Below are 66,306 nucleotides of genomic sequence, written 5' to 3'. Positions count from 1 at the left end.
TGACCCAAGATTGTAGTCAATATAACCCAGGTTTTGGGTTGAGTGGGCTAAATGAATACAACCTACATATGCATGATCTGGAGAATGACAATGCCAATATTTTCTGACATTAACCCATCTGCCGCCGTTGACGGTGAGGATTGTCATTGAAAGGGTTAATACCATGGCGCCGTTGACGGTGAGGACTGTGAATCTTACTGTATATACAGTAAAGATATTATTACTTACTTAATGTCGCTCCGGTCCCGCTCGCATCGGTAATGTCGGCGATTTGTTTACAACGCACGTTGGGCGTGCACGCGAAGTGAAGCTCCTCAATGTTAAGTCAATGGCGAGGCCCATAAAGAAACTTCATTTAAACAAAATAGCCATTTTGAGACATTTTGCAGCAGATCTAAATGTAAACAAGGCAAAAGGCAGGGCGCAGCCATCTTCATCTTCTTGTCGCACACTGTCATGTGACTAGATGACGTAATCGTTGCCGTCAAGTGATAATCCAAAAAAACAAAAACAACCCCCTTCCGGCCCTTCAAAATAATAGCGGCGGCCGACGGAGGAAACGACGTGGCGCCGAGGCACCAAGCAACCTTCAGATTAAGAGGCAGTAGATGTGTTAACATAAAATCAGAAATGTTTCAGGGTTTCTTCTCAGATGATTTGTTCAAAGTTTAGTAAAATCAGCATAAAAGTGCATAATTAAATATATATGCAACAATGTTGATAATACTATAATCAGAATAGTTTAGAGAAGATAAACAAAATAATCTCAAAATTACCTGAGTTCTTCTCTTTCAGACCAGTTGGGGGAGGGAGCTCAACCCTAAGCTAGCAGCCAAGCACTTATTGTTAGGGTTTAGGCTCAAATACTGACAAATCAAATTCAGACATATGACAGTCAGCTTGCCGAGACAGACACATGGATATGACATATTTAGCATTTTTAGCTACCAACAGCTTAGAAAATGTCTCTGGAAACCTAGAAAAATGCTTGTCCCAGCATGCTTTGCAAACAGGTTCATGGTGCCTGTCCCCTGATTGGCCCAAAGCTAGACCACTGACCCAAGTATATGGGTTACCACTAACCCCAAAAACGGGTCACCCCCAGATAAATATTACCTAACTCGAACAACCCTGGAATTGGGTCAAAATAATATCCCAATAACTCAAGGAAGGGTTGTGGCTCTGAGAAATGACCCCGGAATTAGACCTAACACAAATGACCCATGATTTGGGTCAAGAAATGACCCATGAGTTTTTTGCTTCCAGGTAGAGGGGACGACTGTAGGTTATACGGTGTGTGCGTTGCTGCTCGCTAACGAGCCTGGCTCTTTGGCTGACTGGTAACGTACAAGCCATCGGATATCAGGGTCCCGGGTTCTAGAGCTTAAATCGGGCCCAAATCTGTGAGCCCGAGTCCAACCCAGCCTGACAGAACGTAACCCGAGACCGACCCTAAGCCCGATACATATTGACAATTGAAGCCTGACCCAGCCCGTAGCCCGACGTTTTTCTAAACAAGGTTAATTGCTGAATGCACTGCAGCCTTTTTTTCTCTCAATAAATATTGGTGATTCATTACGAACAGAATCATTTTAGCTTTTTCCAACTGTCTTTATTAAAAAACAACTTGTAGTTACAGTAGCAAATAGGGCTTACCGTCCGAATTAAGGAACTAAATAAACATCAGATCCTCACTCGGAGAACACGGTTTGACGTTAAGGAGTGCGACCTCCGCTAATTCAGAAAGCAGGCGCAGGGTAGTATAGCTAGCTACAAAAACTCCACTGCCAGGTTGTTCCCTTAACATGGGAGTGGAAGGGGTTAATGCATCTGTCTCGTACTGCCTGGCCGCACCCTCACCGGGAGTTTATGAGAGGCGTCATGTTATCACAAAAGTTACGAGCGCAGCTTAAAAGCCCGGTCCGACCCAAAGCCTGACAGATACGTGAAAAATTTGGGCTGACGAGTCGGCGCGGGCTCGGATTAAATCTTTAAGCTCAACCGGGTTCGGCTCCCGGCCGAGGCTACACTACTGTCTTGCATGCTGACTGCTAACCCTGGCCTGGGTGCACCACAGTTTTCACAGACTACTCTGGTATCACATATGCCCAGAGACAGAGTATGTCTAGTATCGTGTGTTTTGATTGCTATGTTACAATGGAAGTAATGCTTATTTCGTTTTAAATTTTTTCACTGCTTACTTTCTTGTCTCTGTACAGATCCTGTCAGGTTGGTGGGAGGAACCAGCGACTGTACTGGTAGACTGGAGATGCAACTCCATGGAGAGTGGAGACCAGTGGATGATCCTGGCTGGACCCTGAAGTCATCATCTGTAGTATGTAGACAGCTGGGCTGCGGTTCTGCTGTTTCATCACAAAGAATGTCTGGTTCTACAAATCAACCAGTATGGTGGATGACCTCTCCCTGTGTTGGCTATGACGTTTCGCTGAAAGAGTGTGGAACAAATATGTCGTATACTTCAATTCACAGACTGGAGGTGATCTGTTCAGGTAACAAACAATGCCTTCATCTGTCTGTCTGTCTGTCTGTCTGTCTGTCTGTCTGTCTGTCTGTCTGTCTGTCTGTCTGTCTCTATCTGGCCTGTGGTGTTCAAGCCTGGTCCGGCCCCAATCAGACAAGCATCTGCAATTCATCAGCCTGAGCCTTACCTGAGACATGACACCAAATCAATTTAATGTCTCTGATGTGTTCAGCAGTGCAACTCAATGTCTATTACGTTCTGATACACACAAACAGACAGGACACACACCTCCCCTGTCACTGGAGAGGTAAACCTGCTTTAGTTTGATTTACCTAATAACTAAGTACCATCAACAAAACTCCTCCTTTATCAATATGCTACCAAGTCCTGATTGTCCATTACAGAGACATGTTAAGGAATGCTCAATACATAAAGATAATTATGTAAAGACAGTACCACAGTTAGTGTGTAGTTATGTTGTATCCAATCTTTACCTTTGACTTATTGTCAACAACAAAGCATGATAAAATGTGACTCTCTCTCTCTCTCTCTCTCTCTCTCTCTCTCTCTCCAGAGTCAGTGAGGTTGGTGAATGGGACTGGTTTGTGTTCAGGCAGAGTGGAGGTGAAGTCCAATCAGTCGTGGGTCTCAGTGTGTGAAGGTGACTTTGACCAGCAGGATGCAGAGGTGGTCTGTAGGCAGCTTGGCTGTGGGGCTCCTTCAGTCCTCCAGGGGGCGCTCTATGGAGAAGTGAACGCTTCAATGTGGACCAAAGAGTTCCAGTGTGAAGGCAACGAGTCTGTTCTCCTGGACTGTAGAACCTCAGACTCAACTAGAAAGACCTGCTCACCTGACAAGGTTGTTGGGCTCACCTGCTCAGGTAATAATAATAATAATAATATTAACACTTTGAGAGCCTAAAACGCCCCTAAACGTCCTAGTGTTTACCCCCTGTGGAGTGCCAAGTCCCCGTTTAGACGCTCAGAGATGTCTTACCTGGTTGCCATGGTTACCAGCTAAACAGGTGCTGCTGCAGCCGCCGGTGAGCGAAAATACTTCATATCCCATGATGCAACTCGGCCACCAGCATCAAGAAGCATGTAATCTCCATAGGCTCCTATTCATTGCTGCTGCAAAGAAACGGCTTCATCTCTGAATCTACTTCCAAAAAAACGCTTAGATTGCTGAGAACCGCTTTGGCTGACACTAGGCTGTGACAATTGGCCGCGGTTAGGATTTTTCATTTCCGTGTGAAAATAAACATACTGGTTCGCCATTACAAGACCGTGAATTTCCTCAACATGGACACAATAGCGCAAGTGAATGGTGGCACTCTGTAGCCAAAATAATTACCAAAATAATGGCATCCCAAAAGTTAAAACATGAAAATGACATGGCTAGCCAGAGATAAAAGGTTTTAATTTGGATTCCTATTTAATAATGGAAGCAATAGTACTTTATTTTCTTCGTGTCTTGTGTTGTTGTCTCTGTACAGAGCCTGGTGACGTCAGGTTGGTGGGAGGAACCAGTAACTGTACTGGTGTACTGGAGGTGAAACACCAGGACGAGTGGAGACCAGTGGATTTTATTTATGACTGGAACCTGAAGTCATCATCTGTAGTGTGTAGACAGCTGGACTGTGGTTCTGCTGTTTCAACACAAAGGACTTCTGGTTCTACAGTTCAACCTGTATGGAAGATTCTATCTTTCTGTGTTGGATCTCACGTTTCACCGAAGGAGTGTGGAGCAAAGTCATCTCTTAATTCCTCTGAGACACTGGAGGTGGTCTGTTCTGGTAAATGAAAATGACAATAATCTGTAGACTACAGTTCATACTGTGTGTGCGTGCGTTGAAATATTCAATCTGAAACATTCAATCTGTTGCAAGAATTTACCTTTAATAGGATAAATCTCTCTCTCTCTCTCTCTCTCTCTCTCTCTCTCTCTCTCTCTCTCTCTCTGTCTCTCTCTCTCTCTCTCCAGAGTCAGTGAGGTTGGTGAATGGGACTGGTTTGTGTTCAGGCAGAGTGGAGGTGAAGTCTAATCAGTCGTGGGTCTCAGTGTGTGAAGATGACTTTGACCAGCAGGATGCAGAGGTGGTCTGTAGGCAGCTTGGCTGTGGCGCTCCTTCAGTCCTCCAGGGGGCGCTCTATGGAGAAGTGAACACTTCAATGTGGACCAAAGAGTTCCAGTGTGAAGGCAACGAGTCTGTTCTCCTGGACTGTAGAACCTCAAACTCAACTGCAAACACCTGCTCACCTGACAATGTTGTTGAACTCACCTGCTCAGGTAATAATAATTGTCGCAAAGGGATTTGTGCTAGACTAGAGGGAAAAGACAAATATAACTTAGAGCACCTTTAATGCCTATGTTTATGTTTATGTGTAACATGGGAATATACAAACTATTTTCAAAACAAAAAACTTAACACAATTTTGGGAAATTATATTGACTTCATTTGACTTCAAGATGGTTGCTTGTTTCTTTTCTTTTCTTTACTTTTCTTTTCTTTTCTTTTCTTAGGTTACATCATGGCATATGATAATACATACAGTGTATATTAACACAATACAAAGATATATTAAGTTGTTAAAACAGTATATATGTGTGGTGATATGATGGATGTATTCATGTTAACATTCCAACCAAAGATGTCTTCAGACTGACCAGTTGTTAGACATAGAGCAGGTGGAGTTAATAGAACCCCATCACCAGTTAACAGAACACCACCAGCCATTAACATTGAGGCAGAAATGAACACTTTGAGCTCACAATACATGTCTGGTCTAAATGGTCTGTTACTCTCTTGCCTCTTTACAGAGCCTGTTGAAGTCAGGTTGGTGGGAGGAACCAGTAACTGTACTGGCATACTGGAGATGAAACATCAGGGAGACTGGAGACCACTGGATGGTCAATCTGACTGGAACCTGAAGTCATCATCTGTAGTGTGCAGACAGCTGGACTGTGGCTCTGATGTTTCAACACAAAGGAGTTCTGGTTCTACACATCAACCTGTATGGTGGATTACAACTGACTGCGTTGGATCCGAGTCTTCGCTGAGGGAGTGCGGAACAAAGACGCCTCATAATTCCACTGTCAGATTGGAGGTGATCTGTTCAGGTAACACAAACAATGATGTCTGTCTGTCTGTCTGTCTGTCTGTCTGTCTGTCTGTCTGTCTGTCTGTCTGTCTGTCTACTTGCCTACTTAACCTACAGCATGGAAACAGAAGATGTTTCTTTTTCAGAAATTACTGTAAGAATAAAATTAACATTTGGGCATATCTGTTACATTTTCATAAAGAGGACAGTTTAGAAGGATGTTGTGAAGGATTTCCTCAATTTAGGATCAGGCATAATGGTGAGGTAGTCTGTTGAAGCAATACAGTTTACATTTTACAGTTTAGGCATTTAGCAGATGCTTTTAATACAAAGCGACTTACAATAAGCAGGTAATACACATCACTATAATAGGCAAGATAATATCTCAGTACATTAACAACACTATAACAAATGCATAGGAATATCAATCTAGAAAAACAATAACAAAGGTCGACCACGCATCTTAGTAAAAAACTTAGACCCTATAAAAAATGATGTTTCTTATTTAATTTGACATGTTGTTTCTACTATCCAATATGCTGGATCTCTAACTTTGGTTCAATCTCATTGGCTATTGGTTTAAATATCTGCTGTATCATCCAATCACTTGTCTTGTTACAGATCTGCTGTTTAAGCCAAACATCAGCGTATCCCCCACTATAAATGGGGTTTCTGAGGGGCAGCAGCAGGGGCAGCAGGTGTGGGAAGGTTCCAACTTCACCGTCAGCTGTTACATCCAGCCACATGCAGGAGGCCTCTTCCACCTCACCTTCACTGGATCCAACACAACACACAACCACACCCAGCCAGCTGTCAATCACTCTGCCCACTTCCTATATTCTGAAGCAGACCACACCCACCAAGGGAATTACAGCTGTGCTTATCACATCGATGTCGTTATAAATCACACCAATGTGTTTTCTCATCATTTCTCCTCTGAGAGCGAGATCCTCTCTCTCACTGTCAAAAGAGGTAACCTCAATGAAATTACTTATCAATTCACAGTCAATCAAACATGAAAGTTATATTAAAGGGGCTACACCATGCCTATTCAAAATATACATTGTTTATAAATATTGGCCCGTAATGTTTTTATACAGGTTTAAGCCTAAACAACCAGCTATTGGACTTTCATGTTCTTTCTGTCTGTCAAAGTTAAATTCATGGTGTAAGGAAATCATATTAAATAAACATCTTGCATGATGTGTGGTGATGTTTTTATTCCAACATATTTCTCTCACAGTTCCTCGTCTGACATCTAACATCATCAGAGTTACAGTCTCAGTGGTGCTGGTGCTGGTGATGTTGGTGATGTTGCTAATCTACGCCCTCTATCGTCTTAGGAAGGTAATACATCTTTATTCAACACAAGGCTGGAATGTAATTTTCTGTTAAGTGTTTATATGTATGCAGCTGTGACTCTGTCTCCAAGACAAATTTCTCCTTTGGGAGACAAATAAAACGGAACCTTGAACCTTGAACCTTGAATGTACACTTTATCACAAGTCTGTATTTGACTCAACATTATTCTTAAAGTAATCTCAAAGTCATTACCTTCTCAATGTAATCTTGTGTGATTGGACCCTGCACTGCATGGCTATTTGAATGCTCACCAACATTAATGAAGGTTTTATTGGCCATGTATCTTCATCTTCTTCTTTTGAGTGGTGCTCCTGGAAGGAGCTACGCTCCAACATCTGGCTTTGTCTGGGACATGAAGCTTGGCCTACATCTGGCCTACATCTAGGCACAAAGCACTCAAAGTTAGTTTTACGCTCAGGGTCACATATGGGACACTTAATGAAATTAACTCATGTAAATAGCACCGCTCACTTCACACCAGGTGTGATTCTTTAGGGACAAAACCTGTGATTTGAGCAAACCAGATGTGATTCAGTGACTTAACGTCGGGTGTTTCTGTGTTTCTCCAGGCCAACAGAAGACACAATGCAGGAGTGTGGAACATTGCTAGGGTTCATTATAATGTAGGAAGGGAGAACGTTGAGATAGAGTATTATGATGATGTTGGTCCTGATGCTGAAGCTGGACCAGGTGAAGAGGAAGAATACCATCAGTATGAAGACATTGATCAGCAGAGAGTTGCTGAAGCTGAAGAATAACATCAGTATGAAGACATTGATGAACAAAGAGTTATTGAAGCTGGACCCATTGAAGAGACAGGAGTCCAGGACTCAGAGTTGTAATGCCCCATTCACACATACAGTAATGTACAACTTCAGTGCTAGGGACTAGCATCAAGTCTCCATGCAATGTCAATGACAGAGGCTAGACAGCTAAAAGCATGGCTTCAAAACTGATAAAAGCTGAACTTTGACGCCAACGTGAAGCTTGTACACTAGCGTCCAGCCAATCACAGTCCCCCTTTCCCTCTATTTCTCCTCCCACTTTTTTAACTTGTTAAACTGTATAATATAATAAACTATAGCATGTGGCAGTGGTTAGTTTGTTATACTGTACTTGAGCCTAATTGTCTAATTTCCTCATTATGTTAGTTATTATCTATGTGTTATGAGCCTATAAGATTTGTGTATGTTTCCCCCCCTTATTGGTGTGTTTGTGAATGCGTGCTGAGGAGTGACTGGTGTGAATGGTATGAGTGGTGGCTGTGTGTGATTGGCTAACCTCTAGGTGGAACTAGGTGGTGATTGGCTCCTGTGGTCTATAAAGATGGCTGACTCCAGTTCCACAGATATGTCTTCCTCCTAGCCAGCCTCAAAACACCAGTCCCCTGTTCTTTGCTAGTGTTTTTAGCTTTGTTAGTGTGTTTTAGAGTTGGGGTTTTAACAGTGGGTTAGTGTACAGTCAATTGGTATGGTACGGGGTGGGTGGCCTTTCTTTTGTCGTATGCATTTGATTATTTGTTTCTTAAGTTAGGTAAGAACTCTGTCTTTCTGTTGGGTGCAGATAAGCATAGGCTTTTAGTTTTGAGTATGAGTTGTATGTACAGGGACTCGTTTTTACTAACTTTGTTAATAAATCTTAAAAACACATTTTGAGACTTTTAAACTGGTGTTGCTGTGGTTGTGTTATGGGACTGGGAAGGTGGGAGTCCACCTTTTTGCATTTCTGGTATTAACCTACTGTCATACAGTATCTGTTAGCATTCTTTTAATTTAGCCTCGTACCCGCCCTCTTCCGGTTGGTCGTTTACTAGGCTACTTTTAATTAGCAGTGTATAATGAAATGTAAAAGTGGTGGTGGTTTTATCTCAGGCCTAAGAAAGGTTGCCCAACCCTGTTCTAAGAATATACAGGGGGGCTGTGGGCAACCAGAAAGGACCGCAAACGTAAATGTTTTGCTATTTTGTGAGCAGAGGCAGTTCTTGAGACTACAGAAAATACAATAAGGCCACCTTGAATGAGCCTTCAGTAGTTGTGGGCACTTTTTAGTTTAGCTTGTGAAATTCAGGGTCAGGCTCTGATGGGACAGTGGGTCTCAGTTTGCCCAATTATCTAGAGGGGATCATAATATACACATGAGTGCTAGACATGAACAAACATATAAATACAATTCCTGGATAAGACAAGAGTGACGGCCCTGCCCCTCTGCCTCCACTGTAGGCCTGCCGGCAGCCTCAGTCATAGACTGTATAAAAGATATGGACAAAGCGAAGCCATTGGTTTCTATGCAGCGCAAATGACACAATATGGGTCCTTGGCATGGGTGTTGCCATCATAGATTGTAAAGGCACCAGAGGATGCTATTGGCTGCCAACGGTCACGTGCAACCGCAGGGATACATGGGAGAATGTGGTCGGAGCCTCCCGAAATACAGCACACGAAGAAGAACACAGCCGGCTGGTATTAGTTTAGTTGGCCACGCCCCCCGCAACTTTATCTTCAATTTTAACATAAATGGGACCTTATTTTCACAAAACGCATATAATCGTGATTGAAAGGCAATTTTTAACTAGAGATAGGAACCATAAAGTATTTATGAAAATGTTAATTAAGGTTAGAAAACTAAAGGGGAAAATGAATGGGGTCCAATGGAGAACAATTCCTTTTGCGATCGGCCGGGGGGGGAAACAGCGCAACTAGCGGCCAATCATAGGAAGTTTTAGTTCCGTATTGGAGTCATTTTAAATCGGCGGAACTATGCCCCTGGTTTTGATTGGTTTATCTCCTGGTCCACATGAAGAAAACCCAGGTAATATTTCCTCTTTCTACTCTAGGTTCAGATGGAGCGGCCTCCAGCTACCACGTCAAACAGTTGGAGGAACAGAACGGCAGACTGAAGGAGGCACTGGTCAGGTACATCTGCCATGTCTTTGTCACGTTTGTGTTATGCAAGGGGGCGCGGTGGCGCAGTCGGTAGCGCTCCCGCCTCACAGCTAGAAGGCCCTGGGTTCGTTAAGAAAAGAAGCCCACTTGTCTGAGTTTACCTGGTGAACACTACATTAAAGAAAACCATGTCAATGTGGAAAGAATTGTGTGTGTTTCTACTTCATGTGAACGTGAATCGTCTAACCCATTCAGAACGGGTACACATAGTGTATCATTATTTTATGCTTTAACTATTGAAAAATAGCAGATATGCAAGCTCACAGCGCGGCACCGAGTGCCGCGCTGCGAGCTTGTAGATCTGCTATTTTTGAAAAATCTTTTGAATCCTTCTAAGATTTTTTGAAAAACGTATGTTTCTATGTCAGCAATCTGGCCAGCCATCGTCCAAGAAAAGGTCCTTTTCACTTAACTGGAGCTCAGTTAGTCTGTTCTTGAGAGACTACTATGTCAGTGGTTCTCAAACCTTTTCATGTGAAGGACCCCCAAAATGATATTTATTTGGCCACGGACCCCCATCTCAAAATATCTAGTTCCAGGGACCACCCAGAAGCAAAATTTGAGTTACAAACGTTCGCTTTGAAAATACATATATTCAAAGATTTTTGTACACATTTTCGCGACTTTTTCAAAAATAGCAGATCTACAAGCTCGCAGCGCGGCACTCGGTGCCGCGCTGTGAGCTTGTATATCTGCTATTTTTCACTGGTTAAAGCATTCAATAATTCTAGAATTCTAGAGCCTAAACGGGCTTATCCTGTGTGTGTGTGCGTGCGTGTTCGTGCGTGCGTGCGTGCGTGCGTGCGTGCGTGCGTGCGTGCGTCAGGATGCGTGACCTGTCTGCGTCAGAGAAGCAGGAACACCTGAAGCTCCAGAAGCAGACGGAGAAGAGAGGCGTGGAGCTGGACACCCTGAGGAGCCAGAGAGAGAAGCTCCAGGAGGAGATGAAGATGGCCGAGAGGACCATCGACGAGCTGAAAGAGCAGGTCAGGAGCCCCCTGCTGGCCTGTGTCAGCGTTTCTCGACCTTTTCAGCCCGCGACCCCCAACATAATCACATTTGAATTGGGGACCCCCCCACCCTACGAGCACTAAGAGTTGAGGCATTCCATTTTGTATAACACAGTTCTATTGTGAAAATAGCCGATCTACATGCTCATAGATGCAGCTATTTTCACAATTTCTGACTCTAATATTTGACAATTTGGCCTTTGTTTAACTCATACCCTGCCAAAAAATATGTTTCTATGATAAAAACGTCTTTAAAACGTCTTTTTCACTATGGACCTCCCTGCCAGACGTCTTCTGAACGTCTTTTTTTTTTAAATAATAAAAAAATAAAAATAAAAAAAAATTGAAAAAAAATTTTTGGACCTCCAACAGAGTACTAGGCATGATCGCGATCGCGAAATTGCATGTTTAACCCCCATACCAACCCCATCTTTCAAACATGGCAGCCATGTTTGTTTACATTTGAAGAAAACATAAGGGCTCCTTTCTCCTGAATGCCTGAACGGATTTCCAAGCGGATTTTTTTGTTTGAAAGCTGTGAAAAGCATGCACATGCATAGTGCATGATCTGTGCACGAATGTGTGCACCAGCGTGCACACTATTTTTTTAACCCTTTGTTGGCGAACCGGCAATATAAGAGGTCATCCCACTTTAAATATGGCACCGACTGAGTTAATTTGTCATTTTAGAGGTGTTAAAAAGTGAGAGACAGCCGTGGACTCTCTGCGTCCACGTCTGAGACGCGTCTTATGACGCGTCTGATGACGCGTCCGTGCTTAAATAGCGGTCAAGACGCAGCTTTGTGTCCAGGACGGAGCTCCCGCGGCTCAAGACGTGAAACCGCGGCTCAAGACGCGATTCGAGTCAAAGGACGGGGCTTTGACACTACAATCGCGTCTTTTCGCGTCTTTTCGCCAAAAGACGCGGCTTGGATCGCGTCTTTGAGCCCAAAGACGGAGCTGGGACACTACAATCGCGTCTTCCGTCTCATGACGCGTCCGTGCTTAAATAGTGGTCAAGACGCAGCTTTGCGTCCCTGCACGGAGCTTGCGTCTTCTAGACGGCTCAAGACGCGATTCGAGCCGAAAGACGGGGCTTGGACACTACAATCGCGTCTTTGATCCCAAAGACGTGGCTTGGAGGCTACCGCGTCTGGCTGGAACTCGGAGCGGAGTCAAGTTCATTGAAAATAACGGGGCCGTATGTTTTGACGCGGCGCCTCCGTGAGGCCGATGAGGCTAGTGTGTGTTCCCCTTCAGACGTCTGCTGTCTGCTCTCCGTGGAAAAAAAAAAAAAAAAGGGTGTCTATTGTATGTATTTTTTGATGGAGAATTCAAATATGACCTTCTTTTTTGCATAGGACAACTCTAACCTGCATCAATTGGTATTTTATGATTGCCAATTGTACCCTATCCATCTAAAAAAAACAAATTGGATCTCTATTGTATGTATTTTTTGATGGAAAATTCAAATATTACCTTCTTTTTTAGATAGGACAACTCTAACCTGCATCAATTGGTATTTTATAATTGCCAATAGTACCCTATCAATCTAAAAAAACAAATTGGATCTCTATTGTATGTATTCTTTGATGGAAAATTCAAATATTGCCTTCTTTTTTAGATAGGACAACTCTAACCTGCATCAATTGGTATTTTATAATTGCCAATAGTACCCTATCAATCTAAAAAAAACAAATTGGATCTCTATTGTATGTATTTTTTGATGGAAAATTCAAATATTACCTTCTTTTTTAGATAGGACAACTCTAACCTGCATCAATTGGTGCATCAACCTTCTCTCTATCTATCTATCTATCTATCTATCTATCTATCTATCTATCTATCTATCTATCTATTTATACTTCACCTTTAGTCAAGAAGAGAGTTCAGCCTCAGGAACTTGCACACCTGGAACTGTGTCATGACTGTGTCATGGAGCTAAGCAGAACTATGTGAAATACTCACAATGAGTCTGATGGACCAATCAGAGTGGTGGTGGGGGGAGGGATCAACAATAGACAGAAACTGGATAATGCTTTGTTAACTGTCCCACCTAAGTCCCTGCTAGTCTGAACAAATCACCTTCCCTCTCAGAACACTACTACTACTACTACTACTACTACTACTACTACTACTACTACTACTACTACTACTACATTTATATAAAGCTGCTCTTGCATTTGAATTCAAGTCTGACACAAGTTAAGGTTAACTTAGGTAGTAGTTCATTTTGCTGGCTTTTGTGTGTGAGTGTGTAGGCCCACAAATTATTATAATTGTCTGTCATTAAGTGACTCAAAGGGAGACGTCTAATGGGTGTTTATTATTTTAATATTAACTGTGGGAAGATTATATATATTTTATTTTGCACTTAAAGTGTTGTGATATTATTCCTGAAGGAAGAGGGGTATTTTCACAGCCCAGGCTTTGAACCTAAATGCTGTTTACATGCTCTATAAATATTTATTTCTATATAAAACTCAGTTGTGTGGAGTTATTGTGTGCCTTTTATTGTAGCTAAAGAGTCCATTTGTTCACTAGACATTAAGTCAAGGTTACTATTTTGAGTTGAAGCCAAGTGTTTTATTACTTTGTGGTTTAACATTATTTAAAAGGCAAATTCATTGTTATGGTTACTTTAGAAGACTGCTTTTGCATTCATGAGTTATAAAGAGAGCCAAGCTAATTCAAAGAGTTAAGTTAAAGGAACACAAAACGTGACTTAACTCACAGCTGCCATTGGACAGACAGTTATAACATACTCTTATCTTTCACAGAACAGACAATTATCATTTAGTTTATCTATTTGAGACATGTAGCTGCTCTAGGGGAAATAGAGCATTAATTTGGGATCAGCCTATTCAATTGATAATGACCAATGGGTGCCAGTTTCTAAGTAGTTAAGCATATTACCATAACAATATATGTGGCCTAGACATGGATATTGCCCACTCAACTCGTAATCTACAGAAATGTCCACCACATCACACAGTATAAAACCTAGTAGAGAAATCTGCCTTCTCCTGTATTGTATTAGTGACATTCATTAATAAATAGTAAAATAACAGGACAGAGCAGAACAGGCCTCTGCTGTGTCTTTATTATGGGTGCATTCCAATGCAAATGGATACTCTGGAACAATCTGAAACAATGTATCTTTCCTGTGGCTGTTATAATGAACACAAACAGATCAGAACGTAATTTAACATTAACCAGTTACATTTATCATACAACAATGTAAGGGATGGATTCCTTTCTATTGTGTGAGTTACTTAAATGCTGATCAATATGTGAATCTGGCTCTTATCAGGTGGGTGTTTTCTCTCCCTGGCCTGTGCTGTCCTCAGTTAAACCAAGACAGTGCTGTTGTCACCAATGTGGAAAAAGCTTCAGCTCAATTTATTATCTCAAAGTAGACCAGAAAATACACACAGGAGAGAGACCATACGGCTGTGTCCAATGTGGGGAAAAGTTCAGTTTAATGGCTGCTCCGAAAGTGCACCAGAGATTTCACACCGAAGAAAAGCCTTACTGCTGTGAACACTGTGGCAAACGTTTCACTGTAAAATCTAGCCTCGTACAACACAAGAAGATTCACACTGGAGAGAGACCTTACTGCTGTCACCAATGTGGGAAAAGGTTCACTCTGAAGACGGCTCTGAAAAGACACCTGAAAATCCACACTGGTGAGAAGCCATATACTGCTGTCTCCAGTGTGCGAAAATGTTCAGTGATATGCATCATCTTCGGTGTGAAATCTCTGGTGCACTTTCGGACTATCTTTTCACCACATTGGACACAGCCGTATGGTTTCTCTCCTGTGTGAATTCGTTCATGTATTTTGAGATAAGACAATCGAATAAAGCTTTTCCCACACTGGTCACAGCAATAGGGCTTCTCTCTAGTGTGAATTCTCTGGTGTTCTTTTAAAATCCCCTTTTGAACAAATCTTTTCCCACACTGGTCACAACAATAAGGTTTCTCTCCAGTATGTGAACGCTTGTGATCTTTTAGCAAAATACTTCCCACAATGTTCACAGCTGAATGGCTTCTCTCCTGTGTGTATTTTCTGGTCTACTTTGAGATAATAAATTGAGCTGAAGCTTTTTCCACATTGGTGACAACAGCACTGTCTTGGTTTAACTGAGGACAGCACAGGCCAGGGAGAGAAAACACCCACCTGATAAGAGCCAGATTCACATATTGATCAGCATTTAAGTAACTCACACAATAGAAAGGAATCCATCCCTTACATTGTTGTATGATAAATGTAACTGGTTAATGTTAAATTACGTTCTGATCTGTTTGTGTTCATTATAACAGCCACAGGAAAGATACATTGTTTCAGATTGTTCCAGAGTATCCATTTGCATTGGAATGCACCCATAATAAAGACACAGCAGAGGCCTGTTCTGCTCTGTCCTGTTATTTTACTATTTATTAATGAATGTCACTAATACAATACAGGAGAAGGCAGATTTCTCTACTAGGTTTTATACTGTGTGATGTGGTGGACATTTCTGTAGATTACGAGTTGAGTGGGCAATATCCATGTCTAGGCCACATATATTGTTATGGTAATATGCTTAACTACTTAGAAACTGGCACCCATTGGTCATTATCAATTGAATAGGCTGATCCCAAATTAATGCTCTATTTCCCCTAGAGCAGCTACATGTCTCAAATAGATAAACTAAATGATAATTGTCTGTTCTGTGAAAGATAAGAGTATGTTATAACTGTCTGTCCAATGGCAGCTGTGAGTTAAGTCACGTTTTGTGTTCCTTTAACTTAACTCTTTGAATTAGCTTGGCTCTCTTTATAACTCATGAATGCAAAAGCAGTCTTCTAAAGTAACCATAACAATGAATTTGCCTTTTAAATAATGTTAAACCACAAAGTAATAAAACACTTGGCTTCAACTCAAAATAGTAACCTTGACTTAATGTCTAGTTTACAAATGGACTCTTTAGCTACAATAAAAGGCACACAATAACTCCACACAACTGAGTTTTATATAGAAATAAATATTTATAGAGCATGTAAACAGCATTTAGGTTCAAAGCCTGGGCTGTGAAAATACCCCTCTTCCTTCAGGAATAATATCACAACACTTTAAGTGCAAAATAAAATATATATAATCTTCCCACAGTTAATATTAAAATAATAAACACCCATTAGACGTCTCCCTTTGAGTCACTTAATGACAGACAATTATAATAATTTGTGGGCCTACACACTCACACACAAAAGCCAGCAAAATGAACTACTACCTAAGTTAACCTTAACTTGTGTCAGACTTGAATTCAAATGCAAGAGCAGCTTTATATAAATGTAGTAGTAGTAGTAGTAGTAGTAGTAGTAGTAGTAGTAGTAGTAGTAGTAGTAGTAGTGTTCTGAGAGGGAAGGTGATTTGTTCAGACTAGCAGGGACTTAGGTGGGACAGTTAACAAAGCATTATCCAGTTTCTGTCTATTGTTGATCCCTCCCCCCACCACCACTCTGATTGGTCCATCAGACTCATTGTGAGTATTTCACATAGTTCTGCTTAGCTCCATGACACAGTCATGACACAGTTCCAGGTGTGCAAGTTCCTGAGGCTGAACTCTCTTCTTGACTAAAGGTGAAGTATAAATAGATAGATAGACAGATAGATAGATAGATAGATAGATAGATAGATAGATAGATAGATAGATAGATAGATAGATAGATAGATAGAGAGAAGGTTGATGCACCAATTGATGCAGGTTAGAGTTGTCCTATCTAAAAAAGAAGGTAATATTTGAATTTTCCATCAAAAAATACATACAATAGAGATCCAATTTGTTTTTTTAGATGGATAGGGTACAATTGGCAATCATAAAATACCAATTGATGCAGGTTAGAGTTGTCCTATGCAAAAAAGAAGGTCATATTTGAATTCTCCATCAAAAAATACATACAATAGACACCCTTTTTTTTTTTTTTTTCCACGGAGAGCAGACAGCAGACGTCTGAAGGGGAACACACACTAGCCTCATCGGCCTCACGGAGGCGCCGCGTCAAAACATACGGCCCCGTTATTTTCAATGAACTTGACTCCGCTCCGAGTTCCAGCCAGACGCGGTAGCCTCCAAGCCACGTCTTTGGGATCAAAGACGCGATTGTAGTGTCCAAGCCCCGTCTTTCGGCTCGAATCGCGTCTTGAGCCGTCTAGAAGACGCAAGCTCCGTGCAGGGACGCAAAGCTGCGTCTTGACCACTATTTAAGCACGGACGCGTCATGAGACGGAAGACGCGATTGTAGTGTCCCAGCTCCGTCTTTGGGCTCAAAGACGCGATCCAAGCCGCGTCTTTTGGCGAAAAGACGCAAAAAGACGCGATTGTAGTGTCAAAGCCCCGTCCTTTGACTCGAATCGCGTCTTGAGCCGCGGTTTCACGTCTTGAGCCGCGGGAGCTCCGTCCTGGACGCAAAGCTGCGTCTTGACCGCTATTTAAGCACGGACGCGTCATAAGACGCGTCTCAGACGTGGACGCAGAGAGTCCACGGTTCTTGCTGTAAAAAGTCCTTAAATTGTCACTTTAGAAATGTGCAGATACCCTCTATACACTTAAACTATATGTTGGTTTGTTTACCGTTGAGTGAGAAAACAATGTTGCACATTAAGTTAATCATCTTGGGACCCCCCAAAATAATGTGGGGACCCCCCTTGGGGTCCCAACCCACATGTTGAGAACCACTGATATAGGGCAGTGTTTCTCAAACGTTAACATTTCAAGGTCTCCCCTTAACTCTGACCACATGAACCATAACGGGTCCATTTGTACACTGTAGGAGTTACAGACTTGTAATGCTATTTTCAAAAGATTTTTATCCAATTCATACATTTGAGAACATGTGAAATGCGACATTTTGCACAATGACTACTTTCTACTTTTGGTTCTTTAAAGGGGAAGACCACCCATTTTCAATGTTGAACTATTTCATTAATATACCTCAGAGGAGTTGTGTGGAAATAAAAAAAAAGTTCCCCCTCTTCTGTGTTGCCTAGAACTGGAGGATTGATTTTGGGGTTTGTATTGTAAAGTACAACTTGATGACATCACACATTGTACTTTACAATACAAACCCCAAAATCAATCCTCCAGTTCTAGGCAACACAGAATGGGGGGAACTTTTTTTTTCTATTTCCACACAACTCCTCGAAGGTATATTAATGACATATTTCAATATTGAAAATGGGTGGTCTTCCCCTTAAAGTAGAAAATGTGTGAATACCCTTTCCACCGCTGTCTGTGTTCCAGGTGGACGCAGCCCTGGGGGCAGAGGAGATGGTGGAGACTCTGACCGAGAGGAACCTGGACCTGGAGGAGAAGGTCCGGGAGGCCAGAGAGACTGTGACTGACCTGGTGAGTAAAAAAAAAAAAAGAAGATTTAGTTTTAGTTATAGTCTTTTTAATAAAATGTAATTTAGTTTTTGTCATAATTTAGTCACCTGAAACAAGTAGGTCGGGGGTGGCTTATTGTCGGTATCAGCCGGTAACACGCGGGAGTCTGTCCCCGTTACAATGCACTAGACCCCTGGGAGATGGACTGCTGAGGTGGAGCGCCACACCTACCATCAGCTCCCAGTACTTGCCGCACAACTTGCCAAGCCATGCTACTCGTACGCTGAGTTGGCGGCCTACTTTTTTTGTCATAATTTAGTCACCTGAAAAGTTTTAGTCTACAGTTGATTTAGTCGACTGAAATGTATTTTGGCAGGCCTTGATGGCATCGTAATGACAGATCTACAAGCTCACAACGCGTCGCAGCTTGACGCATTGTGAGCTTGTAGATCTGCTATTTTCTGCACACAACACCTGAGAGCAACCAAACATAAAATGACTCTCTTCTCCACTAGTCCCTCCCTAACGTGTTAATCTAGTTTTTATTTTGTTGACGAAACTGTCAATATATTAAGTCCTAGTTTTAGTCATCACATCATATTTTTTATTTAGTTTCGTCAGTGAAAAAAACACAGTCGATAAACATTTTCCGTCATAGTTTTAGTCGACAAAATCAACACTGTGAGTGAACACCTCCAGCAGTTATCTCCTGTACAGAGAAAAACAACAAAAAGGAAGCACTATCTCTGGAGCACTTACGCAATCCAATTTTGGATTGTTTTTAATACAATCTAATTCATCTAAACTCAGGAAACTCAGGCCTCTGCACACAGAGACATCGGGAATAACTCAGGCTGGCAGTCAATGAGTTCTCCATTACTTACGTACAAGAAGTCTACACAATTAGAGAATGTAGAATATTTTAAATTTTATTTTGATCAACATTTACCTGTTTTATCCCTCCTATGGTACCAACATCAACACCAGCATGGAATTGTGGACAAAATCTTATCCAACGGCAGCAAACTGTCTCAAATGCTGAATAAATAATGGTCCTTGATGTGAAAAGGGTTGAAAAGCACTGCTCTGCGTGGATCTTATTTAAAAGTGACGTTTAAGAGTGAAATGGCAAATGACAACGGAGAGTTGACTGAAGAGGAAGGGGCTGGCACAACCGAACAGAGTGAACTGGGAACAGACAATGGAGAGTCTACAGCCATGGACTCAGCCATGGCTGGCCAGAACCATGAGTCAACCAATGAGGAAGAACAGGCCCCATCACCCCAATCCTCCTCTTTCTCCCTATCTCCAATGCCTCTTCTAGAATTCACGAATGGAATGAATGAACTTATAAACACTGCGATTAAAATGACCCCGGCCAGACGTCCGGTCAAAGGCCCGGCACCACAACCACCACCGGCCAAACGCCCGGCTCCACAACCACCATCCCAAACGCCTGAAATTGACCCCGCCGTGCCCCAGAAATCTGTGGCCTGGGTGCTTTCGCCCCCACCCATCCCTCCACGACCACAACGACAGAAGACCCGGGCCTCCCAGCTGGACAATACGTTCAGCCGTTGATGTCAGCTGGGTCCGATATTATTCCCAGCAACTAACGTATCTGGACCCGATGCTCCTCTAGGCGCTTTTATTAAGCAGGCTCACAACATTTCTACTGTAATTTCAAATAGAGTGTCCAGGACAAGCAGTGGCTCTGCTAATTTAGCTAACTTAACTTACATTCCCTGTAGGGGCTATAGTACAGTAAAATGTCACAAAATAAACCTGACACTTTTTAACATCAGGTCACTTTTAAACAAGCCCTCCTCTGTAAATGATATAATCTGTGAAGAGAAATTAGATATAATCTTTTTAACAGAGACATGGCTGGGCACAGATGGAGCTTTTGCACTTGGCGTCGCCTGCCCACCAAACTATCACTTTATTCAATCAGTGCGCGAACACTTTATTCAATCAGTGGGAGAACTTATTTCCGCTCATGGTGTGAATTTCCATTTCTATGCTGATGACACCCAGTTGTACCTTTCGGTGGCTCCGGATGACCCCTGTGCTCTAGACCCATTGCTGACGTGTGTGTCTAGTATAAAATGCTGGATGAGTGAGAACTTTCTCAAGCTAAATGAGGACAAGACAGAAGTTCTCATAATAGGTTCTACTGCCCAGAGAGAATCAATAATAAATAGACTTGGTAACCTGGCTAAAGAAAGTAACACATCTGTAAAGAACCTGGGGGTGATCATTGATGCTGAATTAAATTTTAATACACACATTAATCATGTCACGAAGATTGCCTTCTTTCACCTTAGAAATATTGCACGAATTAGAGCCTATCTGTCGCTGAACGATGCAAAAACGCTGATCCACGCTTTTGTTTTCTCTCGGCTTGATTACTGCAACGCACTACTCTCTGGTCTGCCAAAGAAAACAACTGACAGATTACAACTTGTTCAAAATGCAGCAGCCAGAGTTTTAACAAAAACTAAGATAAGAGAACATATTACTCCAGTTTTAGCGTCGCTACACTGATCTCCCGTTTGTTTTTAGGATTGATTTTAAAATTATTTTACTTGTTTATAAAGCTCTTAATGGTCTGGCACCTTCGTACCTCTATGACTGCCTGCATAGATACGTTCCAACCCGCCCACTCAGGTCCTCTAGTGCAGACCTACTTGAGGCGCCAACAATGACATATAAAAAATATGGTGAAGCAGCTTTCTGCTTCTATGGACCGACAGCTTGGAATAAACTCCCACTACACCTAAGACAGGCAGCCTCGGTGGATAGCTTTAAAGCACAGCTCAAGACCTATTTCTTTACTCTTGCTTTTAGCTGATTTATTTTGTATTCATTTTTTAAATCCCTGTGCTGCTATTGACGTCCACACTGCTCTGAAATTGTTCTTCAATGTTCTATGCTTTTATTTTTTCTTGCTTTATTGTAATCATTTTAATTATTTATTTTTTATGTTAAGCACTTGTGCTTCATTTTATGTTCTGTAAAGCACTTTGAGCTGCACTTCATGTCATGAAAGGTGCTATACAAATAAAGTTTTATTATTATTATAATTATGAATGTTGTTGCTGAGTCATTTCATTGTTTACCAAGGTCAATAATAATGTGCTGCTCTCTGGCGTCTCGTGTCGCTGCCTTCATTGTCTGAAATGGACTCAAGCACTTCTCTGTGATTGACAGATGATCTTGCTTGGCACAAAATGCGTTGATAATATAAAACTGGGCCGTATTCCATTCGTGGCTTGAATTAAAACTTGCCATTGAATTACCCTTGAGCAAGACTATCAAAGCCTAACTGGTCCATTGACACTGTTTAGTGTGGCTAGTACGGCTACAACTGTTTTCTAACTATACAGTATGGCATACAGAAACAACTAATTTAGGGAGATAAAAAGGGGTAAAAAGCAAACGTATAGTGTTGAAACTTGAGCAAAAGATATGCATTTGACATCTAACAAGAGCGGGTGGACACCAACTACAGCCACCGCAGTTGAATGAATGAATGAATGAATGAATAGTTTATTTCGATACTCCTTGTGAAACATTACAAGAATCGTATTTCTTTTAGCCTGATCAGAAAGGCATAGAAAAGGTATAGGCAGAGGCTTGTAGCTTATTGATGCCTATCCTTCTGCAGTTGTTGTAGTTAACTCCTTTACTGCTTCGGACGTTCCCGTTCGCCCCAATTTTGACGGCGGCGCGATACCAATACGGCTCGTTCTTTTTTTACCTTGTTTTGATGTCTGTAAGCTGATGGGGGTCGCGCCGCCGTGTACAGTACAAACATCTCCCTAATGCTGCTCTCTGTTTGGCTTTTAGGCTTTTAAGTTGCACATGACAGATATGACACATGACCTAAATATACAAAGAAATTACTGACATATTTGACAACTTTAAACTTAAAAAAGAACTTTGATAGTGGAAATAGCCGATCTGCTATTTCCACTATTTCTGACCTTTTTTTTTAAATATATGAACATTTTTAAACATGGAAACGATTATGACGATTATGAAAAATAATCACGATTATTTAAAAAAAAAATCACGATTAGACGATTATGCAATAATTGTGACAGCCCTGTTTGGTTGCGAACAGGAAGCCATCAATGAGATGAACGACGAGCTGCAGGAGAACGCCAGGGAGACGGAGCTGGAGCTCAGGGAGATGCTGGACCTGGGCGCCGTGCGCGTCAGAGAGGCGGAGAAACGCGTGGAGGCCGCACAGGAAACGGTGGCCGACTACCAACAGACCATCCAGAAGTACCGTGAACTCACCGCTCACCTGCAGGTACTGTACAGCCAGAAAACAACAAGAGCCAAGAGGCTTAAAGACCCAATGAAATTACTATTTTGGGTATTTTATTTTGAAGTTTTAGTTTGAAAAGGAAGCCTGTGTGTTTCTGAACCTATCCGAGGGGACCAGCCCTTCAGGCGATGGGATTTAAAATCTGAGTTATGGGAGTAATGGGAGCCAGCAATGGGAAACAAACAGGTGAATGTAATCAAAGGTTCATTTATATTCAAAAACTCTATCTATGTCATCACTTTTTGAATTTCTGTTCACAGGAAGTAATTAAGAATGGCTTATTTAGGGACCTTTGATATAAATATACACAAAAATTGTTTATTTTCTATTTTTTGGCATCTAGTGTTAGGTATGGCCACATTATCACTACAGATATGCTCTAAAAGTGTGAAAAACATGTTTTTAGTTTCACCCTGTCTTTAAATACATGCTTGGCCGTGGCCCAGCTCCCCTCTACGGACAATCTCAGTTGACTTTGGGTGTCTTTTAGTGGTTGTAGTTCTTATGCTTTCGTGAACATTTACTTTCGCTTACCTGTGAATGTTCTGTGAGAGCTCTTGATTTCTATCGAGTTATTTAGTGTTTTTTTTACCTGATAAAAGAGACTCAATTATAAAGATTATGCAAATGGTATAATCTGATTCTACCGGTAATCTCAAAAGGATTTATAAACTAAACAAAAACGGGACTCCACAGTAGAAACTCGTTGTCAGAAAAGCTTGACAAGCAAGAAGACGGCTCTCCGAAAACCTCAGAATGTCTTCCTACAGCGTGATTCAAGATTATTTGCATTAAGTCCTGAGGGACATTTGTCTTCTTGGACATGCATGCTGTTACACAACATACAACAGGACAATAAAAAAGAAAGTATAATGCAAACCACACAAATGCTGACATACAGTTAAAGTGCATACATTACACTACATTATAGTGCCAAACACCATACTAACGGCCTGAGTTCAGCAGAGTAACGGATAGTGGAATGAATGAATATTTGTATCTGTTCAGATGTCTTTTCTTGTTTTTTCACTGGGACTCTGCAGTGTCTCATCACTTTCCATGTGGTTGGTACAGGAGGTGAACAGAGAGCTGACCAGCCAACAGGAGGCCTCTGCAGAGCTCCAGCAGCAGCCGCCTGCAGAGATGTTCGACTTCAAGATCAAGTTTGCTGAGACAAAGGCCTACGCTAAGGTCAGTCCTGATGAGAGATGGCCCAATGTGTTGAGCAAGGTTATTATAGTAAACGAAAACTAACTAAAAAACGAAAACTAGAATGGAAAAACGTTAACTGAAATAAAACTAAGCTTAAAAAAAAAAAAAAAAAAAAAACTGAAACAGTATTGTGTGTTTACAAAACTAACTAAAATAAACTAAAATTATAGAGAAAATCTCCTTAGTTTTCGTCTTTTGTGGAAATAAAAAATAAAAAACACCAGTTGGTGAAGTCAAAGAGAGAAGTTGTATGTCTCAACATTCCTGCCACTCTCAACAATATGATGTTTTGTTGATTTTCTTTATTAGACAATACTTTTTTCCGGAGCTTTTTTAATCTCACCCCTGACAAATACCCCATATTACGCAAAAGACTAAAACTGACACTAAAACTAATAACTAAACTAAAACTAAGCATTTCCAAAAAATGAAAACAAAACGAAACTACCAACCTCACTTTAAAAACGAATTAAAACTAAACTGTAATTGAAAACAAAACCTCAAAACTAATAAAAAATAAAAACTAATGTAAATGATAACCTTGGTGTTGAGTCCTAGGGCAGGCAGTGGGCGAAAGTGACTAGGTTAATTTACTCAAGAACTGGCCCTTTTGGAGGTACTTGGGTATTTCTGTTGTTTGAAACATTACAGATCCATCTAAAAAAAATTGAATGTGTAAATAGATTTTCTTGAAAGTTTCATATATTTTTTGATACTTTCATATATTCTAGATACATTGCCCATTCAGTGAATTATTTCAAAGCTTTTTTGTTAAAACTTTGAATCTTTATGGCATACAGCTAATGAATATCAAAAGTCCATATTTCAAAATAGGGGCTGTTAAGTCTGACATCATTTTGTAGGCAGAGGAGAACTTTTGCCCCCCAAAAAAGCTAATCTTTTTTACAATTTTTACTATTTACTAATTTTTCTTCTCTTTGTTGCTGAAAGGAAAGTGGTAGAATTATACTTTAGTCGTTATTTTTGTCTCGGATCTGTTGAAATAGCGAGGGACAGATATTGACAATAAATCTGCTTGGAGGTCTGACTACAAAATGATGTCACAGCTTAAAAGCCCTCAAAACAAGGATTTATAATAGAGCAATGTCAACCTTCTGAAGTCATAGTAGCTTGAAGTCCAGTGGGAAGTTTCTGTGGTCAGTTATGATATGAGGTTCTATGACATCTGCAATGCTTTTTTTTACACAATATCCTAATTTTCTGAGATGGATCTGTATATTTCTACTCCACTACATCTCAGAGACTTTCATGAGATTTAGATTGTACTTTTATTTGACCATGTTTGACATGTGTATTTACTAGTTGCTAACTTGCTATGCAGATTTAGATTATTATTATTACAAGTTGGTACTTCAGCTTTTCAATTAGGTTGAGCTGGTAGATCTGCTATTTACATTTGAAATGGGACATTTTGCATAACGAGTGCTTTCTACTTTTTCTACGTTAAGTACATGTTGATGCCAATCATTTTGCACTTTATACTCAAGTAACCTTTTGAATTCCGGACCTTAACTTGTAACAAAGTATTCCTGTATTGTTGTATTGAGACTTTTACTTGAGTTAACCCATTTAGAACAGGTACACATTATTGTGTATCATTAGTTTATGCTTGAACTATTGAAAAATAGCAGATCTACAAGCTCACAGCGCGGCTGCGAGCTTGTAGGTCTGCTATTTTTGAAATATTGTGAAAATTAGAATTTTGACCCGATTCTTTAAGTGTCTTTTGAATCCTTCTAAGGTTTTTTGAAAAACCTCTGTTTCTATGTCAGCAATCTGGCTATAGCCATCGTCAAAGAAAAGGTCCTTTTCACTTAACTGGAGCTCAGTTAGTCTGTTCTTGAGAGACTACTATGTCAGTGGTTCTCAAACCTTTTCATGTGAAGGACCCCCAAAATGATATTTATTTGGCCACGGACCCGCATCTCAAAATATCTAGTTCCAGGGACCACCCAGAAGCAAAACTTGAGTTACAAACGTTCGCTTTGAAAATACATATATTCAAAGATTTGCACACATTTTCGCGACTTTTTTCAAAAATAGCAGATCTACAGCTCGTGAGCTTGTATATCTGCTATTTTTTTCTACAGCTAAAGCATTCAATAATTCTAGGCCTAAATGGGTTGTTAAAATAATGTGAGTGTTTTTTCCCTCCGCTGCTCCACAGGCCATTGAGATGGAGCTGAGGAAGATGGAGGTGGGCCAGGCCAACAGGCAGGTGTCTCTGCTCACCTCCTTCATGCCAGAGTCCTTCCTGAGACATGGAGGAGACCACGACTGCATCCTGGTGCTGCTGCTGCTGCCCAGGCTCATCTGCAAGGTCATTGTCTCCGCCTGCGTGCGTGCGTGCGTGCGTGCGTGCGTGCGTGCGTGCGTGTGCGGCGCGCGCGCCTGTGCGTGTGTGGCTGCACACAGTCTGTTGAATCTCTGTTTCGAATGAGTTAATTATGAATGAATACATATTGTCCATGTAACCGCAGCCATCCCATCCCATCCCATCCCAGACTATACATTCTCACTTTGAAGCCACATCCGAGGGATGGTCATTGGCGGCTCTATGAAAATGATCAGTGATTGGCTAGGCTTGATCACGTGCTTCACTGCTCACACCACATTTGGTTCCCAATCAAATGATGTGACCTCCACCTCGCCACCCAGGTCACCGAATTTGACAACTACTCATGTAGTATGCAACACCTAACTATGGTGCACAACCACACACGCTCTTATCGCAGATACAATTCAGTTACCTCCCGCTGGACCCACTGGAGGAGAAGCGTCACTCATAGCGCATCGTACCTTTCTGCACACGCACAGGACATACCGTAGTTTATGTCATCCTCATGTGTGTATCCTTCCATCCCAGTGATGTTTTTGACAGCAAATTTTGATTTAGTTTTAGTCATAGTCTTTTGAATAAAATCTCATTTAGTTTTAGTCATAATTTAGTCACCTGAAAAGTTTTAGTTTTAGTCTAATTTTAGTCGACTAAATATCAAAAGATTTTTCGGCAACTAAATCTACCGTTGATTTAGTCAACTGAAATGTATTTTGGCAGGCCTTGATGACATTGTAATGGCTGATTTTACACTTTGTTGTGTGCTGAAAATAGCCCTCCCTAACATTTTAGTCTAGTTTTTATTTTGTTGACGAAATTGACAATATATTTAGTCTTAGTTTTAGTCATCACAGTTTTGTTTTTATTTTGTTTTTATTTAGTTTTCGTCAGTGAAAGAAAATGCAGTCGACAAACATTTTTCGTCATAGTTTTAGTCGACGAAATCAACACTGTTCCATCCTCAGGCTGAGCTGATCAGCAAGCAGGCCCAGGAGAAGTTTGAGCTGAACGAGAGCTGTGCGGAGCGGACGGGACTGAAGGGTGCCGCGGGAGAGCAGCTGAGCTTCGCTGGCGGCCTGGTCTACTCTCTGTGCCTGCTGCAGGCCACGCTCCATAAATATGAACAGTATGTACTTGACTGTTAAAAGTAAACTGCCTTTTGTTCCCTGGGGAATAACAATAATGTACCACATTTCAGTCCCAGATGTAGGGGTGGGCGATATGGAAAAATACAACATCACGATATCTTCCCAAGCTGTATCACGATACACGATTTTATCACGTTGGTTTTTATGGTTATTTTTCAAGTTACTTGACAAAAACTAGACTCTCTGGGTTCCTTTTGGGAGGTCTAAATTGAACTTTACAAGTATGTAACTCTGACAGCATACAAATGAAACCAAATGGACCCTTACGGGTCCATTTGGTTTCATTTGTATGCTGTCAGAGTTAAGTGGAGACCTTGACACTTTTGACAAGTTTGAGAACTACTGATTTAGATCAAAATGCAGGTTTAAACTGAATTCTGCAATGAATCTCTGTATTAACGATTAAACAGGATTTTTTACAAGGCTCCCTCAATTGTATCACGATATATATATAGGATACCTCTGAAAAGGCATACCGTGGAGACATTGTATCGTCTCAACGATAATTATCGTCATATTGCCCACCCCTACCTAGATGTATTACTCAATCTTTGTGTGTGTGTGTGTGTGTGTGTGTGTGTGTGTGTGTGTGTGTGTGTGTGTGTGTGTGTGTGTGTGTGTGTGTGTGTGTGTGTGTGTGTGTGTGTGTGTGTGTGTGTGCTTGCGTGTGTGCTTGCGTGTGCCCAGGGCTCTGGGCCAGTGCAGTGTGGAGGTTTATAAGAAGGTTGGCTCTCTGTACCCTGAGATGAGCGTCCATGAGCGCTCCCTGGACTTCCTGATCGACCTGCTGCACAAGGACCAGCTGGACGAGACCGTCAACGTGGAGCCTCTCACCAAGGCCATCAAATATTATCAGGTAAGTACTCACTGCATATCGTCGTTGGCGGAAACCTCGTATCTCCAAGTTTCAAATGTGTATGTTCTTTCGCAAAGCAAAGCCCTGCTTCATCATGCAAGGCCGTCGCACAAAAGTAGTGAAAACAGCAGATCTACAAGCACACAACGCCTCGCGGCGCGAGGCGTTGTGTGCTTGTAGATCGGCTGTTTTCACTACTTTAAATCATTTTTAAAATGATAAACGCAAAACGAACGGTTTTGGACATACAAGGTTTCCACCCAACAACGACGATATGTGTACAGGGGCGTCACAAGGGGGGGAGGGGGGACTGAGTTCCTAGGGCCCAAGGTGAAGGGGCCTCAATTATGTTATACTTTAGCTATTGACAAATAGCAGATATACAAGCTCACAAGCTTTTAGATCTGCTATTTTTGAAAAGTCGTGAAAATGTGTGCAAATCTTTGAATATATGATTTTTTTAAGCAAACATTTATAACTCACATTTTGCTCCTGGGGGGGGCCTGGAACTAAATATTTTGAGATGGGGGTCCGTGGCCAAATACATATAATTTTGGAAAAGGTTTGAGCACCACTGACATAGAAACATAGGCTTTTCAAAAAAGGATTTGAAATATTCAAAATATTCAGATTTTTCAAAAATAGCAGATCTACAAGCTCGCAGCGCGGCATTCGGTGCCAGGCTGTGAGCTTGTATATCTGCTATTTTTCAATAGTTAAAGCGCAAAATAATGTGTTCCCAGTCTAAATGGGTTAAACCCCCGCAGTGAATCCTTGTACCCAGGGCCCAGAACTTGGTGCGACACCCCTGTATACAGTATATACAGTATGTAGTCGCCCACAAAGCCCTGTTACTGTAAATTAGAGACCAGGAACAGAGTGCCATGCTATGAGCTTGCATCTGCTATTTTTGAAAAATCGTGAAAATGTGTGCAAATCTTTGAATATATATATTTTTTTAAGCAAACCTTTATAACTCAAAACTCTGGGGGATCCCTGGAACAACATATTTTGAGATGGGGTCCGTGGCCAAATAGGCTACATGTCATTTTGGGGATCCTTGACATGAAAAGGTTTGAGAACCACTGATTTAGAAGAAGGATTTAGAAGACATAATATTCAAATACTTGCACACATTTTCAAGATAAAAAAAGCAGATTTGCAAGCTGCTATTTACAACCTTAAGGCTGTAAATACTATTGTTGCGACCGTCAGGGAGCAGTTTACTATGAAAACCTCCACCGGCCGTCCGTCGGTCGGTCGGACCGTCACACGTCACACCTTTGCCCTGCTCATATCTCCGCATCAGTATGACATCACACCACATGTGTACACAAACCTTTGTGTACGTTGCTGTGGCAACAGTCTGTTGTTGCTGGTTTGTTAGTGTACGTTAGCAACCACCTTAGCAACCATGGTTTTACCCTAGCAACCAACTGTTTACCCTAGCAACCAACTGTTTACCATAGCAACCATGTTTTTTTACCCTAGCAACCAACTGTTTACCATAGCAACCAGATACGCAGAGCAGGGATCTCCATATATGGGCATAAACAGGTGACATCACACTGATGTCAGATACTCAGAGCAGGGATTTCTCCATAATATATGGGCATAAAAGGGATTCTGTTAGGGATCTCCATATATGGGCATAAAAGGGATTCTGTTAGGGATCTCCATATATGGGCATACAAGGGATTCTGTTAGGGATCTCCATATATGGGCATAAAAGGGATTCTGTTAGGGATCTCCATATATGGGCATAAAAGGGATTCTGTTAGGGATCTCCATATACGGGCATAAAAGGGATTCTGTTAGGGATCTCCATATATGGGCATAAAAGGGATTATGTTAGGGATCTCCATATATGGGCATAAAAGGGATTCTGTTAGGGATCTCCATATATGGGCATAAAAGGGATTCTGTTAGCTGTTAGTGATCTCCATATATGGGCATAAAAGGGATGCTGTTAGGGATCTCCATATATGGGCATAAAAGGGATTCTGTTAGGGATCTCCATATATGGGCATGAAAGGGATTCTGTTAGGGATCTCCATATATGGGCATAAAAGGGATTGTATCCCAGATGATGCCCTGTTAGGAGATCCACACTAACAGAATCCATATATGGTCCTACCGACAGCTGCTATAAACCAACCCTGGCGATAAGGTCTGAGTCGAAGAAATGCTTATACTGTAGGGCTCGTTTGTGTATTGTATGACATCACGCCACATCATCGGCTGAGGACTGTGTGATGTCATCATATCTCCATATATGGAGACATAAGTTGCTCATGCCCAAATATGGGCTGGTGAGGTCAGACTTAGTGTGATGCGTAGGTTATCTCCATATATGGAGATTCAACTTCAATGAGTAACCATGGCAAACTGTCAACTGCCCGTATGTCTTGATAATTGGTAAAACAAATTTTTTGGCCTATTTGTGGAGATAAGCGACCAACGGTCGCTTATCTCCCGATTAGGGAGTCTTACTGGTTACTATTGTTATTGTTGATGTATTATCGTGCTTATTGTAAGTCGCTCTGGATAAGAGCGTCTGCTAAACGCCTAAATTGTAAATGGTTTCTGTTTTAGCACCTGTACAGCATCCACCTGGTGGACCAGAATGAGGATTGCACCATGCAGCTGGCAGACCACATCAGAGTGAGTCCTCATGTTACTACAGTTCATAAGTACCCAGTGTGAAGTGAGCGGTGTCATTTATTGCGACCGTCAGGTCGCAGTTACTGTCAAAACCTGGACCAGGTGTCCGTCACTCTGTCACTCTGTCAGTCTGTCAGTCTGTCACACGTCACACGTCACACTTTTGCCCTGCTCATATCTCCGCAACCGTTGCTCCGATCCATGCCAAATTTTGCACACACACACTCCTTGCCTGCCAAACCACAACCTACACCCATCAATTCTCATGGCCCTCTTCTAGCGCCACCATGAGGCGGATTCTTGCAAAACACATTTTTGGACACTGCTCCTACAATTTTTGCCCTAAAATCACGCACATCGGTACACAGTATGTCTACACTCATCTCATCAACATGGATCTGTCCCATTTAGCGCCACCTTCAGGCCGATTTTTTAAAACACATTTTTGGACACTACTCCTACAGATTTTGCCCTAAAATCACGCAAATCGGTACACACTTGTTCTACACTCATGTCATCAACATGGATCTGTCCCATTTAGCGCCACCTTCAGGCCGATTTTTTCAAACACCTTTTTGGACACTGCTCCTACAGATTTTGCCCTAAAATCACGCAAATCGCTACACAGTATGTCTACACCCATGTCATCAACATGGATCTGTCCCACATAGCGCCACCATCAGGCCCATTTTTTCAAACACATTTTTGGACACTGCTCCTACAGATTTTGCCCTAAAATCACGCAAATCGGTACACAGTATGTCTACACTCATCTCATCAACATGGATCTGTCCCATATAGCGCCAACATCAGGCCAATCTTTTCAAACACATTTTTGGACACTGCTCCTACAGATTTTGCCCTAAAATCACGCTGCGACCTGACGGTCGCTTATCTCCCGATTAGGGAGTCTTACTGGTGAGTTAATTTCATTAAGCGTCCAGCGAAGCTTGGCCAATGTGATCTCACCCTGGGCGCCGTACAACAAACTTTGGGCGCTTTGTGCAAAGATGTAGGTCAGATGTAGGCTGCGCCCCACCGCGTAAGAACATTCTTACCACTGTTTGCAGCTGTACCTCCTCCATGCTGTTGACAAAGCTTTCTATAGGTGACGGTGTAACCACCGCTCAAAAAGAGGTTTAGTTCTATTGAGGCTCAGCAGTATTTCCCCCCTTGTCCCCCCCCCTGGTGCAGTTTACCCAGAGTGCCCTGGACTGCATGGCGGTGGAGGTGGTGCGCCTGCGGGCCTTCCTGCACACGGGCCAGGAGAAGGCGGACCTGGCGGTCCTGCTGAAGGACCTGGAGACGTCCTGCAGTGACATCAGACAGTTCTGTAAGAAGATCCGCCGCCGCATGCCCGGGACGGACGTGCCGGGCATCCCAGCGGCGCTCAGCTTCGGACCGCAGGTACAAGTGTATCCACCGCCCACATGTCTTCTCCCTTCCCCTCCCTCCGGCACAGCGGCCATCGCCACGCCTGGCTAAGGCTTCGTTGTGGTGGACATTTCTGTAAAGATTCTATTAAATGATTAGACAAACACAACAAGAGCTAGCCCTAAATGACCATTACAGGTCTGTAACTCTGAGAGTACAAGTTTAGAATTCCAGAGTTTTGCTTTGTAACAGAGTGATTCTACATTGCAGCATTGATGCTTTGCTTTCACCTAATACAAAACATAACCACTTCAATCCTATATTCTGTACTTTTCTGCCGTTTGAAAATAGCAGGTCTACAAGCTCACAATGTGTCGCAATGCGACGCATTGTGAGCTTGGAGACCTGCTATTTTCAAATGATTTCTATACATTTGAAAACATTCTGCATAATGAGTGGTTCTTTAAGTACATTTTGATGCCAATACTTGTGATCGAAAAACACTGATTTAATGACATCATAAATTCATCCCCTCCCCTTTTACCATACACCCAACACAGTGGGTGTGGCTAACTTCAACTGGGTCACCACCCACCTGACAACCAGGCATACTTAATGAACTGGTGGGTGTGGCCACATAAAAAACACATTTTAACACTTTCTGTACTTTTTTTTTGAAAAGAATCTTCCTCCTAGTATTATCATAATACCCGATCATCATGTTTTAGGGGGGGAAAAGATCATGACACTTCATCTTTAACCCATTTAGACCTAGAATTATTGAATGCTTTTACTATTGAAAAATAGCAGATATACAAGCTCACTGCGTGGCACCGATATACAAGCTCACTGCGTGGCATTCATTTTATTTGAATATATCTTTTTAAAAACATTTTTAACTCAAATATTTGCTTCTGGGTGGTCCCTGGAACAGCATATTTTGAGATGGGGGTCCACGGCCAAATAAATGTAACTTTCGGGGTCCTTAACATAAAAAAGTTTGAGAACCACTGATTTGGAAGATAGGATTTAGAAGACATTTATACAACCCGGTCAAAAATATTCAAAGACTTGCACAAATGTTCAAGATTTTTCAAAAATGGCAGATCTACAAGCTCACAGCGCGGCACTCGGTGCCGCGCTGTGAGCTTGTATATCTGCTATTTTTTAGTAGTTAAAGCCTAAAATAATGGTTGAAGTGGTTCAAATCCAAAGTGACACAGATTTGCGTTCAGGCCTAAATGGCACACATTATTGTGTATTATTATTTTATGCTTTAACTATTGAAAAATAGCAGATATACAAGCTCACATGCAAGCTTGTAGATTTTTTTTTTTTATCGTGAAAATTTGAATTTTGACCTGATTCCATAAGTGTCTTTTGAATCCTTCTAAGGTTTTTTGAAAAACCTATGTTTCTATGTCAGCAATCTGGCCTGCCATCGTCAAAGAAAAGGTCCTTTTCACTTAACTGGAGCTCAGTTAGTCTGTTCTTGAGAGACTACTATGTCAGTGGTTCTCAAACCTTTTCATGTGAAGGACCCCCAAAATGATATTTATTTGGCCACGGACCCCCATCTCAAGATATTTAGTTCCAGGGACCCCCTTAGAAGCAACATTTGAGTTACAAACGTTCCCTTTGAAAATACATATATTCAAAGATTTGCACACATTCTCACGGCTCTTTTAAAAATAGCAGATCTACAAGCTCGCAGCGCGGCACTCGGTGCCGCGCTGTGAGCTTGTATATCTGCTATTTTTCACTGGTTAAAGCATTCAATAATTCTAGGCCCTAAATGGGTTAAGTAAAAGCTGTGAGTACCTTTCCCACCACGGTCCATGTGTCTCCCCCCAGGTGTCGGACACGCTGTCGGACTGCAGGAAGCACCTGACCTGGGTGGTGGCGGTGCTCCAGGAGGTGGCGGCCGCCGGGGCCCAGATGATCGCTCCGCTCAGCGAGCACGAGGGCCTCTCCGCCCTCAAGCTGGAGGACGTGGCCTTCAAGGCCGGAGAACAGGTCAGGATCTCTGCTGAAAGCTATCTGCACATGTTCCATCAGGGGTTCCCACGGTCATGAAACTCATGGAAATATTTTTGAAATCAGACAAATATTCTTTCCAGTACTGGAAAGGTTTTGGAATTGATAAAGGGTCCTGGAAGGTCCTGGAAAAAATAGCCATGCATTGTCTTTGGTTATTGATTTGTTAATAACTCTGAAATGACAAATTAAACATTGGCCAAATTGTCATATATTAGAGGCAGAAATTGTGAAAATAGCAGATCTACATGCTCTGTGAGCATGTAGATCGGCTATTTTCACAATAGAACCGTGTTATACAAAATTCCTCAACTCTTAGTGCTCGTCAGGGTCCCGGGGTCCCCAGTTCAAATATGATTATTTTGGGCATTGAGCGCATAGGGGACTTGTTATTGAGTTGAATTATTGTTATATAGTCCTGGAAATTGGGTTAAATATTCTGGAAAAGTTTTGGAAATTAAATGAATCGTCCAATGTCTCTGTCAGTGGCCATATCTAAGGGCCGTAATGTACTATTGTCATATTGTATTGTTATTGTATATACAGTATAACAGCTCATCTGCACTGCCGGCGACACAATGTCGTGGGAAATACTGTCCGCATATGGAGCTTCGGCCGTTGTGTTGCGACGTAACTTGAACCACTCGCAGGCAGTGCAGTTGTGGAGAGTAACGGAGTAAATGTACTTGAGTACAGATTCTGAGGATCTGTAGGCCTACTTTACTTGAGTATTACATTGTTCTGATACTTATTACTCTTGCTTGAGTAACATTTAGACTGAGCTACTTTTACTTGTAGTGGAGTACATTTTGACCAGAAGTATCTCTACTCTCAACTCTCAAGTACTGGGATCGAGTACTTAAGTGTTTGGGGGCGGGACGTCGCCGCGAAACCTCGCTCAAATAGAGACTCTGCGAGCGACAATAGGAGTGGTGGATGACGTCGTGGCACGACGCGTTGTCTTTCGCGGTACATCAGGACGGTCTCATTGAAACAAATGTATTTTAATGAGATTTCATTGCTCCCGTCGTGTCGCGGGCAGTGTGGATATGCTCTATCCCTGTATTGTGTACCCCTCCTCCTAATCCCTCAGTCACAATACTGGATTGAGTGCAACTAGGGTTGCAACCATCAATATATGTTCTAAGCGATTACTTTTTTGATTGATCGTTATAATCAATTAAATCGATTAGTTCAATTAACAAAACCGGTCGGCGTTAGTGGCCTTTTAATTGGGATTTTTTATATGTAATAGCCCGATCTAAAAAAAGGCTTTTTTGCTGTTCCTTGACTTGTGAGTGTGCTTGAATAATTTCCCTTGATGGGACCCCTCTATCTCTATATTAACTTCGAGCACCTCAAACACCACAGGACTGGAGATATCAACCTGTTGCTAAACCTCTGAAGCACTCGCCTCATCTTGTTCCATAGTTCAATTAACTGTTGTTGCACCCCAAATTGCAACCGATAGATGCATGACATCATGTACTGTTTAGCATGTTCCACTGTTCTTCTGTATCTTGTCAAATTTCTTATGTGCATTCCTTTATGTGTGCCAGATCTATGGGACGCCGGGCACCAACCCCTACGAGTGCCTGCGACAGTCCTGTGGCATCGTCATCGCAACCATGAACAAGATGGCCACTGCCATGCAAGAGGGAGAGTATGACTCTGAGAAGCCTCAGAACCAAGTAATGTTAACACTTACTGAATATTCACTACATATATATTCACCAGGGTTCTATTGAGGTAGAAGATGTACCCATTTTATTTAGACCGGGAACCTCTACCTATACTGTACAAAACTATACCTTTCAAGAATCCAGCAACCCCTTTTGGTGGTGTTGTTGATATGTACAGTATGCAAGTTTAGAAACTCTAGGCTTGCTAAGGGAAGGAGCGCTCGTTTTCAACAGCGTCGGCAGGTTAGCCACTCACCAGTTAGTTTTACTTAGTTTTACTAAGGTTAAGGTTAGGGTTAGGGTTAGGGTTAGGGTTAGAGTTAGGGTTAAGGTTAGGGTTAGGGTTAGAGTTGGGGTTAGGGTTAGAGTTAGAGATAAGGATAGACTTAGGTTTTGGTGCACCTCTGCCGTGGTTCAAGTGACTACAATGGAGCGCTCCCTACCTCCGGTTCAGCCAATCACAAGCTTCAAAAATGAGTGCGGGGCGTGGTTTTCCCAGAGCAAGCCTAGAGTTTCTAAACTCGCGTACAGTATATAGCAACATCCATTTTTGGTCATTTTTTAATACATATTTGACGTTTTTCAGAAAATTTAGGTCAGGATTTATAGTTAGGGTAAGTGATTTCACTTAAGTTTCAGTTTCAGTGTTCATGTAGCCTGGGTGCCAGCCTGTTCGCTCCGTTTCCGCGATTTGTTTTGTCTCTCCGCATCACAGTCTGGAAATGATTCAGTTGACTCGTATTTCAGGAAGCAAGTTGTGACGTAGGCGTCGTCATTGGTGACGGATGTGCGAATCCCACTTCTATGTCCCACCCCCCCTTGGAGATAGGAGGCTTTCCAGACTGTGATGCAGAGAGACAAACAAATCGCGGAACGGAGCAAACAGGCTGGCACCCGCAGGTTCATGTAGGTGACAGGCGGGGACCTTCCTCCAATCATGATCAAGTGGGAGGCGGGCCTGGGTGCGCGTAAGGCCTGCCCCCACTCGACCATGATTGGAGGAAAACTTGTCACCCAACAGTTTTGAAACTGCTTTTTTCTCCTCAAAGGAGATAAGGCTGAAGCCCAAACATGGACCAAACACTCTATAGTAACTATAGTACTCTCAGAACATAGAGCCATTTTGTAATTATTTGAATTAAATGAAATCACTTACCCTACCTTTAAAATCATCCTCAGGTCTAAATGGGTTACTATGGTTGTATTGAAAATGGAAGCCATACAGTGTGTTTGCTCACTTTTACAGTATGTTTTAGGCATTTTGTTGAGTCACTAATCCGGCGTCACTACCAAAGAATATAATTGTCAAAGTTAAAAGCAAACATTGCCGTGTCTACTAGATGCTCTAACACACACTGTGTTCAACGTGGCTTCCCCTCAAGTTTTGCGTCATCTAATTACTCTATTAGGCCTTGTTTTTCACCCCAGTTTTAGACGTTGTTGTTGTTGTTGTTGTTGTTTTTGCCATTTCCCAGAACCCTCCCCCAGTGGAGCTGCGTGCAGCCGCTCTGAGAGCAGAGATCACTGATGCAGAGGGTCTGGGTATGAAGCTGGAGGACAGAGAGACCGTCATTAAGGAGCTGAAGAAGTCACTGAAGATCAAGGTACTGTGGGGACAGTCTGTGGTTACAAATGAAGATCAATTACTGTAGGGTAGCTTAAAGGAAGGGTAACATAACGGGCACTACTTTGTGTCAATAGAACAGTGACATAGTTGTGAATATATTTGCCAATGCAACTATACCCTGAAAGGGTTAATATTGGGAGCTGTAGGAAGAAGGAGGTCCCAACTCCCGAGGCACCGCCCAGCCGCCTCGGAATGTGACGAGCCAAAACAGCGTGTCATTTATAGAACACGCTCACGTGACCCAATGATAAGTGAATGGGAAAAGGCTGTGGGAATTACGCTATTGTATACTTTAATAATAAAGATAAATACATAACATTGTTAATGACCATGACCAACGATCTGAATTCTGTCCCCTCGTATATTATTTTATTAATTTACGTGACTGATTTCGCTATATTCATATTGAAAACAAGTGCTTGCAGTCGCGAGGGGCGTGTCTTGACTCGCTCCAGGCTTGCTAGAGCGGCAGCGGCTACTGGAGCTCTGCCCGGCCCAGCGGCCGGGCTCATCCGTGGGTAGAACTAACAGAGGAGAGGGGACTCAGTGTTTGGTTATGGAGGTTTTTTCCTGTTTTTTTACGATGACCAACGATATGTATGCTATCACACGTTGTGTTATGTTTCGTAATTGATGGGACTGATTTCGCTGTATTCATGCTGAAGCACATGCAGCTCGCACGAGTCTACAGTCGCGAGGGGGGGGGGGTCTTGACTTCGCTCCAGGCTTTGTGGATAGCGGCTGCTGTTCGCTGTTCATGCCGCGATGAGAGGTTCATGTGCGGGATGAACAAGCCATTGTGACTCGGTGATTTTTATGGAGCTTTTCTTTCCCGGGCCGTTTCTGGGACAAATCATCATGACAAAATAAGATAAATAGGGGACAGCCGGACAGGGCGACTATTTGTGAGGATAAGTGAATAATAATTAGAAGATAGAGTTAAAATAAAACATTAAACCAAGCACTTTGGCCGAGGCTTGCGCTCGCATCTACGCTCGGGACTCGTGTGTAAAGTATAAGTAGCCAACATTTACTCAAGTACTAAACCAAGCACTTTGTACCGAGGCTTGTCATCATTGTGAGTGGATGAGAGCCGCTCGCCCGCTAAAGTAACTAAGTAGCCTACATTTACTCAAGTATTGATTGTACTTTGAGGTGGAGATAGCCTTCTTCTAATCGGCTCGCCTGCAGTCGGTAACTAAGTACGCTACATTTACTCAGATACTGTACTTACGTAGGGCCCTACACTTTTGAGGTATTTTTACTTTATTGGAGTGTTTTACATTTCAGTACTTTTATTTCTACTCCACTTCATCTCAAAATAAATCATTGTAGGCTACTTTTACTCCTCTGCAGTTATTTAAAAAAAAAGTTATTAAAAATACTTTGTTTAATTATTATTACAAACCATTCATTAATTACTATATATACATCGGCCATTTGAAATTAGCCGATCTACAAGCTCACAGTGCGTGACAGACATTTTCTTGTAACGGTTTATTTCTACATTGTAGTATCGATACTGTTACTTGTTGATACTTTTACTTGAGTACAAAATATGAGTACTTCTTCCACCGCTGCGCTGTCAGTCCGTGCAGCCGTGCTGACAAGGAAACAGCAAGGGGGGCGTGTCCAGCTTGCATTTCACCGAGACAAGAGGGCAGGAGAGAGTCTCTTGTTTACGTCATTTTCACGCGACAACTTTATTTCCGAAGTTATTTCCCAAAATGGCCCCAGTTGGTCTTATTAATTTATAAACCTCAAATGTAACTATATATTTCCAAACTAATATGACTCAAATATATGTTAAAAATACTTAGGGGGACCTTTAGAGACATGTGTCAACAGTTTTACAAGGCAAATTTCATGGTGCCTACACTTTAAGTTCTCAAGTGGGACACTATAAGATCCTGAGTGTTTTGTATAAGTGGACCCTCAGTCCACTCAGGATTTTCATGGTTGCCACGGTCATGAGATTCCTTAAAAAAAAAGAAAAAAAAAAAAAGAAGAATTCTAGTCCTGGAAAAGGTTTGGAATTCATCAAGCGTCCTGGAATTTATCTAGGAAAAATATTTGGCTATGCATTGTTTTTGGTCATTGATTTATTTTATTTTTTATTTGTGTGATTGCAGCCTAATGTGTACCGGATGTGACAAAAAGAAGAGATCTACAAGCTCACAACATGCTGCAGCCTGATCCTATTTCCTAGGATATGTGGTGTAGCAAAAAAAAAAAAAGGAAAGTTTTCTGTAGTATTCTGGTAAAAATGTGTGGGAACTCTGGATTTTGTAATTGGATAATAGTGAAGTAACATCCTAAAGTTGTCAGCCTGTCATAAAAGATAAAGAGTCATTGTGGTCTCAACTCTACAGTCTGGATGCAATCCAGACACCACATAGAAGGGTAGAAGGGTGTTTAAAAAGGACGTGTAAATGAATGGAGGTGATTTGGGGGGTGTTTTCCAGGGGGAGGAGCTGAGCGAGGCCAGCGTGCGCCTCAGTCTGCTGGAGAAGAAGCTGGACAGCTCATCCAGAGACGCAGATGAACGCGTGGAGAAGATCCAGACGAGGCTGGATGAGACCCAGACTCTGCTCAAGAAGAAAGAGAAGTAGGACTGTTTCTCAAAACGTACACAGGGGTGTCACCAGGGGGGAGTGGGACTGTGGAGGGGCCTTAATTATATTGAAAAATAGCAATTATATTGAAAAATAGCAGATATACAAGCTCACAGCGCGGCACAGAGTGCAAACATTTGTGGCACAAATTTAGCTTCTGGGGGTGGGGGGGCTGGAACTAAATATTTTGAGATGAGGAACATAGGTTTTTCAAAAAACCTTAGCAGGATTTGAAATATTCAAAGACTTGCACACATTTTCACAATTTTTCAAAAATAGCAGATATACAAGCTTGCAGCGCGGCACTCGGTGCCGCGCTGTGAGCTTGTATATGCTATTTTTTTCAATAGTTAAAGCACAAACGTGTAATAATGCGTTCCCAGTCTAAATGGGTTACTCATATGCTGCCAAAAACGAGGAACCCGAGAATTTCGCGATGTACCACCCTGCCACGCCCGAGGAACCCGAGAATGTTTGAAAAAAAAAAAAAAAAAAAAAAATTCAAAATTTTTTTTTTGACCCCAAAACATTTAGTAGGCATCATAGCGATCGCGAAATTGCATGTTTAACCCCCATAGCAACCCCATCTTTCAAACATGGCAGCCATCTTTGTTTACATTTTAGGAAAACATAATGGCTGCTATCTCATGAATGCCTGAACGGATTTCCATTCGGATTTTTTTGTTTGAAAGCTGTGAGCAATGTGGACACACGTGGTGCATTATATAGGCATGGGTGTGCATGATCCGTGCACTATGAATTACATGGAAGTCTATGGAGACAGTTTGGCATATGAGAGTACGAAGGTATTGTTAAATGGCAGCAGATGAGTTAAACCCCCTCCCCAACATTCATAGGCAGTGAATCCTTGTACCCAGGGCCCAGACACCCCTGAACGTACACTTGCATGTGAGCCGTAGTAATAGTAACACGCTCACATTATAGGCTCATGCAAGCCCTATAGTCTCAACATAAATGACTGGGTCTCAAATATGAATCCATAAATGCAACCGTAAATGCAACACTATTACTATATACGCTTAAAGTCAGTAATAGGTGCTCTGGTCTGCCGTAAAACGCGTTGAATTAAATATAGTCAATCACAAATTGTGAAATAAATTGTAGGGCTGTCACGATTATGACATTTCACATGACGATTAATTGTCGCTCAAATAATTGCGATTAACGATTTAATTGTGTTTTGACAATTACATTTCTATTTGGCTTTTAGGCTTTGAAGTTGCACATGGCAGATATGACACATGACCTAAATATACAAAGAAATGATTGACATACAGTATTTTGACAACGTTATATTTTAGAAAGAACATTGATAGTGGAAATAGCCGATGCGACGCGTTGTGAGCTCGTAGATCTGCTATTTCTACTATTTTTGAACATTTCAAAAAAATATGAACATCTTTCAACGTGGAAACGATTATGACAAAATAATTGCCATTATGTCAAATAATTGAGATTAGATGATTATGTAATAATTGTGACAGGCCTAATGCCACTGATGGAAGTGATTCAGCATTTTGGCGATATCTTTTTTACTATGATGTTTATTATCAGTCTGTTCCATAACTCGCGACCGCGCCTTTGCCTCAGCCGCCCCAAGGCTCTGGAAGAGCCTGCCCATCTCTATTAGAAGTGCAAACTCCATTGAGTCTTTTAAATCCCGGCTTAAAACATACTTATATTCTCTAGCTTTTACTCACACTTAAACTCATGTTGGAGTTGCTTATTGTTTCTGATGTGTACATTTTGTCTTTATTGTTTTTAACATTGTTTTTGTTTACAGTAATGTTGATGATGGTTTTGTGTTCCGTTGTACAGCACTTTGGTCAATTTCGATTGTGTAAATGTGCTTTATAAATAAAGGTTGATTTGATTTGATTTGATAACTCAGGGGTTTTCAAAGTGGGTGACGGGGCACCCTGGGGTGCCGCGACGGCAGTCCAGGGGTGCCGCGAGATAATTTGATAATATTTGGAATTTATTTGGACACTTGAAAAAATATTTAGTCTAATTTTAAACCTGATGTACACAGTTATTTTCAGTCAGTTCTAACCAAAACGGCTATTATCTCAACGTTTTCCTCGCAACATAATCACTAAAATATCAGTTTCCACCCGACAACGATGATATGCTATAAATATAAGGTGCTGGGAGTGAAAATTATAATGTAGGGGTGCCTCGGATTAAAACAAATATTTATGGGGTGCCCTGAGACAAAAAGGTTTGGGAACCCCTGTCATAACAGTATCGTTTTTTCTTTTTCTTCAGGGAGTTTGAGGAAACCATGGATGCTCTGCAGGCCGACATCGACCAGCTGGAATCGGAGAAGGCGGAGCTGAAGCTGCGCATCAACAGCCAATCAAAGATGAGCATGGACGGGCTGAGAGGGACGTCCCCATCGGGCATAGCTTCCATTGTCACAGGGATGTCGGGAGGAGAGGGTACGGAACGCAATCTGACGTTCGTCGTATCGTCTAAGTTTGGAACATACAGTACACAACTATACTTTAAACCATTAAGCCATGGAGTTATTTTGTACTTTATTAGCTATTTAAAAATAGCAGATGAAATATTTTTTGAAAAGTCGTGCAAAATGTGTGCAAATCTTTGAATGTATGTATTGTTAAAGCGAACATTTGTAACTAAAATTTGGCTTCTGGGGGCCCCTGGAACTCAGTATTTTGAGATGGGGGTCTGTGGCCAAATACGTATCATTTTGGGGGTCCTTGACATGAAAAGGTTTGAGGATCACTGTTATAGAAACATAGGTTTTTCAAAAAATAACTTTAGAAGACACTCATAGAATCGGGTCAAAATATTCAAAGACACCGCCAGGCACTGGCGGTGTGTTCCTCCTCCGCGTCATCAGCGCCCACACCCTAGGTGGGGTTGGCGATAGGGCCTTTCTGTGTGGAGTTTGCATGTTCTCCCCGTGTCTCCTAGGGTTGATACCCTCACAAAAACATGCACGTAATCCTGGTCTCAATAATGCCTCCCCCTGGCCAGCCGGGGCGCCTGATGGAGGGGAAAGGAACTGGTTGGAATAGCGTGTTCCTTCCACGCGCTACGTCCAAACCAGGGAAATCTCCACTGTCAGGTGAAAAGAAGCAACTTGGACTCCTCATGCATAGAAGGAAGCATGAGGTCAGTCCGTTGCCTCCCCAGGTTGGCAGAGGGAGAGCAGAGCCCAGGATTACATAGGCAATTGGCACTGGGTGAAAAAATGGGTTACAAAATTGTGGGATAAAAATTATAAAAGAAAAATATTCAAAGACTTGTACAAATTGTCACGATTTTCCAAAAATAGCAGAGCTACAAGCTCGCAGCGCTGTGAGCTTGTAGATCTGCTATTTTTTTTTATAGTTAAAGCATAAAATAATGCATAATAATGTGTTCCCGGTATTAATGGGTTAAACTAACTTTATTAGTTACTGTATGTGGTGAAAGATAAAGTCAGACCGAGGTGCTGATTGAACCCCTATAGGTGACCCTGACACTCGCTGATTCCCTCTGTGTCTCCTCTTTGTGTCTCTATATCTCCTCCTTCCTTTCCTCTCTGTCTCTGCACCCCCTTATAACTCACAGAAGAACAAAAAGGTACCTGCACACTGAAGTCATACACTGTCTTCTGTCTTCTGCATGCTGTCGTTGTTAAAGGACAACTTTGTTTTTTCATGAACAAGGGTTCATATTTTAGGGTTAAAATGTTTTCTTTTACTTCTTTCTGTAGCTTTAGCCATTTTAATGACTTTGATTTCAGTGGTTGGGGGCATGCATGCAAGTGGCTAAATATGTCTTTTTAGACACAATAAGCCGGCGATTTCTTTATTACAATTTACTGTAGCTCCCATAAGTCACATCTGCTCATGAATGAGTGTGGTGCATCTTCTTGGGAATGGGCTTATTGTGTTTAAAAAGACATATTTAGCCACTTGCATGCATGCCCCCAACCGCTGAAATCAAAGTAATGAAAATCGCTAAAAAAGATAGAAAGCTGTATAAGAAAACATTTCAACACTAATTTTTTTCTTTTCTCTTACTACAATCTAAAATATGAACCCTTGTTGTAAAAAGGACAAAGTTGTCCTTTAAATACCTCAAACACCAACCAGTGTGTTTTGTTCTTGCATGCTTTGACCCAAAGATTCTCAACTCTTAATTCTTAGATGTACACTCGGATTTCACTAGAAGAAACTCATGTCAGCGCAGAATGTTTTTGCATGGGGGGCACGGTGGCCTTCTAGCTGGGAGGCAACATCGCTAGCGACTAGCACTTTTTCTCACAGCAAGAAGCAGGGACGTGCTGGGCCCCTGATTCAGCCCGGGAAAAAGAGTTGGAGAGGCCCTCATTGCGTGCTATAGAGAGAGATCTCTCTCTATAGCGCTGCTGCTACTCAAAGATTTGCCATTTCAGATCATGACAAGTGACAAGCCAGTGGGCCAATTACTGTACCTGAGTTATATTTCGTCGTTGTCGGGTGGAAACCGTTTGTTTTGTATTTATCATTTTAAAAATGATTTAAACTAGTGAAAACAGCCGATCTACAAGCACACAACGCCTCGCACTGCGAGGCGTTGTGTGCTTGTAGATCTGCTGTTTTCACTACTTTTGTGCAACGGCCTTATATGATGAAGCAGGGCTTTGTTTTGCGAAACAATGTATACATTTGAAACTTGGAGATTCAAGGTTTCTGCCCGACAGTGACGAGTTACTTTGTTGGCCGAATGAACCGGCTGTTCGGGAGTTGTCCCGCTTTTCCCAATGGCCAGCACGTCCCTGGCAAGAAGGTCCTGGGTTTGATTCCCGCTGTGGGTGCTGGGGGGCAGTGTTCTCTCCTCCACGTCATCAGTGCCCATACCCTATAGGTGGGGTTGGCAAAAGGGCCTCTCTGTGTGGAGTTTGCATGTTCTCCCCGTGTCTGTCCTCTAGGCCAGGGGCTTTCAATCTTCTTTGACTCAGGGCACCCCTGTAAATCATCCACGGCACCCCTGAGTTACACTGTTCATTTTTAGAGTCTTGCATCCTATTGGAGAAATATCAGTTTCCATCAGAACTGACTGAAAATAACGTTATACTTGACTTTTAACCACTTGAACCCTAGCATGCCTATTCTGGGAGTACTGCAGATGGAAAAAGAACTCATCAAGTACAGTGCAAGCCTGTTTTCCTAAGCATAGTGAAGTGATATTGACGTAGTGATATTGATGAATTCCAAATAGTATCAAATGATCTCACGGCACCCCTGGACTGGCATCACGGCACCCCAGGGTGCCCCGTCACCCACTTTGAAAACCCCTGCCCTACCCTCACAAAACAACATGCTATCCCCCCCATTCGATTTACTATATTATCGTAATGTTAATGCTGGCGATTCAATTAATAGATTTTCAAAGTTCAAAATCGATTTTCCCTATTTTATTTATTTATTTTAAAGGCGAAATAACCACTTTCAGTCAGAGTAAGTACAAGTCCTAAAGGAACAGTTTTAGGTCATGAGGATTGAGGATGTCATGTTATGGCTAAAGCTAGCACAGTGCTGTAGGCCTGCAGCACAGCGATTTTTTTCTTTTTTTTTATGACTGTTGTGTTCTGTGTTTTCTGGCATCTTGACCAGGAACATTTTGTTGTAATGTTGTACCACTGGCACTTTGGCTGAAATAAATGTCAGAAAGATTGACTGACTTTATTTGGCTGCATTAATTTGAAGTATATGATTAAACTTTTAATGTTTTATATTGTTTAGAATTGTTTTAAAATGTTTCAATATAAAAAAGCGCAATAATCGTGATTCGAATTGCAAATCACAGGAAAACGCAATAATCGTGATATAATCGAATCATCACCCTATGAATCGAAATCGAATCGAATCGGGAAAAAGTTCATCGTCACAGGCCTAGAGTAAAGCGCCCAGGACACTGTGTGTTTTTTCTGTGTTTTTCCAGGTCTTGTGCTGATAACTAACTTCTGTTCTCCACAGCAGGCATGGTGTCAGGCATGGGAACAGGATCAGGGCTGCAGGTGATTGACTCTCCACTGCTGACTCAGCAGATCGAGGCTCAGAGACTCTGCATCAAACAACTGAAGAATGAGAACAACAGGCTCAAGGTGGGTCGCTGTCTTTAACGTGTCTTCTTCCTTTAACCTTTATTTAACCAGACGGGTTATTACGATTTGTTCTTAATACAATAACTGTTCTTTCACCAGAAATGAGTGTGTTCCATAGAAGCAGTGTTGATTTCGTCGACTAAAACGATGACGAAAAATGTTTGTCGACTGCGTTTCGTCGACTAGACTAAAACGTTAGGGAGGGACTGGTGGAGAAGAGAGTCATTTTATGTTTGGTTGCTCGCAGGTGTTGCTGCTGCGACGCGTTGTGAGCTTGTAGATCGGCTATTTTCAGCATGCAACCAAGCGTAAAATCAGTCATTACGATGCCATCAAGGCCTGCCAAAATACATTTCAGTTGACTAAATCGACTGTAGATTTAGTCTACTAAAATCTCATGATATTTAGTCGACTAAAATTAGACTAAAACTAAAACTTTTCAGGAGACTAAATTATGACTAAAACTAAATGAGATTTTATTCAAAAGACTATGACTAAAACTAAATCAAAATTTGCTGTCAAAAACAACCAGCCGCTGGAGTTGGTGTCCCATTAACTTTACATTACAGGGAAAAAAATTAAAAAAAAGAATCTGCTTTTAGTAGCATAAGAGGGGTCAAACTAGGGATTTGTCATGATGCCGAATCTAGGGATGTGCCGAATACAAAATTCTTGGCCGAAACCGAATACCGAATAGTGGAAACATTTCACCGAAAACCGAATAGCCGAATAGTATTAATATATATTATGCGCATAATGTATTTTTATTACCATTTTTGTACCATTTGTTGTAAAGCTACCTTATTATGGCAAACGTGATTATGTCAAAACCATACAAAACTATAATAATAATCACCATTATCAGGGCTCAAAATTAACTTTTTGATTACATGATTTGAACATGCCATATCAGATATGTCATTATCAGCCCTACATTTATCATTGAACTTATTCTTTATGCCCAAATGATTGTATATTGTTGTTTTTTTAGCAGTTATTAGAAATATTAGGTAAGGGATAAATACTGGCTCCGCGGGGGTTGTTCATATATAACATCCCGACGGACTGATAACTCCCCGAGGCGCCAGCCGAGGGGAGTTATCAGTTCGAAGGGATGTTATATATGAACAACCCCCAAGGAGCCAGTATTTATCCCGCTTATTACCCGGCTACTAAATCAAATTAATAATTTGACTAAAAACAAAAAGTATTTCCTTGTTTACAGACGGCTGGAAGTGTTCCACAAGTGTTGCGCTGGGCGTCCTCCCAGCGCGACACGGTTGCCTTGGAAAACAAGGAAGTGCTGATTAGATAGAATCCATTTTCTGATACTACGTTGTCTATTTCTCGCTTAAAATATTTTTTAAAACATTCTTCAGAGCAACGTTTAGTTGTAAATGTCGCTGTGTGTTTGTTTTCATGGCTGACTGTGTTGGATACAGCACAAGATTCACGCAGTGCAGCTTGACTGCAGCGGGTGTTCTGAGTCTTTGATTAGGCAGCGGTCTGTTATTGAGCGGAGTGGTCTGCTATCCAGAAATAACAGACCTCTGATTTCAGCGCTCGACCAATCAGAATCAAGCATTGAAACATGCCGGGTAATAAAACTTGATATCAAGGTGCCCACTCCTCCTTAGTGCCCACTCTTCCTACCGTCTGTCCCTCATCTATCCATCTAACTCCAGACAGGACCCTACATCTCACATCACACACACACACACACACACACACACACACACACACACACACACACACACACACACACACACAGAGTGTGTGTCTCCATCTCTCTCTGGAAGAGGTTGAACATGAACTCTGCAGCCAAACCGAGACGATCGGTGTGACAGAGACATCCTTATGCATTGTTGTTGTTAGCCCTTAGCACTGATGCTATGCTCTGTAGCAACAAAGAATTGACAAACAGCACTCTACTAACTGTTATCTTTGTCAATCAAAATCGCGGAGGCTCTGCTCCTGCTCAATGAACACTTTAACGAGCTTGACGGAGGCACGCTGCCTGGCACGGAGCTAAGCTTACACAACGAGCGACAGGTCGCAATGACATACATAGGCTACACTCGTTAGCCGGCAGCTGCGCAGACTAGTGAAGTGAAGTGAATGCGAGACGGAGTGAGTGAGTGAGGGAGGGGGGAGAGAGAGAGAATGTTTACTGATGCTGCGGCTGCTTTTTGAGAGATTATACTGGACCCCTGTTCTTCACACTATTCGGTGCTATACTATTCGGTTTTAAAAACTATACGGCCGAAAACCGAAAATGCATTTTTTGCCATTTTCGGCCGAAGATTTTCGGTGTCGAATATTCGGCCTCATCCCTAGCCGAATCCATTGCAAGCATTTGTTTTGCACAAAAAACATTCCTTGGGCTATAAATGGCCTCAGAAAACGATGCATGTATGGGTGTGCATTCATGTTAGTCAGAGGCCTTAGGGTTTTATTTCTCGTGCTAATCAGTCTTAAAGCACCAAATTTTGCACAGATGTAGCCCAGGGCATGCTCTAATGATTTAGCTAGGGCGCCCGAGTCGGTGACCTTCGGGGTCGCCACAGCTCCAGAAAAACAATGGTTTAGTGATGAAAAGTGATGAGTCATCACTTTTCAGAGTTTTGTGGATGTTTTCTGGAGCCCGAAGGTCACCGACTCGGGCGCCCTAGCTAAATCATTAGAGTATGCCCTGGGCTACATCTGTGCAAAATTTTGCGCTTTTAGACTGATTAGCATGAGAAATAAAACCCTAAGGTCTCCGACTAACATGAATACCGACAACCCGTCTGGCCCATGGACTATTATGTGGGAACGCCTACTGAGTGGCAAAACACTACTTTCTGGCCTACTTGACAGCCCATACTGTACATCCAAACAGAAAAGTCTGTCAAACTAATCTGATTGCATTAAACAACGTTAAACTCACTTTGCCACTCACTTTGCCACTCGATTTGTCATTCACGTTATGCATGCGCATACAGTACACAATTACAAGTGTCCAAACTGACAATAATTGTTTTGGTATTGCTTGCCAGTTGTGGTTATGAAAAGTTAGGGGGGTGGGGGGCATGAAATGGGATTGAAAAGATTACGGTAAATTATTCTTATGGTTCACACGTATCTAATTTTAGTGGCAAAGTGGAGAGTGAAATACTCCCGCTATAGAGTCTATGGTCTCTTTATTCCCTCTTCCCATCGAATCAGGATCTCTCTTATAGCTTCAGACTGGAGAAGGGGCAAGGATTTGAGCGTCTGCCTGGGAGTTATGTTTCTATCACTGCCGCTCAGCACAGTCATTATGTCCCAGGAGCTGCTTGTAACCTTTCCCAGTAAAGATACAAGCTAGATGTTAGTGGGTGTTAGTGGAGTTTGTGTACAGTGGGAAAGGGGCTTTAAGAGTATTGAGGAGAGAGTGCTAGCTAACCAGAAGCCAAGATATTTGTAAGCTTTATCTATTCTAGCTCAAGCTTTGAGCTGTCCTTTGTGGTACTCTGGGGGAGCACATGTCTTCCTGCCAAACCACACGACCTTTGTTTTGTAGGCGTTTAATACCAGGTTTAGCATTCTGAAGGCTTGTGACTTTAAAACAAAATGCTGGTTGGGCCAGGCCAACCGAGCACAGGACTGTGTCATCATTATGTACTGTTTAAGAAGTGCCTCGGAAGCACTAGTACTGGCTTTAGTGTGAAGTTGCAGGTGTATTTAACATGAATATTGCTAAATAGCCATTCAAACTTAATTGCTGTTGCATATTCATGTAGCAATAACATGGGGGCACGGCTAGAAGGTCCTGGGTTCTATTCCCACCGGGTGCTGGGGGCGCTGGGGTCCTCCACCTCATCCGTGCCCACACCCTAGGTGGGGTTAGCAAAAGGGCCTTTCTATGCGGAATTTGCATGTTCTTCCTGTGTCTCCTAGGGAAGGTACCCTCACAAAAAACATGCAGTAATCCTGGTCTCCATACTGCCTCCCCCTGGCTACCCGGGGCGCCTGATGGAGGATAAAGGAACTGGTTGGAATAACATGTTCCTTCCATGTGTCCAACCGGGGAAAACTCCCCCCTGTCAGGTGAAAAGAAGCAACTTGGAGTCCTCATGCATAGAAGGAAGCATGAGGTCAGTCCATTGCTCTCCCAGGTTGACAGAGGGAGTGTAGCGTCCAGGATTACATTAGATAATTGACAAAAACGGGTTACAAAATCGTGGGATATTTTTTCTTTTTTAACCCATTTAGGCCTAGAATTATTGAATGCTTTAACCAGTGAAAAATAGCAGATATGCAAGCTCACAGCGCCGCACCGAGTGCCCTGCTGCAAGCTTGTAGATCTGCTATTTTTGAAAAAGTCGTGAAAATGTGTGCAAATCGAACAGTTGTAACTAAAATTTTGCTCCTGGGTGGACCCTGAAAGTAAATATTTGGGGGTCCGTGGCCAAATACATTTTGGGGGTCTTTCATATGAAAAGGTTTGAGAACCACTGACATAGTGGTCTCTCAAGAACAGATTAATTGAGCTTCAGTTAAGTGAAAAGGACCTTTTTCTTTGACGATGGCTAAGCCAGATTGCTGACATAGAAACGTAGGTTTTTCAAAAAATCTTAGAAGGATTCAAAAGACACTTATAGAATCGGGTAGAAATTCTAATTTTCACGATTTTAAAAGCAGATCTACAAGCTCACAGCGCGGCACTCGGTGCCGCGCTGTGAGCTTGTATATCTGCTATTATACAACAGGTAGTCGGGCTCTCAATGGAAAACAGGCTCTCCAACCGTGCATATAACGAGCACTACTGCACTGTCTCTCATCAAGTAAAGAAATCAGCTGTGTTGGTCACGAAAGACAGCAAGCGCTCCTCTCTCGGCACATTTTGCTAGGCGGCTAGGCTAGCGGTTTTCATGTGACGTTCAGGGACTTAGTAGCTAAATGTGGCATTCAAAAATTACAAATTCCTATTGAATATCTTAATTACAATGAAATGAAGTTGACGTGTTTTTTTGGGCAACAGTTGTATAATCGCAATATTACACTCGAGTGTCTGCATTAACACGGTTATCCGGCACTTCAGCCCTACCTACGGAACTCGCCTGTCGGCTCGTTCCTGCAGCAAGGCTGTCGTGCCGGATAACCGTGTTAATGCACACCCTCTCGTGTAATATTGCTTAATTTCTCAATAGTTAAAGCATAAAATAATGATACACAATAATGTGTACCCGTTCTGAAAATAAATAACATGATTTGTTGTTGCTCTGTTCTGGTCTCCTCCGTGAAGGCTGAGAAGATGCGTGCCCAGCTGGCCTCCCTGCCCCCCCTCCATGTGCCCAAGCTGCCCTCCAAAGACGGAGGGCGACCGGAGGTGGTGTCCAGCGCTCTGTACCGCAAGACTGACCAGCTGCTGGAGACGCTGCTGCAGATGAGCGCTAACGTCAAGGTGGTGGACATCACAGGGAAGTCTCCAGGTACTCCAGCGTTGGGTGGAGTAGGGTGTTTTTTTCTTTAGGAAGGACCGCACAGGAAAGTGTTGTAAGGGAGATACCGGAGGTTCATTCGGGCTGCTTTAGGTTCAGCAAATGCAAAAATAGAGCAAAAGTCTGTGTATTTGAAGATATTGTTTTGTTATACAACTATATACACATACATATGTGTGTGTGTGTGAGTGCATATTTTGTATAACCAGTAAGACTCCCTAATCGGGAGATAAGCGACCGTCAAAAATGTGTTTGAAGAAATCACGCCTGATGGAGGCGCTATATGGGACAGGTCCATGTTGATGACATGAGTGTAGACATACTGTGTACCGATTTGCGTGATGTTATGACCACGGCTCTTAGGCCATAACAAATGGAGAGGGACACGGCTGTTAAAAGTGTACAAAACATATTTATTTACATTATAAACAATAATATGAACAAAACTTATGGGATGTGTAAATCAGTGTAATCAGTAGTGTCAGCAGTGTGTGGATGTGTGGAAGATGTAGTGTGGTGGTGTTGAATGGTGCAAACCAAAACTAGGCTAGTTAGCCAAAAGTGCTGCTGCTCTCATGGCAGGAGAGAGAGAATGAGAGTGTGGCCACACCCAGCCTTTTATAGAGCACCCTGGGAACACTGGCCAGGTGCTCCCAATGCACCCGATTGGCAATCAGGACCTGTGGGAGTAAAGGTTAGACAGAGCAACCACACAGGCCCTAGTAGGCCGACTACAGGGGCCGTGACACCCTCCCCCTACAAAACGAGGACCCTTAAGGGACCGAGAAACTAACAGCTAATCAAAGTATAATAGACTAAACATGTCATTTAGTAAACTTCCAAAATCTAAACATTACTTTCAAAACTTGAACCGATCAGACACTATATCTACAATTAAAAGACAAGATCCCCAAATTAATTTCAGTCTACCCATTAGTCACCCAATAGCCAATAACCATACCAAAACCACAACCTATCACAAACCATGTTTTGAAAATGAACAACCCACTTAATAAACGTCACTATAACCCATCCCCTCTGTACCTAGCATACCAACCCACCATCCCCAGCAAACAAGATCATCCGGAATTACTTGAAGCATCTAAGAGGAATGGGACAGGAACAGAGCCATTAACAGTGAGAAAGGCAGAACCACTGGGTCAAAACACAGGTCACATTGTATAACATAAGTCACTCCGTCAAAACATTTTCTGATCCAGATAAACTAAAGTCAAATCATTCAGTACACTTTACCAGCTAGGCCAACCTGAATAACCCAGAGTGGCGGCTCCTCCCAGCTCACCGGGAGTGTGCACAAAGCCCCACACCAATAGATCCAGCGTTGCCCGAAACCAACCCCCCCATCCCAACCGACCCATATGTCAGAAGGACATGGGGAAGTGAACACTGTCCCCCAGCCATTCCGGCCTGGTGAGACAAATCGCAAACTTAGAACATGATAAACCAAACCAAGCGAACACTGTCTCCCAGCCATTCTGGACTGGCAAGACAAATCGCAAACTTAACAGGATAAAACCACATCTACACCTCCCAGCCACCTGCAGCCTGGCAGATACAACACTGCCTCCCAGCTGCACCGGCCTGGTGAAGACAATTCCTGCCTTTACATTACCAATTATAACTACAGCTCCCATACATGGAACTCACAAGAACTTCGTACTGAAACAATTCTGGACCAAACAATACAGACAGAAAGGGAAAACCTATGAGGACAAAACTGAGGACAAGTGACTTTTTAGATTACCACTAACCAAAAAACAATATCCCAAAAACAAATGCTCTCTCTCAAACCCTGCCAAAGCCAGGACAGCTGCTACAAGTGCGCCTACAGGTGCGATGATCCCCCTACCTCAGCTGCTTTACCTAAAACTAATGCAAAAACCCTATTTTGGTGAGCACTTTTCTCAGCCAATCAAATATTTCAGCGAAACTCCGCTGGCACCAAATCATTATGCTCGAAACAGTAACTTTAACAAACTTGTACTTCATGCTCTGGTCAATACATAAGCTGGCACAATTAACTTTATCTACAAAAGCAATCTCCACATTTCTTCTTTGACCATCTCAGCATTAGCCATATGCATACCAGCGCTAAAACAAGGCTTCATCTCACCTCGTTTGACTGGTTGTAAATGGTGGCATCAATGTGATGTCCTGGTGCAGGGTTTGTATGAGTCTCTGTGCAGCCATTTTAGCAGGGCCTGCTGGGGGGAAGTGCACCGAGCCTGCAACCGATGCGCCTCAGCGCCGCCTCTCTGAGACGGGCCAGAACTACGGCCACCCATAACCCCTCCCAGCTTCAGTCTGGAGGGTCTCACCAGTCACCATCTGGTGGACCAACATCCAGGTGCACCTATAATGTCCACTCACTGGCTGCACCCACATAAAGCACCTCTGCACCACTGCTGTGTACCACCATGCTACAAACCACCATGAGCCATGGCCCAGTTTTTATTCAACCTGTTGGAGGTGGATTCATTTAGGGGATGAGTTGTACCGGTAGCCTACTACCTAGCGTTTCTCTGCAACAGTGGTTAGACGAACAGCGGCTTGCATTACTTAGTATTCACTGATGTTCCTAGCCAATATTGACCCAGAGCAGAACCACACAAAGAAAATGGGCAACAACGGTGTGACACTCAAAAAATGCTCACCTTATTTTACAAAAAATAAGACTGAAAACCAAAAACACCAAGCGAACTTCTTTAACAAGAATAGCGTAGACTGTATACAGCACTACTATAATATACTACTTTAATATACTATAATCTTATACGGGGACCACCACACAAAAAAACGCACTCTTAACACCCATCCTGACTGCTAACCACTACACTAACACTGTGCAGTTTTATCAATTAAATTACAGCACAACTCAAAACCATTACACATTTAACCAAAAACTGAACTCACAAATACAACCAAAACACTTTAACTACCGTGCACCTTCTCCTATGACTATGACAACCCTACCGGTCTACAGGCTTCAAAGCAAGACAGGAAGTTTACTTTACCTGCTCAAAAAGTCATGGCAAAATACAAGTTCTATTTTTTAACAAGCTGCACATCTCCCACCTGTTGTCACCAAGGGAATTACCCACCCCTCACCCTTCACGCTTCTCGCTTCACGTTTCTCGCTTCACATTTCATGTCCTTCACGTCCATCACGTCCCTCACGTCCATCGCGTCCATCAAACAAGGGGACACACCCTTCTGACACCAAGGGACGACGCAAGCCAGGAACAAACATTTGTTAATCACAGATTTTGAAACAGATTCCCAATACGAATGGGCCTACAACTTTAGATGTGGCCAAAACGTATAATTTCCATTTTCTTTTTTTAGACGAGCCCCCATGTTATGACCACGGCTCTTAGGCCATAACAAATGGAGAGGGACACGGCTGTTAAAAGTGTACAAAACATATTTATTTACATTATAAACAATAATATGAACAAAACTTATGGGATGTGTAAATCAGTGTAATCAGTAGTGTCAGCAGTGTGTGGATGTGTGGAAGATGTAGTGTGGTGGTGTTGAATGGTGCAAACCAAAACTAGGCTAGTTAGCCAAAAGTGCTGCTGCTCTCATGGCAGGAGAGAGAGAATGAGAGTGTGGCCACACCCAGCCTTTTATAGAGCACCCTGGGAACACTGGCCAGGTGCTCCCAATGCACCCGATTGGCAATCAGGACCTGTGGGAGTAAAGGTTAGACAGAGCAACCACACAGGCCCTAGTAGGCCGACTACAGGGGCCGTGACAGTGATTTTAGGGTAAAATCTGTAGGAGCAGTTTCCAAAAATGTGTTTTAAAAAATCTGCCTGAAGGTGGCGGTAAATGGGACAGATCCATGTTGATGACATGAGTGTAGACATACTGTGTACCGATTTGCGTAATTTTTGGCCAAAAATTGTAGGTGCTGTGTCCATAAATGTGTTTTGCAAGAACCGGCCTCATGGTGGCGCTAGAAGAGGGTCATGTGAGAATTGATGGGTTGTGGCTGTAGTTTGGTAGGCAAAGAGTATGTGTGCAAAATCTGGCATGGATCGGGGCAACCGTTGCGGAGATATGAGCAGGGGAAAAGTGTGACGTGTGACAGACAGACAGCTGGTCGAGGTTTTGATAGTAAATGCGACCTAACGGACATCGGTATGCTTGTATTATATGTATGCTTTGAATAATGTGATTTACCGGCCAAAATATAGTAAATTAAATACATGGATTCATACCTGTATGACTTGACATAGCTTCAGATCAAATTTGTGAAAATGAAAACTGTTATTGTAAAATATAGTAACCAGGGAACAGGCAAATCATTTGTCTTGCTAATGTACAAGAAAGACATCATATCCTGTTACATTTAAACTCATTGTTTTGTTTTGCAGTGTCTCCCAGTGCTCAGCTCCTAGAACAGACTGCTAGACTACAGTCCCTCAGTGACACACTGGACAGGCTGAAGGTGCACACGCACACACGTGCACGCACGCACACGCGCACACACACACACACACACACACACACACACACACAAAACAAATGACAATTAGTGTGTGTACTAGCACTGAGTGAGACAAGACTGGTCATGTCGGCTCCTATAGAGATATAATGGTCACCCACTGAGATGTGTATTAAATGTCATATTTGTAATGTACTGTAATATAATGAGGATAGAGCAGTAGACAGGTTTCAAGCTAATAATTCAGTAGGTCATACTGTATGTTGAAATGTATTCAGTGCAGTGGCTTAAAGAGATATTCCACTTTCAACAGGGAAACACCTTATGGGCTTTTCTCCACACACACACCCATTGTAACTTCAAACTCCATTTTAACCATGATAGATTCATTAAAAACACCCATTATTTTTCTGGTGACTCACACTACCCTCCTAATACGTGAGCAGGCTGTGTTTTTTCAATAACTTTTTTCATTTATTTTTAATAATTATTTGGGAAAATGGAAAAAATGAAATACAAAAAATAATTATTAAAGACAAATGAAAAAAGTTATCGAAAAAACACGGCCTGCTCACGTATTAGGAGGGTAGTATGTGTCACCAGAAAAAAATAATGGGTGTTTTTATTGAATCTATCATGGTTAAATTGGAGTTTGAAGTTACAATGTGTGTGTGGGGGGAGAGGCCCTGGGCCTGGAGGGCCTGGTAACATTTACATCAAATATCTAAATATTGAATCAAGCAAATTAAAAACTGTTCAGGGTGTTCATAAAAGCCTGATTAGCCGATAGAATTACCAAAAGTATTTTTCGAAAGTGAAATATTTCTTTAACCTACTCATCAGTAACATCTGGTGGTTCATTGAGTCATTGGCAACACTTATTAGCTCCCAAACAAACAGCAAGTAGAAAGTAGATGAACATTTTTTTTGGAACAAACAAACTTTATGTGTCAGTGTTGTTTGTTCAAGGAGATTATGTAGAAAAATAAAACACCTTCTTCTGTTGTACCTCATTGTCAGGATGAGGTAGCGGAGCATGTAGTCAACCAGCAGCCAGGAGCTCGAGTCTCGTCGGACTTTGCCACATTTCCCTCAAACTCCTTTGTAAAGGTAAGAGCATCATGAACCTGGACCCAAGGAAAAGTGTTCCATGTTTTCTACCATTAACCTTCACTCAGCAACAGACACTCGAAGGGGAATTTTCCCATTTTGAACCTATAAATCCGATGTGAGGAGATGCCCGATGACTTCAAAGACCTTGTTTCATGTCATCTGGCATACATTCTAGTAGACACAATGATGGGATCTACGTTCAAAATGAGCAAAATTCACTCTCTAACTCTTTAACTCATACAGTGCCATCCGGCCACAAGGGGCGCTAGAGTGCCAGAAATTTCTCCATAGACCTTCTTTATAGCTTTCGTCGACCCTCTCCCAACTGGCTTGTGTTTTCACTCCAGTCAATGCTATGGGTGACGAGAGGAGGAAGCTAGCTGACACGTAGCCAAAATGCTAACCCATTTAGAGGCCCGATCTAAAGCTATTTCAGCCGCAAAAAACTTTCTCTTTGGGTCTGGGAACACAATCCGGAGAAAATCCTGTCTAAAGATGTGATTTATTATTGGAGTGGGCGGCGCGATGCGGCCGTTAGCGCGAATACGGCCCGTGGATGGCCGAGTCTAAGTCCCGGGCATGGATGGACGTCTAGACCGGGGCTTCGTTGAGGCCTCCGATAAAATAATTCATTTCATTAAAAAAGCCGAACATGTTCGGGATAGGCACACTGGACTACGTTCCGGAAGCGGCGCTGAACATTCGGTGAACATTGGGGGGCTCAAAAATGTATTTTAAACCATTTTTAATGGAATATATCGTCGGACCATGTAAAATGGCTAGCTGGCTAGCGTAGGACGAGCCAGGACCACCCACGACTCTACAAGCAGCTCAGGGTAAGTCAATTAATAAAAAAAAAATTGTATTGGATTGAAATAAAGCCGAACATGTTCGGGATAGGCACAGAATGAGTTAAAAACCACTTAGGCCTAGAATTATTTAATTCTCTATCTATTGAAAAATAGTAGATATACAAGCTCACAGCGCGGCACCGAGTGCCGCGCAGCGAGCTTCTAGATCTGCTATTTTTGAAAAAGTCGTGAAAATGTGTGCAAATCTTTGAATATGTGTATTTTTAAAGCGAAAGTTTGTAACTCAAATTTTGCTTCTGGGTGGTCCCTGGAACTAAATATTTTGAGATGGGGGTCCGTGGCCAAATACATATCAGTTTGGGGGTCCTTCACATGAAAAAGTTTCAGAACCACTGACATAGTAGTCTCTCAAGAACAGACTAACTGAGCTCCAGTTAAGTGAAAAGGACCGTTTCTTTGACGATGGCTGGCCAGATTGCTGACATAGAAACATAGGTTTTTCAAAAAACCTTAGAAGGATTCAAAAGACATTTATAGAATCGGGTCAAAATTCTAATGTTCATGATTTTTCTAAAATAACAGATCTACAAGCTCGCAGCGCGGCACTAAGTGCCGCGCTGTGAGCTTGTATATCTGCTATTTTTCAATAGTTAAAGCATAAAATAATGATACACAATAATGTGTACCCGTTCTAAATGGGTTAACCACGGCAAGATTCTACTGTCAATACTTTAGGTAAATTCACATTCACTGCACGCTACACTTAACCCATTATAGCCGGGAAAGCATCTGTGTAATTATTTTTATTTTAGCTATATGCCTTCATATTTTTTTTTAGGATTTTGAACTTTGTTTTAGATCATGGGTGCCCACTACTCACAATCTACCGTTTGGGAACCCCTGTTTTAGATTAACCATGGTTCTCAGAAATGGCAGGTACCGGTAGGCCTATACAAGCTAAGCGAAATTGTTTGGAGAAGTCTCTTCTTGGGGTCCCTGGCACCAAACATTTTCTAATTGGGGGGTCCACAGACATATACTGTAATATTATCGATTTGGGGGTCCTTGACATGAAACGTTTTGAGAACTTCTGATTTAGAAGGCATTTGTAGAATCGGCCACGGGTCTTAAAGGACAACTTTGTTTTTTTACAACAAGGGTTCATATTTTAGATTGTAATTAGAGAAAAGGAATAAGTGAGTGTTAAAATGTTTCCATTTGCTTCGTTTTATTGTTTTATCGCGTTTACCGTGCTAAAATGTGGGGCATGCGTACGCATGGGGGCATGCGTACAAGTGCCTAAATATGTCTTTTCAGACACAATAAGCCAGCAGTTTCTTTATTGCTATTTACAGTAACACTTCTAGCCCCCATAAGTCACATCCAACCATGAAAGGTTGCGTCATATCTTGGGAATGGGCTAAAGCTGGTTGCACACTGCACTGCGGTCTTTCGTTGCGTTTTGGAAATCTGAAATCCGGAGAGAGAGAGCAAGGAACTCAGTGCGACAGCTGCAAAAATCGGGAAAAAAAATCAACCCTGGTCCGAAAAAAATATATACGAAACTGACGGCAGTGTGCAAAAGTGATTGACATAACGTGAAGTAGATTTTTTTTATTGCGCGCTCCGAAATTCACTCCGATATTCGGCCCGAAGAACGCAGCAGTGCGCAAAGACCTTTATTCTGTGTAAAATGACCTATTTAGCCACTTGTACGCATGCCCCCAACCACTGAAATAAGAATCTCTAAAGCAATAGAAAGAAGTAAATGAAATCATTTTAACACTTATCTTTTATATTCTTTAATTACAATCTAAAACATGAACCCTTGTTGTAAAAAAAGTTGTCCTTTCTAACTGGGCCTCCTGCTCTTGCTCTCCCCACGCAGGCCAAGGAGGAGAGACATGGGGACACGGTGCTGGTGGGTCGGGTCATGGTTCCGTGTCCGCGGGGCCAGGAGCAGGTCCACCGCCTGGTGCTGTCCCAGTCCCAGCTCCACAGGGTGCACAACCTCCTGCGGAGCTAGAAGGACCCTCCTCCCTTCTGCTTCCTCTCCTCCATCCAGGGACGTGCTGGGCCCCTGATTCAGCCCGGGAAAAAGAGTTGTAGAGGCCCTCATTGCGCGCTATAGAGAGAGAGAGAGATCTCTCTCTATAGCGCTGCTGCTACTCAAAAGAATTGCCATTTCAGATCATGACAAGTGACAAGCCAGTGGGCCAATTACATTTATATTTCAGTTATATTTCGTCGTTGTCGGGTGGAAACCTTGTATGTCCAAACATGTTTGTTTTGTATTTATCATTTTAAAAATGATTTAAACTAGTGAAAACAGCCGATCTACAAGCACACAACGTGTGCTTGTAGATCTGCTGTTTTCACTACTTTTGTGCGACAGACTTGTATGATGAAGCAGGGCTTTACTTTGCGAAAAAATGTACAAATTTGAAACTTAGAGATACAAGGTTTCTGCCCGACAGTGACGATTTACTAATGGCCGGCCTGGACCGGCCGGGATTGAACCGGCCGTTCGGGAGTTGTTCCGCTTTTCCCAATGGCCAGCACGTCCCTGCCTCCATCAGTATGGCTTCACACTCCAAGCCTCCAAACGGGGCTTCCCTCTGCTGCACTGGTTCCCAACCTGTGGGACTCGGGACCCCCTGAGGGGTCCGCAAATTATAATTTTTTTGGGGGGGTCCCCGGATGATTAACTTAATGTGAAACATTGTTCTCTCTCTCAACAGTAAACAAACCAACATAAAGTTTAAGTGTATTGAGGGTATCTGCACATTTCTAAAGTGGCAATTTAAGGACTTTTTAATACCTCTAAAATGACAAATTAAACATTGCTGGCCAAATTGTCAAATATTAGAGGCAGGAATTGTGGAAATTCCATAAATTAGAAAACAAATGTTTAAGAAGTAGTGGAAATAGCCGATCTACAAGCTCACTTCGCGCCGCGCTGTGAGCTTTGGCTGTTTTCGCTGTTTGGGTCCGGGGGAAAGTTTGGGAACCAGTGCTCTACTGTAACACTGTCATCAGTGTTGCTAGGTGAAAAGGTATTTTTATTTATTTATTTATTTTCATAAGGAAGCTGTGAGTCAGTTGTCACTAGAATAAGTAGGCTGGGTTTGCACTTTTTTGAATTATAGTTTTTATACATTTTAAATTGCCAATTATCCCCCCCCCCTTTCCCCCAATTTAGCCATTATGCCAATTCCACACAATATTGAGTTTACTCTCTTTGATGAGTTTAAAGATGTGCGTTCAAATCTGAATGGAATACGGATGTTAAAAAAGAAAGGATAGAATGCGACTGAATCAATCACAAAACATATCAGAGAACGGCATGCAGATTCAGTCATATATATATATATATATATATATATATATATATATATATATATACAGTATATATACCTTTAGCTACATGACCGCAATATATAACACCCTGGTCAAGCCGGTCCTACTATATGGGGCTGGTGTATAACCACAGGCGAAATGAGCAAAGTCAGCTCTTTCCACAATGGCTGCCTAAGAAAGATCTGCCGTATATTGACCGAATTCACGTTACGCAACTTCCTGCTGCTGACGTCACGGTTGAAGGGGAAAACCCTACTAAAAGCCCATAGAGTTAACACAGAAATCACAAATTTAATGCAATTTCCGAATAGTGAAGTATAAAATACGGCTAGCATGATCAAGAACACAAGATAGTAAAAGGCACAAAGCGTTATAATTTACTTTACCGTTTGAAATAATGATTTGTTGGCTTTAAGTCCAGCAATTTCTGTGTTATTTTACCCTTCACAGCTGATGTCAGCACCAGGAAGTTGCTGAGAAATTTGCAGAGTGCGCGTGCGTGGGCGGGCCGTGAATAGGGTCTATTCTGGCCCAATATAATATCTAACAAGGAACTCCACAAGAAGACACAGAAATTAAACACCGTCGCCTGAGATGGCTTGGGCACGTACTTCGAATGCCCCCAGACAGAGCGGATTCCCAAAGTGGCCCTCAGATGGACACCCCCCAGGGAAAAGGAAACGAGGCCGACCTAAGATCACCTGGCGCAGAACTGTCTAGGCTGAGTTGAAGGAGATGGGTCTCTCATGGGGCACGGCACAACTGGCCGCCAAAGACCGCGATAGGTGGAGGAACATTATCGAAGCCTTATGCCCCATAGGAGGCGAAGAGCATACGTAAGTAAAAGTAACATGACCGTGAGTTACAGTACAGAACTATCTACAATATGTATTCATTCATTATTCACGTTGCAGAGAGAATGTCAATTCGGTGTCAAATTGAAAGACTTGTGGGGGCGCCCGCTGGCCTACCGGTCCAGGCGCATACCACATAGGCTCTGATGCCTGACAGCGTGTTGCGGGTTCGAGTCCCGATTCCGACGACGTTTGCTGCGTGTCACTCCCCATCTCTTACCCCGTTTCCTGCCAGTCTACTGTCCTATCAACAAAGGCATAAAAGCCCCAAAACAACTCTTAAAAAAATTAAAATAAAGACTAAAAATAAAGCCCCTCTTGGTCCTGGAGTGGATGGCATACTATGCTACTATCTAGCGTGGCATGTAGGGTCAGAACCCCCAAGCCCCCCCCCCCCCCCCCCCCCCAAGCACCATGCATTCCTTTATGTGCTACACAGCTGCTGCTGCAGCTGCTGTTGACGCCACATGTATGCAATGTGACTGTGTCTTAAGTATCGGGTGTTTATTATTTTATAATGTCCTGTAAAAGGGAAAGAATACTGGTGAGATTTCAAATGATTTCACCCAGAAACAATGGGTATTTTAAGCGGTGGTTTGCTAACTGAACAAAATCCTCGAGGCACCTGAACAGGCCTTTTGGACTGCACAGAAAGAGAAATGTTAAAAACGAATTTGGGGTGGATTTGTTTCGTTAGCTTTTTTGCTATTGCAGATTTTATTATGTTTTATTTAAACAGATTGAAATTACTTTGGAAGTCGCTTGTCATTAAATTATTTAGTATTTATTATGAAAAATAAAGAAAAATGCCAGTAAGTTATTATTGCTGTACACTTTTACATGCTTATAGTATATCCTACCAGCTGTGTAGGTAACGTTACTGTTTAAGACACCTCAGAAATATATATTGAATTCATGTTATTATGTTTGGTAAGAGACTCATTTTACTGTGTACAATTAACTTGTTTCTTTAGCCTTAAAACCTGCAGAGAGCCTTGTGGTAAAGATTTGTCACCTGCCTTATTTGTTTGCTTTTCCATGTTTTTTTAGACCTTCATCATAAAGCAAGACAACATCTTTGCCAAAGAATCCTTCATCATCACCACATTTGCCATCACTGATTTTGAAAGGCTTCAGATTTTTTTTATTAAACCATACTTAGATTTATATTGTTTAATGCATCATTAAAACTATTTATTCATGTTTACACAGTATTGTAGAATCATAATACCTTCCTGTGTTTTAGAAGTTCTTATATAGGCCTACAGTATATTATATATGAACATAGTTGGGGTTGCAATGTTTATTTTCCAAACGTAATCTCCTAAATTATTCAAATTAAGCAACAATCTAGATTAAAACAAGTCAGTAACATAACCCACTCAGTTATTCAAATTCAGTTATATTGACTTTTTGTGACTTTCGGCTTAGTCCAAAATTGTCCAAAATGGTTACTATTCCACTTGGCAGATCATTTCGTCACTGTCGGCCTTGTCGGGCAAAAAACTTGTATCTCCCAAGTTTCACATTTTTATGTTTTCTTTTTTGTTAAGTAAAGCCCTGCTTCCACATACTGTCGCACGAAACGAGTGAAAATAGCCGATCTACAAGCACACAACACCTCGCGGTGTGTGCTTGTAGATCGGCTATGTTCACTATTTTAAATCTTTTTTTTTATTTTATTTTTATGATGAACGATTTTGGACACACAAGGTTTCCACCCGACAACAACGATTTACTGGTGTGATCAGTCACTTTCTCAGCTTGTGTAAAACATTTGTATCCGTTGTCCATGATACTCAAATGGTAATCAATTATGCAATCTTCTATCCTTCCGACAGTATTTGTAACGTGTTTTTTCATAGTTATGTTTGGAACATAATCATATTACAGGTAGTATAATCCTTATGATATGTTCCATCATTACTGCCCAACCATGCGCCTAATGCGTTGACAACTACAATTGAGGTATAAAATACAGTTTTTTTGTTTTCCTGTTGTACATGGATGAAGTCTTTCCTTCTCTGCAACCTTGTTATCCGTCTTAACCTTTCCCAGTGTTGCTTCCCGCTCTTGCACCAATGTATAACCACTGATTAATAAAAGACATTAAGGCTATAGAGTCTCGGTGTCAGTCCTCACATGTCTGTCCTGAAGGAACATTAATCGTGTTTGTCTGTGAGGGGTTTTCCAATGCTGTATCCTTTGTGCCAAAAAATTAAGAATTAATAGGTGCTGAATGTGTCGCTATATTAGTTAATAATTGCAGCCTGCTATGTCATGTTTATGACACAATGTCAGTAAAGTGTTTACCATCATAGCCAGTCACTAATAAGTATCCAATCTAGAGTAGTTCTGAGCTAGTCAATCAGGGCCAAACACTTCATAATGACTGATCAATCACTGACTCTTCATTTAGACCAGGGGTTTTCAAAGTGGGTGCCTCGAGATCATTTGATAATATTTGGATTTTTTTTTTGTATCATTTATCATTTTTTTCAGTCAGTTCTAACCAAAATTATTATCTCAACATTTTCCTCGCAACATAATCACTAAAATATTGTCACTGTCGGGCAGAAACCTTGTATTTCCAAGTTTCAAATGTGTACTTTTGGTAAAGAAAAGCCCTGCTTCATCATACAAGACTGTCGCACAAAACTAGTGAAAACAGCCGATCTACACGCACACAACGCCTCGTGATGAACCCCTGATTTAGACCACCAGGATATAGTTGTAATACATGATAATAGATGATATTGTGTTATAACCACTATTATATATATATATATATATATATATATATATATATATATATATATATATATATATATATATAAATATATATATATATAATCTTTTCATGAATGAATGCCTTACTTGATTGTATAGGTCACAAAAGCAATTAAAAAGCAAAAAAGTATAACTTACTTTAACAGTTACTGCATTATAAAAGTAACTTCAGTATTCAGTATAACCACTTCACCACCCTCTTATAGGCCTACTTAGTAAACTGGACTTGAGTTCCTTTTGTACTTGGTTTATGTTGTTTTTTTTCACCTCTACACTGAAGTCTCTTCACTAGCCTGTAGATTCACTCACTCGTTGGAGGAACAAGTGAATCAGATCTACAAGCTCAGAATACCAGTAAAGTCGCCGGAATGAAGCCGGGTGCATTCGGAAACGGAAATGCACAAAAGGCGCCAGCAGGCATTTCCACTGGGTCCAGTGTGTGCGTGTGTGTGTGTGTGTGTGTGTGTGCGTGCGTGTGTGTGTGTGTGTGTGTGTGTGTGTGTGTGTGTGTGTGTGTGTGTGTGTGTGTGTGTGATTATTACAGACATGGTCGATTCGCACAGGATTAAAAAAAAACAGAGGACCTCAGTGATCTTTACACTACTTTACCTGGGGTCCTCAGGTAATGTTAATCCAACGCACATCGGGCTTTAGGCGGTGTTGTATTCGTCACTGTCTGGCCAAAACCTCTTAAATCCATTTTTGAGGTTTTTGGTTTTTTGGCATAAATCAGGGCTATTGAACACCCATCTGAGTGTTTGTTAAAACAATATTGAACCAATGGAAAGTAGTAAAAAGTGCTTGGGACAAAACCTCCTAACACCACTTGAGCTCATTTTCCCGAGAATTAACATTTCTTGTAAAAGTGCGCCCCCTCATGGTGATGCTGATACTGCTGATACTGATATTGCTCAGCAGCTCACTGGTGAATCTAATCAGTTAATTAATGAGCGAGAGAAGAAAGAAAATACGCTAATTTGGTCAGAAGGAATACAATAGTTTTGACCGTGGCGTGTTCACGGGTGTGTTTTGAAGTCATATACCCTGTTTTTGGACAGAAGACTAAACCTGTTGTGTACAAGAGGAATATATGTTTTTTGTTTATTTTTTGGTTGCTTTTTTTGTAGC

At 42.0% G+C, this 66,306-nt stretch overlaps 1 protein-coding gene across 1 annotated transcript; it reads left to right on the top strand.

Annotated features, from left to right (window-relative positions):
* Window positions 1–10,714: 10,714 nt before the first annotated feature.
* LOC308306255 (dynactin subunit 1-like) lies at window positions 10,715–60,200 on the top strand (the record flags this gene model as incomplete). The annotated part of the gene is made up of 19 exons (XM_080751155.1): window positions 10,715–10,897; window positions 18,184–18,288; window positions 22,397–22,588; window positions 23,681–23,797; window positions 26,007–26,159; window positions 27,143–27,303; window positions 28,013–28,181; window positions 30,777–30,845; window positions 32,040–32,252; window positions 34,074–34,235; window positions 35,816–35,947; window positions 37,414–37,542; window positions 40,031–40,173; window positions 42,470–42,642; window positions 46,180–46,307; window positions 51,577–51,763; window positions 56,179–56,252; window positions 57,270–57,359; window positions 60,063–60,200. 19 exons carry the CDS (start codon window positions 10,715–10,717, stop codon window positions 60,198–60,200), a joined length of 2,718 nt encoding a protein of 905 aa, XP_080607281.1.
* Between the last annotated feature and the right edge of the window lie 6,106 nt (window positions 60,201–66,306).

The sequence above is a fragment of the Nannobrachium achirus genome (genome assembly GCF_963921795.1).
Source record: "Nannobrachium achirus genome assembly, chromosome: 20".
NCBI classification, from domain to species: Eukaryota; Metazoa; Chordata; class Actinopteri; order Myctophiformes; family Myctophidae; genus Nannobrachium; species Nannobrachium achirus.
The sequence above is the reverse complement of the archived record's forward strand: the minus strand, read 5'-3'. Positions and strand labels throughout refer to the sequence as shown.